At 53.5% G+C, this 70170-nt stretch overlaps 10 protein-coding genes across 10 annotated transcripts; 6 read left to right on the forward strand and 4 right to left on the reverse strand.

Moving 5' to 3' along the window:
- Positions 1-12367: 12367 nt before the first annotated feature.
- On the forward strand, positions 12368-13417 carry IUM83_19709 (Mannan polymerase complex subunit mnn9; the record flags this gene model as incomplete). The annotated part of the gene is made up of 1 exon (XM_067944771.1): positions 12368-13417. The coding sequence occupies one exon, from the start codon at positions 12368-12370 to the stop codon at positions 13415-13417; it is 1050 nt and encodes a 349-aa protein (XP_067786701.1).
- An 801-nt stretch (positions 13418-14218) lies between these two features.
- IUM83_19710 (RxLR effector candidate protein) lies at positions 14219-14545 on the reverse strand (the record flags this gene model as incomplete). The annotated part of the gene is made up of 1 exon (XM_067944772.1): positions 14219-14545. One exon carries the CDS (start codon positions 14543-14545, stop codon positions 14219-14221), a length of 327 nt encoding a protein of 108 aa, XP_067786724.1.
- A 307-nt stretch (positions 14546-14852) lies between these two features.
- IUM83_19711 (acyl-[acyl-carrier-protein]-UDP-N-acetylglucosamine O-acyltransferase) lies at positions 14853-16299 on the forward strand (the record flags this gene model as incomplete). Its single annotated transcript, XM_067944773.1, has 5 exons — positions 14853-14918; positions 15024-15246; positions 15338-15965; positions 16032-16134; positions 16216-16299. 5 exons carry the CDS (start codon positions 14853-14855, stop codon positions 16297-16299), a joined length of 1104 nt encoding a protein of 367 aa, XP_067786725.1.
- A 2865-nt stretch (positions 16300-19164) lies between these two features.
- On the forward strand, positions 19165-19616 carry IUM83_19712 (WD40 repeat-like protein; the record flags this gene model as incomplete). Its single annotated transcript, XM_067944774.1, has 3 exons — positions 19165-19186; positions 19259-19485; positions 19563-19616. The coding sequence occupies 3 exons, from the start codon at positions 19165-19167 to the stop codon at positions 19614-19616; spliced, it is 303 nt and encodes a 100-aa protein (XP_067786726.1).
- A 2951-nt stretch (positions 19617-22567) lies between these two features.
- IUM83_19713 (uncharacterized protein) lies at positions 22568-23762 on the forward strand (the record flags this gene model as incomplete). Its single annotated transcript, XM_067944775.1, has 2 exons — positions 22568-23365; positions 23463-23762. The coding sequence occupies 2 exons, from the start codon at positions 22568-22570 to the stop codon at positions 23760-23762; spliced, it is 1098 nt and encodes a 365-aa protein (XP_067786727.1).
- Positions 23763-23802: 40 nt separating this feature from the next.
- IUM83_19714 (Necrosis inducing protein NPP1 type) lies at positions 23803-27753 on the reverse strand (the record flags this gene model as incomplete). Its single annotated transcript, XM_067944776.1, has 1 exon — positions 23803-27753. The coding sequence occupies one exon, from the start codon at positions 27751-27753 to the stop codon at positions 23803-23805; it is 3951 nt and encodes a 1316-aa protein (XP_067786721.1).
- Positions 27754-29870: 2117 nt separating this feature from the next.
- On the reverse strand, positions 29871-32218 carry IUM83_19715 (ABC transporter; the record flags this gene model as incomplete). The annotated part of the gene is made up of 3 exons (XM_067944777.1): positions 29871-30696; positions 31294-31663; positions 31786-32218. The coding sequence occupies 3 exons, from the start codon at positions 32216-32218 to the stop codon at positions 29871-29873; spliced, it is 1629 nt and encodes a 542-aa protein (XP_067786722.1).
- Positions 32219-55185: 22967 nt separating this feature from the next.
- On the reverse strand, positions 55186-58935 carry IUM83_19716 (Mannan polymerase complex subunit mnn9; the record flags this gene model as incomplete). Its single annotated transcript, XM_067944778.1, has 2 exons — positions 55186-55375; positions 58121-58935. 2 exons carry the CDS (start codon positions 58933-58935, stop codon positions 55186-55188), a joined length of 1005 nt encoding a protein of 334 aa, XP_067786718.1.
- A 3784-nt stretch (positions 58936-62719) lies between these two features.
- On the forward strand, positions 62720-64324 carry IUM83_19717 (Mannan polymerase complex subunit mnn9; the record flags this gene model as incomplete). Its single annotated transcript, XM_067944779.1, has 1 exon — positions 62720-64324. One exon carries the CDS (start codon positions 62720-62722, stop codon positions 64322-64324), a length of 1605 nt encoding a protein of 534 aa, XP_067786723.1.
- Positions 64325-67245: 2921 nt separating this feature from the next.
- On the forward strand, positions 67246-67569 carry IUM83_19718 (DEAD-box ATP-dependent RNA helicase 36; the record flags this gene model as incomplete). Its single annotated transcript, XM_067944780.1, has 1 exon — positions 67246-67569. One exon carries the CDS (start codon positions 67246-67248, stop codon positions 67567-67569), a length of 324 nt encoding a protein of 107 aa, XP_067786719.1.
- Positions 67570-70170: the final 2601 nt, after the last annotated feature.

Consider the following 70170-nt stretch of genomic DNA (forward strand, 5'->3'; position numbering starts at 1 on the left):
GCAGTGAAGCATGGTCGGTGTAGACCACAAATGGTCTACTCCCAAGCAAGTACACTCGGAACTTTGCGAGTGCATATTGCATGGCAAGGAGTTCCTTGTCATGCACCGGATAGTTGCGCTCAGCTGGCTTCAGCTGACGCGATTGGTAGTAGACGACACGATCACGGCCCTCGTGATCGTGCTGCATCAACGCGCATCCGATCGCGAAATCGGATGCGTCACACACTACGTGAAATGGGCGATCTTGGTCAGCCACTGCCAAGATCGGCGCCTCAGTCAAGCCCCGCTTGACTGTATCGAATGCCTTTTGGCAATCGGGTGTCCAATTCCACACAGCTTCTTTCTTAAGAAGCTGTGACAGCGGGCGGATCTTGCCCGCATAGTCCTCCACGTACTTGCACAAGTACGTGGCCAAGCCAAGGAACTGCCTCAGTTCCTTGACACTTGAAGGCGTTGGCCATTCGTTAATTACTCTGACCTTTTCTGGGTCAGGGCGGACACCATTCTTCCCTACGAGACACCCGAGGACGGGTATCTCGCTCGCCCCGAAGATACACTTCTTCAGGTTCGCGTAGAGCTTATGCTTTCGCATAAGCTCAAGTAGCTGCCGGAGATGCACCCTGTGCATCTCTACGTCGGTCTTCCCGTCCACAGCTCGGCTGTGGATGAACACATCATCGAAGTAGCTCGGTGCGAAGTCGCGCACCGAGCGCAACAAGTGCGTCACGCACCTGTTGAAAGTCGCAGGGACGTTCGTGATCCCCTGTGGCATTACTAGCCATTCCCAGAGCATGCCGCTTGGCGTGCTCACTGCCGTGAGAGGGATATCGCTCTCACGCATTAGGATTTGATAAAATCCATCTCGCAAGTCGAGAGCACTGTAAACGGTGCTCCCGGCCATCGAATCGATGATAACATCTTTTCGTGGTATCGGCGTCTGCGCCGGTACCGTCGCATCGTTCAGCTTGTTATACGCATGAACGATGCGCCATCCGCCCTGTGGCTTCTTGACACAGAACGTCGGAGCACTGTGCGGGGACTTTGATTCCCGCACTTGTCCTGCTTTACGACGACTTTCAAAGAAGTCGTCGATCGCTTTCACTTGCTCTCGCGGCAGTGGCCACTGCCGCGTGACACAGTGCTTCGTGCCCGGCACGAGATCAATCTCGTGCTGAATGCCTATATCCCGCGGAAGCTCCGCAGGAATTGCTTCCGGGAGTACGTCTTTGTACTCCCTCAACAATTCGTAATAGGGACTCGACTTCAGCGAGTCCCAACCTTGTTCCTCGAAGCGCTCTCGCTTCGTCTTCGCACTGAGAGTGTCTTCACTCTCAGTGGTACTTCCCATGAAGAGCTGCCTCAGCTCTTCGCTCTTACTCGTCGTTCTTTCGCTGTCCGAAAGAACGCAGACTTGCTCGATGCGTCCATCGTGCAAGTCGCGCGTGAAGCGCTTCCAGCTCATGGCTGGAAGCGAAGTCAACTCCGACGCCGTCGTCGGAGGACTAGCGAGTTTCATTTCACGATACTGGAGTCCAGTATCGGTGCGCGTCAAGACGCTTAGCGTCTTGACATTCGGCGTCACCGCCGCAGTCTGCCCAGCAGACTGCTCTTGTTGCGTCTCGGTCCCGGACCGAGACTTGCGCAGCGTTTTCCGCTTGCGCCGTCTTCTTGTTGTGCGGAGCCCGGCTCCGCACAGTTGTTCTTCTGGTCCAGGCCCGGCCGTGGACAGTTGTTCGCTGGCGGACCCTGTCCGCGGGCGCGCGGTATCAAGACCGGCTTGACCGCATTTTCCTTCGTGCAGCCCGGCTGCACGGTAACGTGTCCCTTCGTCGGCAGACCCTGTCTGCGGGCGCGCGATATCAAGCCCGGCTTGATCGCATGGCGCTTCGTCGTGCAGCCCGGCTGCACGACAGCATGCAAATTGCGTCAGTGCGGTACGTTTGCAACCGTCCGCACTGTTTGCAGCGTCAACCCCCGGAGTTGACACGCCTTCGTCACCTCGACGCCATTTATTGGCGGAGCCCCACATGACCGAGGGTGCGTCGGCTCCCGGAGCCGACGCGTCGTCGTCGACCTGACCGCTTCGGGTCAGGGACTGTCCCTTACACGCTTGAACGTGGGTGTTGGTTCCCGGAACCAACACATCTTTTTCTTCCGACGTCGGCAGCATTGCCGACGTGGGTCTCACTTGTGCGCGCCCTCGCGCACTTCTTGGGCACTCCGGGACAGCAGCATAAAGCGCTGTCTCGACTGGTGAGCCGCGCGCACCTGCTGGTGCGCGCGCTGCGGTAACAGGGCCATCGCTCTCTGTTCCGCTGTCGCGTCCGAAGCGCACGAGCGTGCGCTTCTTCCAGTCTATCACCGGATCATGCCGTGCAAGCCACGGCATGCCCATTACTACGTCGAACTTATCGTCCAGGTCCAGGACGATAAAGTGTTCGACAAACACTCGTTGTTTGTACGAGAAGCGCACGTTCACTACGCGCTTCTCGGTCTTTACGATGGCACCTGTTGCCAGTCGTACCTCCAGAAGACTTCGAGGTGTATCTACCTCCTCGAAGTCAAGTCTCGGCAGGCTTCGTAGTCGAACAAAGTTGTTCGACGCGCCTGAATCTACCAAAGCTCGAAGAGAGTCACTCGCTCTCTTCGAGTAAACCTTCAAGATGACTAGGTTCGGCCTGTCATCTTGTTTCTTGCAGTGAGAGCTGGTCTCACTGGGGGCTGCAGTCCTCAGTGTCGCGTGCCCGATGTCGGCACGCGCGACTGCATTACCAGTAGGGCGCCCCGCGCCTACTGGATGTTCGCGTTTTTTTGTTGGTCCGCGGCGATGCCTAGCATCGCCACGACGGCCACCTCCAGGGGGCATGGGGGCTGTGCACTCCCGTGCAAAGTGACCGATCCTTCCGCAACGGAAGCATCGCACGTTGCCTCCCTGCTGCTGGTAACCAGCAGCCGTTGTATTCGACAGGTACATTGGTTCCGGACCTCCCGGCCTCACTACCGGGCGCGGTTGCGGCCTCGGTACATTTACATGGAGTTTAGCCTGCCGCAGGCAAAACTCTTCTTGCTTCTCAAGGGTGATTGCAGCTTCGGGAGTACTCGGGTACTCTCGGAAGAGATAGGTCTTCACAGGCCCATCTCTAAGTCCTTTCATGAACGTGACGACCTTGGTCGCCTCGTCAATCTAGTTAGTCACGATATTTGATACCAAATATCGTGCGCGCTGCGCGTAAGCATGGACGTCATGCTTACCCTGCTGAAGGTCGAGGAACTCCGCCCTCGACCGGAACTCGTTTTGCGGGGGCTCAAACGCTTGTTTGAGCTCCTCTTTGAACACTTCGTACGTGCTGAAGCACGTAGGATCGGAGAGTCGGCGTCCATACGCCCAACTCCTTGCGCGTCCGCCAAGGCAGGACATGGCGAACGCGATCTTCGACAGCGGGTCGACGATGCGTCGAGCCGCTATGGCTGTGTCGAGTTCGACAAGCCATCGGAGGAGAGGCTCGCCCTCTCTTCCCACGTAATTGCTTACGCTCAACTTTAATGGTTGAGCACGCGGTGTCGTCCCTGACGACGCCGTCACTGAGGAAGCAGCGTCACGCTGCTCCTTCATGATGAACCCCAGAGCAACACCATGTTGCTCCGTCGGCGATAGCGTACGCAGCATTGTAGCTATCGCCGCTTCTCCAATGACTGTTGACAGTCGTTGGAGGGCCTCCCACTCTGGGTCAGACAGGTGGGGGCAGTCCGCGCGTGCAACATGCGTTGCAGGCGTGTTGGAGCTCTCCATGGGCACCTCCGTGCTCATGTGGTTCTCGGCTCCGCGTTCGTACACCGCGTACGAACGTCAAGCAGTCGGTCGTTGGACGGACTACAAAGTGCTACCAGGTGTAGTGGGTCTAACTTGACTCACTACTTTAGCTTACACGTTGCGCAACGTGTATGAGGAAGCGTAAGTACTCAGTAATTACTTAGGTTAATTATATTTGAATACACAAATATAAGTTAACTTAGACAAGACTCCAAGTAGCTAGTTTAAGGTAAAATGAGAACTGTATTGCTTGTAAATTGATCTTCCTCTAAAATCTGCTAAAAACTGTTTATCATCTATGAAAGGGTTGACAGCGGCTGGCTGTCAGAGCCCCGCTAATATGCATGACTCTGATTGGTAGAAAGATGCTGCTTTCTACCAATAGGATCTTTGGGTATGTGTGGACCACTCACTGTGGTGGTCCACTTCAATGTATCCATCGGTGTGTCTTACACCAATGTGAGGAAGTATCCAAAACGTTTAACAGATAACCTATCTGTTAAATTCACAAGTGGCTTGCAGCCACTTGTACGTGTAACCCCGTTACAGCTACTGAAAGCACGGTGGCACGATGACGAGGAGCCAGGGGCGATGCCCGGCTGATGGATGTGGAGCGGCACTAATTCCGCTGAGCGGGAGCGCGCCTGCGGGCGGCACCTCGCTGCGTGCCAGCGTTGGCGCGGTCGGCATGATGCCGAGGAACTGTGGAGTGGCACATAATCCACTGAGTGGGGGCGGTGGATCGAGCAGCACTTCGCTGGGTGTCGGTCGAGACACCGGAGCGCTTCCATAGCTGAATGAGGTGGCAACACCTGGCGCCGGTAGAGGCACGAATTTGAAGGTCTCTTCGCGACGGACCACGTCGGCGAAGAGGAGGCAGCGGCGCCGAGCGCTGGCTGCGAGGCGCAAGGCGTATGAACTCGCACGAGTCGAGAAAGGCGTGTCGAGCGGGGGTACTCCACGCGAGAGCGAGCAGCTCTACACACTCGTGAACGGAGTGACGGGCGACGTCGACGGGAATATCCGTCTCGATGCGTTGCCCTCACTCGAGAGATGGACGAAATATCCTTTGCCGAGTTCGGCGAGGCCCTGAGGGCCAGCGAATTGGCCGAGGTGGTCGTGATACGACCGGATGAAGAACTGAACTCGTCGCTTCTGCCCTCGAGGACACCAAGAAGGCGCTGAATGCGCGTAGCGGGTCCGCTATCCGGAAGGACCCTTCTGATCCCTTTTACCCGGTGGCAAAGGAGTACGAGGACGTGGTGTCCAAGGAGCCGCCCTCGGGGCTACCTCCGGACCGAGGTGTGCGTCATGAAATTGACCTTGTTCCCAGAACTAAATACTGTGTGACGAGGCAGTGGCCTTTGCCAAAGGAGCAATGTGACGTCATTGATGCTTTCTTCCGTGCGAAGCACGAGGCAGGCATGATGCGTGAGAGCAAGTCTCCACACTCCACGCCCCCCTTCTGTGTCAGAAAGCCGAATGGCAAGTGGCGTATCGTGCATGATTTTAACAAGCTCAACGCTGCCACCATTCCGGCACAGACGCCGATTCTTAGGAAGGATGTTCTTCAGAACAACATGACGGGCTGTATCATGTACAGTGCGCTCCACTTGGTCGACGGATATTATCAATTGCTCATGAGAGCGAGTGACATCCCTCTCACGGCAGTGAGTACCCCGAGCGGGATGCTCTGGGAGTGGCTAGTGATGCCCCAGGGGCTGTCGAACGCACCAACGACGTTTAATCGTCTAGTGACGCAGTTGTTCAGACCCCATCGGGCGTACGCACAAACGTACTTCGACGATATTTTCGTCCACAGTCGTGCGGAGCACGGGGAGACTGACGTGGAGAACCACGTGGAGCACCTGCGATCGGTGCACGAGTGCATGCGCACGAATAAGTTGTACGCCAACAATGACAAGTGTAACTTCGGTGCAGAAGAGATACCCTTCTTAGGGTGTTTCATTGGGAAGCGAGGCCTGCGGGCCGACCCGGTCAAGGTCAAGGCCATTGTTGATTGGTCGATTCCCATGAACCAGAAAGACCTTCGCAAGTGGTTTGGCCTCGCCAATTACTTGCACAAGTACAGCGATAATTACGCTGAGATGGCTCGGCCATTGTCTAACCTTCTGAAAAAGGATGCGGACTGGCGTTGGAACGCTGAGCAGCAAGATGCGTTTGCGGCTATTAAAACTAGCCTGTTTCATGCGCCTATTCTGGTATTGCTAGACCCCGCTCGTCCGTTTAGTGTCGTCTGTGACGCCTCGGACTTCGCCATCGGCTGTGCCCTGCTACAAGCAGACGCCGAGGGCGTGAGCGCGTGGTCGCGTTTGAGTCTCACCAGCTCAAGGCTGCTGAGAAGAACTACCCAGTTCATGATAAGGAGCTACTTGCGATGAAGTATGTGTTTGTCAAGTTCAGGGTTCACCTGTTGGGCTCTCAGCCGTTCGTGGTCTACACGGATCACGCGTCGTTGCGCACTGCGACTCAGTCGCCAACCTCTCGCAGAATGGCCTGGTGGCTTTCCTTCTTCGCAGAATATAACTTCGAGGTGAAGTACAAGCCTGGCAGACAGAATGTCCTCGCGGACGCGCTGTCGCGCAGGCCGGACTATGAGCTCGCTCACGTCACGACAGTGACTTCGTCACTTCCGGATCAGATCCGTGCGGCTTATGTCAATGATGACACGTGTGTCGCGCTTTAAACGCTCTGGGGAGCAAGGAGTTTGAAGACTTGGATATCGGTTTGTCGGCGTGGTTGCGCGCGCGACTGCATCGCTATACTCTCGATGGAGGCCTGTTGTTTTACAACACGGGCCCCGAGGACACGCCTCGCGTGGTTATCCCTCATGTGGAGGATTTGAAGTATCGTATCCTCTATGAGGTGCACGGCACCCCGCTGAGCGGTCATCTTGGCCGTGAGAAGACCTACAGCTCGGTGAGCACCCACTACTGGTGGCCGAAGTTGTACAAGTGGACGAGCACTTATGTGCGCACGTGTGAGACGTGTCAACGGGTGAAGTCATCCCCTCATGCGGCGGCGCCGCTGGCAAGCTTGCCCGTTCCGGCGGAATGCTGGCGTTCCATGAGTATGGACTTCGTGTTTGGCCTGCCAGCAGACACGGCAGGCAACACGGGCGTCGTGGTCTTCGTGGGTCGGCTGAGCAAGATGGCTCATCTCGCGGCTGTGCCGGACACCGTTGATGGTAAAGGTACAGCAACGCTGTTCTTGGATCACGTGCTTCGGCAACACGGACTCCCGGAGTCGATTGTCTCGGACCGAGACCCCCGGTTTACGAGCCACTTCTGGAGCGCGGGTTTTGCGGTGCTTGGCACCAAGCTAGACATGTCCACGGCGGACAACCCGCAGACCGACAGTCAAACGGAGCGTGTGAATCGCGTTGTGGAGGACATTCTCCGCAGCATTTGTGCTGAAACTCCGTAGCGTTGGAGCACTATGCTTTCGCTCGTCGCGTTTGCGTTAAATAACGCTGTACATGCCTCCACAGGCTATACGCCGTTTTACGTTAACGGTCTGGCCCATCCCCGAGCCCCTTTAACGCCGCCACGCTGTGGCTCCAGGCTTGGTGGGGGAGAGATGGCCGACCTAGCCGATCGGCTTGCTGAAGTCAGACCGGCTACTGTTCGTAAACAGGTTGACGATTTTCTGTCAACACGTCTAAGTGTCTTACGACACGTGCGTGACGCAATGGCTGAAAGCCAAAACAAGCAAAAGGAAAATGCGCATGCCAGAGGCAGAGGCAATGTTGACAGTTATGAGGTCGGGGACCTGGTGTTGCTAAATGCAAAGAACCTACCTACACATGCAGTGTCAACCGTCTTCAAGACGAAGTTACGCCCGCGCTTCATCGGACCTTTCAAGGTCGTGGCCAAGAGAGGCATAGCGTACACGCTCAATCTTCCGAAGAAGATGCGGACGCATCCCGTCTTCTACGTGGGCTTGCTCAAGCCGTACCGTGATCCGGCACAGGCGCGGATGGAGGCGCCGCGGGCGTTGCGGTCGACGAGGTCGAAGGCGCGGTCACAGGCGCCGAGGTCGACGAGGTCGAGGATGCAGTCGCAGGCGTCAAGGCCGACGAGGTCGTCGACACGGTCGGAATTGTCAACGACGGGAGTGCCTCTGGCACAGGGGTCGCCGCAGGCGCGCCCTGCATTCGGGCAAGAAGGTCGATCTGACCGCGGAGCTTGTCCACCTGGCGCTCCAGCGCTGCTACCCGCTCAGCTTGCTGATGCTCCCGGGAGCGAAGGAACTGAATCCAGTCCCCTTCGTCACGAGCAACCTGCTCAAGACCACGGAAGCGGTTCCATACCTCGTCGGGAACCTGGATCCAATCCACCCGCTGGTCCAGCGCCGCGACGTCGTCGAAGCATCGACATAGACGCTGGTCAACGTCGCCGACGTGCTCACTGAGCTCCTCGTAGCGAAGGTGGATCTAACGAGCCTCTCCCTCGTTCACCGGTCACCGGTCCGGCGATAGAGCGCCCGCCTCCGGCGCTGCTCGATGAGCAGGGGAACCTCCACTATCATGTAGAGCGCCTCCTGGCGAAGCGGCAATGCCGGGGGGTCAAAACCAGTATCTGATGAAGTGGCGAGGGTACCCGGAGTCAGAAAACCCATGGGAGTTTGAGGTACCCCTCCGCCAAGACTGCCCAGACGTCGTGGACGTTTTTGACCAGCTTGATCACCAGCGCCCCGAGGGCTCAAGACCGACACGCCGGCCGTACCGCGCTTCCCGACAATAGCTTGGGAAGATGCTGGGTCAGCTACAATGCTCCGGGGCTGACCCTGAGCCACAGCTACTCCTCCCTCGCGATGAGGAGAAGCTGGAGTGCTCAAAGGAGCGTGGTGCGTTGCACCTACCCGCGAATGAGACTGGAAGCCGGAGGCAGGTGGCGCTTGGCGCGGAGCTTCGCGTACTCGAAGCGGAGTCGGCGTTCAACGCGAACATCCACTTCACTGAAGCTTGCTCGGAGAGCTTCCATCGACGACAAATGACGGCTGCCCTTAGCCCAGAGCTCGAACTGAGCTTCGTACACCGTGGAGTCCTCGCTCGGGTTAAGCACTACGGGGTACGTCCGCATCTGTGGCACGGACTGGCGCAGGCCCTGGCGTCGCAGACGCTCGCGATACTCCGCCACCGTAGTGGCCTGGGGAGTGAGCAGCCGCTCGCGGAGCGAAGTCCGCCATGCGACTTCGTCCGGCGTACGGGCCGGAGGCCCAATGACGTACAACGTCAGGTTTTGCGTCGCAGCCTGACGAGCGGCCTCGACCGGGTCGCGGGGCTGGAAGTTATAGTCCGCGTGCCGGGTCATGAGCAATGGCCGAAGCTCAGGGCGCTAAAAACGCGGTGGCAGGTTCATCTTCCGCACGAGGTGCTCGGCCTGAGCTTCGTCCAAGTCGTTGGTATCGACTGAACCCTGTGTGGGACCTCCGAGTCCACGGAGTGACGAGTACCGAGGCTCAGTGAGCTCCCGCAGTTCGGCCAGGCCGAGCGGACGATCCGGGAATGGGTTCGGAGTCCGCAACGGAGCACGCGGCTCTTGCGCTGAGCGCTCGTCACCACGACGGTTCGGAGACTGCGCTGGAGGCGTAGCGATGCGGCTCGGAGAGCGAATTGTTGCGGGTGTCCCGGCCCCGCGTTGCAGCGATGGCGCGCGAGAAGCGCCACCACGGCTCGGCGAGCGAGGCGAAGCGGGTGATCCACCCTCTCGATGCGGGGATCCTGTGTGTGACTCCTCGTAGTCGACTTGTCCTTCTTCAAAGCTCTCCATGAGCTCGTCGTTGGCCCGCCTTGGCGGTTGGGCCATCGCTCGAAGTGAGCTAGCCCTCTCGCGAAGCGAGCCGTGCCTGAGGCGATACGCCGCGAGGTACTGGGACACAGAGAGTCTGTTAGGCGTCTGTGGTGCTGGCACCGAAGTGGAAGGTGCCGGTGGGCGATCGCTAGCACGGGGTGCTGTGGAACGAAGTGGGCTGTGCCCTGGCGTGGATGTGGTGCGCCGGTGCTGCTGTCTGTGGTCAAACGGCCAAAACGCGTTGTGACTGCGAGTCATGCGTTGGCGCTCAGCGCCGAGAAGGTTCTCTGGGTCGTCCACGCGATGTGGATTGACCGGCTCGAAAAAGGTTATTGATGGAACAAGGTCACACGGTTGATACCGTTAAGCGTGGACACTATGTGTCCACGGTTTGGTGGGGGAGGGTGTAACGGGGTTACACGAAAGTTACCCGATGGTTACAGAGTGTAGGACACACAGGGGTTGTGGGGTCCACATCTTAACCTAAATCAGTAGGAACATCAGTAGGTGGCTTTATAGCCGATGGATATGCAAGAGACTAGGGTTCACTATGCTAGATAGTGAGCGTCATACATTTACACCAAGACAAAGAGAAATACATTCAGTTTGGGATTTACACTTAAGGGTCTTGTGTTGACTCTTGGAGTCCGTAAGGTGTACGGACTCGTACGTCGTTCTGGTATCAGAACGAACGCTATCCCTAGCTAAGACTCGGTGAGTCTAACCCGTCTTCCTCTGACGCAAAGCTACGGCAGCCCCGCTGCATTATCATTCCACATACGTGATCACACATCCTTTATCTTCGCGATGACAAATGAGTAGACAGGTTGACGTTGATTGGTGGAGTTGGGGGGAAAATAATGCAGGAACCAAACCACTTCACCAAGACGAGCCCAGTTCAGACAGACTATTTGTGCCAAGACTAAATATTAACATCCTAATTTCTGTAGCACATGAATTAGTTTGGCCCCGACTAATTTTGAAGACAGACTAATTTTGAGCCCAGACTAAATTACTGTACCAATGGTATTTTTTCTCGCTACTATTCATTTAGCACTACTAATCGGCCAAACCGCCAGTACTATAGCTAGCACTACTAATTAGTAATGATATATTACTACTAACGCTACTAATCTAGGGTCCCTGATGATATGTACTGTACTGTATGGCTCAACGTTACATCGGCACCAATCGTGGCCGACAAACCGGAGCCAGCGTGGCCACCATTCCTATTACTGTATTTACTATAATAGTGCCCATGGGGCACTCCGTTAGCTCACTCACCAATTCGCTGGTAACCACCTGAACCTCGGGCGCGTCGAGCTCATCCCTTGAGTAACCAGAAAATCTGGTGACTACTGCCCTCGACATGTTCCGGAACGCATAGACAATTTATGACGCGCTTTGAACGCCTTCACCCTCACTCAGGACCATAATGCATGGAAATGAGTCGCACCGTAGGCAGCAGCAACATCTAATGCCTGCAAATGAAGCATCACACTCGAAATAGGAACGCCCTCCCCTCTCAAATCATTCATTCAAACCGCCAGCTCCTTCTCAGTGTCCATGGTGAGGGCGGTGCCACTCCCACGGCGTCGGGCTTCTCCTCATGGCGATAGCATTCTCAGTTTTACGCTAGCCGAGATTGCTGCCAATTCGATTTTGATGGCCAGAACGCAACGCGGTGATGCTGTCAGAGGAATAACTTGCTGTGATTTGATTGGATCAGAGGATTTGTCAGTTAAGGCAGGCGTCAGTAACAAACGAAGGAAATCGGTCCAGGCGTTTTTAACAGGGCAAAAAATATTCAGATAGTAGACAAAGTTAACGCAGGTCGCCCCGACAGCAGAGCCCACACCTGCGCCATCACAAGGTGCGACTCCTGGGTCGACTCTCGCAGCACGGCGTTCTCCACTGGTCGGTCGTGGTACGACTTGGCTGCCTCGCCCTGCTCCTCAAGTCTGGCCTGCAGCGTCTCGATGTCCTTGATCTGGGTTGTACCCACCCAGTGAGATGCGAGATGTGAAGTGTCAGCGTGTACCTAGGTTGTAAGTTGTCTGGTCAAACTAGTTTGTGGGTTCACTAGGCGTGCATGCGCATATGGGGCCTGCTGAGGCGGTCTCCGAGCAGACGAGAGATCAGTCTGCCGCGATCCGCCTGAGCCGCCAGAGCGCCGTTGCACAGGCTGGAGGGGGTTCTGACATGGTAGATGCAAGTCTGACCTGGATAAAAATAATTAATCCAAATTTGCTTCATTTCGTTTGCGGTGACCCAGGTCGTCGCCAAACGCTTCAATTCTCAGCACAGTTTTACTTAGACCAGGGCCTCAATGACCATGTCATCACTGACGCGGGGAAGGCAGTTGTGTCACCTTCTAGGGCGGACGAAGGCCAGCAAAGGTAGCGTTGTCCTGGTGCTTGTTGGACTCACGGTCTTCACCCTTTGGATTCAGGAGCAGGATGCCACAGCGACCTTCGCTAGACTGCGAGAGGAGCCTTCCCAGCTGACTTTGGTCGGTGGCCATACCTCAAGCACAAATCAACCCGCTCAACTCGACACTCTTCAGCAACTGCCTACCAGCAACCAACCCACCGTAGACATCCTCCGGTTTGACTCAGCTCCAGGCCAGCCTCTCACCAACACAACTCAAGAACCGGTTGCAGGGATGCTCACGAATATGTTAACAGAAGTGCTCAAAGAATCCGAGACCAAAGCACCTGAAGAACCCCAGTCCAACACGATGAAACAACCTGCACCCAACACACCTGAGCCACCGGTGACCAGCGTCCTGCATCCGATCACCCCTCCGCAAGACCCGCTCAACCCCAACGTGGTCTTCCGCATCAAATCCACCAAAACGCAGTTCGACGAATACGAAGAATCGTTCCCGCAATACGGCAAGATCGAGCCTGGACGACACTATCGCATCGAGAACACGCCTTTGCTCTCCAAACTCGGCAACCGAGAAAGCAACTCCGTGCTCATCATCTGCGTCTTCAACGACGCTGGATCGTGGGGAGGCAACCGCACCGTCAACGACTTCTTCAACCTCGTCGGGTCCTTCAACTACCCGAAGGAGAAGATTTCCATTTCCATGCTCACGTCGTCCTTGAATGAGTTCGGAAAGGTCAGGGCGCTCTTCGCGAACAACATCCAACACTATCCGCGGTTGTCGGTGATGTTTCGCAACGACTTCGTGCAAAATGGGCTCAGTCGCGACAACCGCCACGAAGGTCCTCGCCAAGCCGACCGACGGCGCATGATCGCTCGGTATCGCAACTACGTGCTAATGTCAAGTTTGGAGACGTGGCACCAAGGCGTTTTGTGGCTGGACGCCGATGTTGAGATCATCCCGAGTCACTTGCTCCCCAAGATGGTTCATTCTGGCTTAGACATCTTGATGCCCACTTGCTACACCAGGTACCACGGAGTGTGGATTAACTACGACCAGAACGGATGGATAGGACAGCGGGCGGTGCGGCCGGCGGACCTGGGTGACGGCGAATTTTTTATGCCTGGTCCACTGAACGTTAAGCTCCTAGACGAAGTAGAAGACAAATCCAAGCCGTTCACGCCGATGGACTCGGTTGGAGGAACCATGCTGTACGTCCGAGCTGAGGTCCATCGACAGGGTGTGGTGTTTCCGATGCACTACGTCATTGGGAGTGAATGGGGTCGAGAGGGCTACGATGGAATTGAAACGGAGGGTTTGTGCTACGCAGCGCACTTCTTGGGCTTCAAGTGCTGGGGTATGGTCAATGAATCCATCCAACACACGGAAGAGTTTTGAAATAAAGACATTTAACAGAATTTGAATTGGCATTGACGGGCCTCACTCGCCGACATTATAAACTTATCTTGAGTGAGCGCAAATGTCCATATGTTTCACACATTGTCCACCTAGCACTGCTGGACTGAGGATACCAGTACACAGTGAGCAACCACGGGGAAACGACAAATCCTGGCACTACCCCAGAAACGTTTCCAAATTCTGCGCCAAATGACAAAAGCTTTTCTGGCACTCAGAGCTGTAACAGCTCAATCACGGTACTGCATACCAGACGCCAACAAAAGCAACAGAAGCACCAAAAGCACAGCGAAGTGTTTGCAACCGCTGCCGGCGATCAGGTGAGGCTAACCGCACGATGTAATGCATAATCTATCCAGATATCTACTGCAGCACTGTCAGCATGTCCACGCCCTACTAAACGGGCTCCATCTTTTTATTTTCATCGTCTCCTTTATCTGTTTCTCCATGGCGCCAGCTTTGCAACGGTGTACAACATCGGGACCCTTCTCGATGCTGATATCCATCACGCCTCCTGCTCTCCAACCGCCGTCTACTCAAAGCGCGCTCCTACATGATCATATTCTCAACGACACGCGCTGTCACGTGCACCTCGATGACGTCGGTGTCCTCCTAGACGGCGGGCTCCTGTACACAGCGGTCGCTACAACGCCGATCTCCTCGACGCCGGCGTTCTCCAATCTCCTCCACGGCGGCCTTCTCCGCGGCGCCGGCTTTTCCTGCGCGCACACCTTCACAGCATGCACAGTCTTAACCACTATCCCCGCGATCCCCTGGCGCTTGTTACGAAGCAGGCGTTAGCTGCGTCAGGCGCACGAGCCCCACGTAGTGCAGCGCCGGGTGCACCAGCAGCACGTGCAGCAGGCTCAGCAGCTTGTCGGCAGCCACGTTGGTGCTCGCCGGCAGCAGAGGCACATGTGTCTTCGCGAGGACAACCTGAACGCGTGGGTTGGGCGGCGCAAGGTCCGCCCCGCCCACCACGGCGACAAGCTCTTCATCCGGGGACCCCTCATCGCAAAGAACACACAGAAACTGGGTGATCACCTCGAGGACTTCGAGCCGCTGGATTCTGTGGGCGGCACCATGCTCTACGTGAGCGCGGAAGTGCATCGATAGGGGGTCCTTTTCCCCGCGCACTACGTCATCGGCAGCGAATGGGACCGCGAGGACTACGACGGCATCGAGACCGAAAGACTCTGCTACATTGCCCACTAGTCCCGGGGCTGCGAAGGACTCTATTTACCACACCGCCTTGCTTCACTACAATACTCAGCACAACTTCAACCTAGTGTATCCATGTATCAATCTTATTGGTCCCTGCACAAATTCTGCAATGGACTAAAATAACGTTCAATATTGATCCTACACAAATGTCTGCTAAAAAATCGCATTATTTTAGCCATCACTTGGCGCAATAATGCTGGGCGGCGCTCGACTCAATCGGTGGCGGCTTCCGCCTGCTGCGCTCGCAGCCCGAGCTCTGGTGCGTCCTGCGTATCCTAACAGACCCTGCACTTGTCTCCACATCCTAGCGTCGACTAGCCTCCTCGTCCTAATTATTATTATATATATGTAAATATGCTTCCAGTCGTCCGCGTCGGCCGAGGCGCTGGAGGAGCTGGTGGCGCACGCCACGCGGCAGGACGCTCGGCCTGCAGGCCGCCTTCGCGAGATCTCGCGCCGCCTGCAGGACTACCAGCCGTCCGCAGTACTCGAGAGACGCCCCGACGTCCACGCGACGGCTGTGGTCCACCCGAACGCGGAGCTGGGGCCCAACGTCCTGGTGGGGCCGTACTCCGTCATCGGACCAGGTCTGTTTATATATATATATTAGGATCTTATTCTAATATTTTTACTTACTAACTGTATTATTATTATTATTATTATATTTTAACGATGCAGACGTGGTGCTGGAGGCGGATGTGAGACTGCAGAGTCATGTAGTAGTCGACGGCAAGACTCGCGTCGGCAGTGGCACCGTTGTCCACCCGTTCGCCAGCTTGGGAGGCGAGCCGCAGGACAAGAAGCACAGGATGTTCCAGCAGAAGCAGTCGCAGGTCCTGACGCTCGAAGTGGGCAGCAACTGTGTCATCCGGGAGCACGTGACGGTGCACGGCAGCACGTCGTACTCGGACGCGCCCACGTCCGTAGGGGACGACTGCTGGCTGCTCTGTGGCGCTCACGTGGCCCACGATGCACAATTGGGCACACGAGTGGTGGTCTCGAACAACGTGTGTATCGCCGGCCATGTCTCCATTGGAGACGGGGCCATCATCGGAGGACAGGTCGGACTCAAGCAGCACGTGAGCGTGGGTCGACTCGCCATGGTGGGCGGACAGAGTGCCGTGGATGGCGACGTGCTCCCGTATGGGCTGGTTGTGGGTAACCGCGCGAAGCTGGCAGGGCTGAATTTGGTGGGGTTACGTCGCGCCGGAGTGTCGCGGGGCAACATTAAGCTGCTGCTGCGGGTGTACCGCTACATTTTTGGAGCGCCGGCGTGCAAGAAGACAGGCTTTGCACCAGCACTTGAGTACGTAGTTGAGATGATTTTCGTTTGATCTTGGTTAGTTTACTGATGATTTTGTTTTTGTTCCAGCTTGGCGTATAGGGAAACAGTCGTTGAACGCGCGATAGAGGCGAAGGAATATCTGGTCTCTCAAGGGCTGGACAATGAGCGGATACCCATGGTGCACGAAATGGTAAGCTTGGGGTGCGGATTCCGTTGTAACACATTGTGTGGATGCTGATTGCTGTGCTGTGACACAATATCGCTTGCACAGGTGGACTTCGTGGTGACTTCCCCGCAGCGCTTTCATTCGTCTTTGTGCCACGCTGCGATCGCTGGGCCTTCGCGCAAGATTTAGCGCCCACGATGAGATCGGTAGAGCAGGAAGGAATTAGGTATGAAACATGGGGTTCCAACTGACAATCCGTTAGAATGTTCTGTGTTGTGTCCATAGCTAAAGCGGAGTGAGGCTGGGTGGTGCTGAATGATAGCGGAGAGTTGCTCCTGCTATCGCAGTGCTGCTGGCTTCTCACAGTCCCATGCTGCAACCCCCGACGCTTCGAAACCTTGTGCATGGCAGTCTCATGTGAAGACCGTTTCATTCGAGTTGGTTTTACTGATGAGGTCGTGACTTTGCTTTTGGCGAAGACACCGCAAGGCAACATTGGCCGTCCGGGCATGGGGAAGAAAGCTTTAAAACTTGAGACCCCTGGTGGTGAAATCAAGTCGGATGGTGCGAAACGGAGCCCAAAGGCGAAAGAAAGACCGAGAAAATCGGTGATGAGACAGCATCGAAAAGCAAGTCTTCGCGCGGAACTGGCCGAAGAACCGCTGAGTCCACAGGCAGAATCCCCGTTGTTAAAGCCCGCAGAGGAGACTCCGCAGCAGTCAGGTATGCCAACCTCGACCAACACGGAGGATAAACCGAGCCGTCGCATGAGCAAGCGTGCTGACAAAGGTAACAATAACGAAAGTGGAGATGCACCTCGGAACCAGCAGAGCCCGATACCCTCAGGCCGTCGATCGAGTATCATGTCGTGGCGCACCCGGAATTCCACAGCCTCTATTGTCGAAGACGCACCACCTGCGTCTTGTCCATTGTCTTGCCAGCGGTCTTCATGTTTCATCGGCTCCCTCAATGGAAGTATCAGCGAGGTGCACCTCCCGCTTCTCAGTAAACAGACGAAGTCGCGCTTGAACGCACTGAAAACCCAACCCAAGCAGCGCAAACTTGAGATTACCATCGAGCGCTCCGACGAGCTTCCGTTTGGAGCCTATTCCCACCCCCAGGTGCGCGTTCACATTGTCGACCGATGCACCGGACGAGCTCTTTGTCCACCACAAATAACAAGCGAGGCCAAGTTTTCGGCGGGGTTAAGTAACACGGACTGCACCAGTAAGTTCTTGCGCAAATCTCGTTGTAAATGGAAGGAGCTGACGCCTTCTTTTGCGCGTTGCAGACGTTTTTGAATGGCAGCAAACTCTCGGCATTACAGTTGACATGCCCACTTTCCTGAACACTCGAATGGTGCTGCTGTTTGAGATCCTCGAGACCAAGCCTCCTACCAAAGGGACGCGCTTTCGTCGTGGAACACGATTCGAGTCGGTCAGCACTCACGACGAGGACGACGAGTATCATAAAGCACCGCCTGCAACGGACTATCGCCGTATCGCGTGGGGATTCTTCCACACGATCACAAGCAAGGGAAATCCAACGATGAATGCATTCGTTCTTCCGTATGTGGCTGAGGAAAATGATGCGAAGACTGAAGAGGTTGTTGACGTCTGTGGATTGCGTGTCCGGTTATTCGAGTATCAAGTCCTTACCTGGATGGATAATTACCAGGCCAGATTGCAGTGGGGCTGGAGGAAAAATCACCCTACGATGCCTGCGATATTCCTACAATACCAGAAGCGCTCGCGTGTGCCTGCGCCAACCACTCTACATGTCGAACTGCGAGCTGTAGCCCCCGCCCAGTCTCCACCCCAGGAAAGTATCCCAGAAGCTGATGGAGCCACCGCTGAAAACAGGACCATCGAAGCCAACGATCAAGAACCAAACAGCGTTCGTGTCAACCCAGAAGACGGAGGTGATGATAACCAAGAACTGGCACAGGCAGACACTGTACCCGTTAGGGTCATCCAGACTGAAGGTTCTGGAAGCAAGGCTGTGCCTCCTCCAGATGCAGCCTCAAGCGATCAATTCGACTTACTAGCACCTTGCAAGAGGAACACCTCTGAACCGTGCTTAATTCCTCAACGGGTACTTTGCTCCCTTCCTACTGGGAAGAAAGGATGTTCCGCTGTAAGCTTCAGTCCGTGTGGACGGTATCTGGCTGCAAGCGTGAGCCCCGAGCTGGGTGATTTTGTGGTACGGATATATAACGTGATGTCTGCAGAGCTTCATGCAGTTGGCCGAGGTCACAGAGGCGTTATCTATTCAATGGAGTGGAATGCCCATTCTAGCGGGAAGCTTCGACTGCTCTCAGCGTCGTCGGATGGTACTGTTCGTTTGTGGGAGCTTGCCAATACCTCCAGTCCTTCAGCGTCTCCAAGGGCTAGTGGCTCTCGTCGCGGTCACTTAATGCCGGTGATATTCCAGTGGCACCATTTCCCTTGCTTTGTGTATTGTGCAAGGTTTCTTCCGGGTAGCGGCGGCGACATCATTATCACAGGAGCGTCTGACGGATGGATGCGCTTCCGGAAGGAGTCGTCCGTGCCAAATGGTCAACCTGAGCTCGGGATGCTTGAGGTGAGCTCTGTCGCAGTGCATTCGATTTGCGTGGAGGCCAAGACCGGACGAATCTTCTGTGGTGATGCCAAAGGTGATATCACGGTGTGGAAACGTACGCCAGGTGCACCAACGCTAGCAGGTTTTGAACGCATCAAGACAATTCAAACAGGCCAATCTAGTATCACATCGCTCGAACTTCATCCGCGGAAGGCACATTTGCTGGTTCATACGCAGCCAAACGCTATTTTCCAGTACGAACTGCGATCATACCTATTGCTGAACAAGAGCTACGCTGGCGTTGCCTGCGAATCCTTGCTCGTGAAGAGCACTTTTAGTCCCGATGGCAAGCTCGTTATCAGTGGCTCAGAAGATGGTGTTCCTCGACTTTTCACTAGCCTCCACGGCCAGCAACTGCAGCGCGGTGTATGGGGAACCCACTTCTTTCACGGCTGCCCCGTGTTGGACGTGAGCTGGTCTCCTACAGCGCATATGGCTGCACTCTGCTCTTATGGTAATAATTTTTCTCAGAAGTATCTTACATGTTATGGCTAACTGAAATGACGACGTGGTTATTTTCTGCCAGGAGGGAATAATCCAATCGTGGTGCTGTGCTCGTACCGGGATGACAAAGAAGCCGCATTCATGGACGAATCCACCTCAAATACTAGTAATACTAGTAATGCAATGGGCCTTCAGCAGCTTGCTGTTGATGCCTTCCGGGTAAACAACCAGCAAGATGCTCTGAGTGGCGACCACGCCCAACGTCTTCAACGCGCGTTGGAGCGGCGTCAGAAGCGCTTGCAAGCGAAGGTAAGAGAGATAGCATGCGCTTGATTGCACAGCGCGCGCTCACAATCACGAAACCATGTTATGTTTTATACATGTAGTTGTCATCGGAGACGAAAGCTAACACGGACCCAACTTCATCTGTCGCGGTGTAGCACGTTCTCGTAAAAGTTTGAGCTTCATTCATAATAAAATCAGTGGCATCGTGGAACCCCATTAGTTTCTGCCGATAGAACCAAATGGGAAGTGACGACCAACTCCCCACCCGATCGTTTGGAAACATTTCACGAATTGACTGAATAAAAAACGAGCAAAAGTCATTTCTAGAAGCAGGCATTTACCACCGATAAGCTTCAGATTTGTTTGTATTGCTCGTTATATCGGACGAGCTCACTTTTTCGATGTAATCTCAACCAGTGTTACCTCTGTAGCATCCATCAGCTCGCTTAGCTCGTTCTTCAAATGGGGCAGGTTGTCTTGGTTCTTGTCGTACCACGCCCGTCTTCGCGCACGAAAACGGCTTCTCCAGCACGCGAACCTGATCCTTCAGCCACTCAAGACGGCAGGACATAATCGCAACGAGCAGTGCTTTTCTTTCTTGTGGGAAGTGGTTATCTCCGAGATAGCGTACAACAAACTGGTGACAGGAGCTAATAGCCGTGGATTCACTCGTTTGAACTTTCATGGCAGGGCTGGATGATACGGTCGTTGCCATGAATGAGGGCCAGGTTCCACAGTTCTTCAAGTGACTTGGATGAAATCAAAGCGTTATCCTTAAGATAATCTGCCTCGTCGACCGCCAATGACAATAAAGCGTCTTGAGTCTTTCCGCGCGATAAAACTTGTGCCACCGCCAGCGTCGTTGCCATGACGTAGTCAACAGGTGCTTTCTGCCCTGAACCCCGCCTTCGTCAACTACCAGGGCTTCTAAAAGCGCCTTACCAACCACAGCCCATGGAAATGCACACACAAGTTTGGCAATGCCCACGACAACGGCGTGTTTTTCCGCCAGACGACTGAAAAGGTAGCTGAAGAATACGTTCACCAGCGTCGCGTTGCAAGCTTCCTGCAACAGTTGACACAGCACTTGGCAGGTGGCAATCGAAACGAGAGGGGGGAACTCATACGAACCACACCAACGCTCTCGCTGACTCCTTTCAATCCGCAATGTGTTTCTAGCCGCTAGTTTCGTAATCGCGAGATCCATCAACTTCAAAAGCGTTGCAGCATCAACTGGGCGTTGAGCTCGCAGTGCTACAAAGGCGGTGGTAACGTTGGCAAACTTCATCGTAAATTCCACGTTGTCCACCGCGGGCCATGCAATAAGCGCAAATCGGGCGTACACGCTGTCCTTCTCCGATCCTTCGTTGCCAAGGTGCCTGCTAATCTCACTACTTCCATACGGCTCTGAGAATGGGTTTCCATAGCTGGGTTGAGAAAGTTGAACTTCACCTTCACCTCGTCCCCGAGGCCAAGGCTTTTCCACCTAAAGTGTACCAAGCGACTTTCTCTTCATGGCGTTCGACACCCCGGTAGCCGCCGATACTCCCGTAATTACAGAAATTGACATGGTGATGCACCTTGGCGATGTGGAATTGCAACTTCTTCTCCGCAGAAACGGAGTTATTTGCCTCCTCCAAAGCCAGGAGCCTCTCACGATCAACACCTTTCAATGCGCTTGAACCGAAACGCGCAATACTCCTGTCACTATACTCGTGAGTCAGCAGCAGTGCGAACGTGTGGTCTCCTGGAGCCATAGTATCAATGACGTCGGCTAATTCTCCGTTCATCGGCCGATTTGGGCTTCGTTCCAAGTGCCGTCTCTTTGCCGGCAAACACACTGAGTACACTAACGTGAGACGGAACCCCTTCGTTATCTTTTCCACTGCATCTTCTGCATCAGCGTAATAGACAGCGTAGTGTGGCAGGTACGTTGCATTCCGCCAGCTTTCCCAAAATCATGGCGGTATTTCACCTCGCCGTCCCGAAAGACTACCAGATCGCCTCCTTCGTGCAAGCTGGGTGGTTGTACAATCAGCGTTGCGATCATACCATCTTTCTTCTCGGCGGTATCTTGGTGCTTCAAAAAGTGGCCCCCTTCTCCATACACTAGAACTTGTACAAGAAGCACTGCAGCGGAATATTTTGGTACCCCAGTCGATCAGCAATAGTCACCGCCATCTTCTTAATTCTTGCCTTCCACATTGGATTCCTGAACTGCACCTGGTCAGGTTGCAACTCCCAGCTCTTCTGAACTTTCTCGTCCATGTCGTAGCCGAACGGAGACTTATCGGACTTCTCAATTGAGTCGTTGGGCGCTCTCCTCCGACAAAGGCACTGGAACTGGTCCCACCCCATTTACAAATATGTCTGAAATTGCGGGCAATAGGTTGGCGTGCCCCCCAAAAGTGAAATCTCTAGAGTTCTTGTTCAATCTTCCCAAAAGGTTGCTGATCTTGGCACACGCAGCTCCTGCTGGAACTGGAACTTCATTGAGGCCTCCTTTGCCGCTGAATGGTCATTCCTTGTCGCCGAAGTCTTCGTTCAAAGGGGTCTTGGTTGACCAGCGACTCTTGACCATCGCCTGAATCATAATCCGACATGAGTAGAGCCCGAAACGTTCTTGAACGTTGTGCAGATGATTGGAAAATGGAGAAGGAAATTCCTTTTGTCTCGCGTTGCGACCATATCAATCGATCAACATACATCAATCCGAGAAAATTTCGAGGATAGCGCGATTTCCAATTGATAATCGAGATTCCTTGTCTATTTTTGCGGGTAAAAGGTGTTCTTATCCATCTTCCATCGACATCACCAATCTCCAAGCAACATAGATTACTTGTCGCTTGTCGAATAGGATGCCCTCTTTGCTCGATGAAGACAAGCATCGCGATCATCAGAAGCAAAGCAATGCAGTTCACCACTTGTCGCGTAGTCACCTCGAGCTTCTGGCGTTGGCAAAGCTTTTTCGCGCGACCGGAGGTCGTCCGCACAACGATGGAGAGCGATGTGCTACAACGTGGACTCGACAACCCGGATGGGACAAAATCTTGGCGGTTGAAGCAGCTCTGGAGAACGGAGAGATGCCCATCCGAAGACAACTACAATGCAGGCATACTTCACCTCCGTGTTCGGAGTCAAATGGGAGCGCAATCACGTTGTGGCTATCGACTTGTCTGGGAATTCACTCACTGGATCATTCCCTGCCGAGATTGTCCAGCTCCGCTTCCTCACGACGCTGAAGATGCGCAACAACCCAAACTTGCGCGGCACGTTACCACGCGAGATTTACTCCATGCCTCATCTCAAGTTCTGCTATGTGGACGGCACGAAAATTGATCACGCCATGCCGTACAACATCGCGCACTCGTTCCAAATCACGCAGTTGAAGCCTGAAATGGGTAGAGCTGTCGGGTCGGCGATATCCACGGTGCGATTCTGCACAGGTGACAGCCATACGAGCAATCTAATTCACTGGATGGCCGACATGACCGAGGCTGAGATGTACATGGTGCACTCGTCGCTTAAAAAGCTCCACGAAAGCGCTGACCCAATGGCACGCCGCCAAATCAAGTGCACTGCCAGCAACGCCACGGGACCCGAACGCGCCGCTGCTGCCACGAAGCTGCAGCGCATTTACCGAGCTCGCATCGAACGCACCAAATTCCGCAACTTCTTGCATTCGCTTGTGGAAATGAAGATCGATCCGGCCACAGGGTACACGTACTACGTCAACGCTCGAACTGGAGAAGCGACTTGGGAAAAGCCCAAGTTCCTTGGGTCAGACACTGCAATCAAGTCTTCAGTCGAGTCTTCAGCCGAGAATTCTGGTGATGGTGGTGACATCGCTGGTAACAACGGTCAAGACGCGTGGTCACCCTACGACGACGGCAACGGCAACACGGTAAAGTGTCTTCGACCATCTCTCCTTTGATCCGGGAAGACTTACCGCCCACTGCGAAACTTGTTCACTTGTGCGAATCACAGTACTACTGGAACAGCGTGACGGGGAGTCATCTTGGGAGCCACCGAGCTTCCTTACTCGCATCTACCAAGAGCTCCGCGAACGTTACGGCACCGACAAGACGGACGAGGAGCGCTTCGAGCTCTTCTTCCAGGACATCGACCGCGACGGGACGGGAGAAATCGACCAAGATGAGTTCGCACGCTTGTGCGGCGATCTGGGCATGGCCTTTTCTGCCAAACAGATAAAGGAGGTCTACCGCGAGCTCGACACCAGCGGCGACGGCCAACTCGATCGCCAGGAAATCATCGCGTGGCTCACTCGAAACTACAAATAACGAACATGAGATAGAGTTGTTCCAATAGTCAATAACAAGTCTATTCATCATCACAGAGGAGCTGTAGTAGCTTCTCAGAATCTGCGATCGTGCGCGTCAAACCGATGATCTGATTTCCACTGATCAGGTAAGTGTCGGTGCAAGCACACTTGACTGTAGGCGACTTCGTGCCATCGAAATCATCGATGCTTTCTGACCGGCGGAAGGTAGCATCGAACTCCACGATCACGGAATAGCCGATGGCTTGAATGCTTTTCTCTTCGACGGAGACCACATCCAGGCACTGCTTAAATAATGATACGTATTTGATGATCCCTTGGTCCCCATGGTACGCCCCCCAAAAAGGCATCTCTTCAGGCACCTCAGACTTGATGAAGAAGCTGGCAGAGGTCATAGGTCCAAGCAAATTGACGTCCGGGACAACCAGGTACACCCCGTCTCGGTTCTTTGCAACGCACTCGACCAGCTCTGTGTTACCCGCTTCATCGATATCGCTGAAGCTGTTTCGTGCCGTGCGCGTCCTGGTGACAGCACACTGCATCGCCTCGAACCACCGCATCCTTATTGCTTCTGAGCGCGTGACGAACGTCAGCGTTTCATCCTCTTCGCGGTGACCGTCGAATACGTCGACCTGGAAACCGAATGCACCGCGGTTCGGCTTTTTCAGACTCCGTCCGAACGCGATCCATTTCCGCGCATTGCATACAACCAGCTTCTTGGGTCGAGAGGTCCACGTTTGCGTTTGTGCCAGCAAAAACTGCTTCAGCATCGAGGCTTTAGACGGAGAAGTCGCTTTGGCTGCACCATTGCTCGGGGATTCACACAACGCAGCTGTAGCGTCCTGCAAAGTGAGCTGGCAAGTAGCCTTCTCGAATTTCAGATGCACCTTGGCCCACTTCGAACGCTTCTGATACGCGCACCCACTAACAAAGAATTCGTCTTCCTCGACATCGAATGGTGTCGACTCATCCGACTGCAGGATGTCGATGATAGACTCCGGGAACTTGCTTTGTGACCGGCTCTGGAACATGTCACTTGGATGCACAGCCTCATTTCCTCTTGCCAAGTTGTGCGCAGACCCGAAGCCCTCCTTCTCCATCGGCAGCCGTCTAAAAGGCTCTAGCTCGCGTGAGAGATATTCACTTGCTGATGAAGACGGTCGCGCTAGCGGGAAATCGGCATCGACTTCATCTTCACTAGTGTTGCGCTTTCTCGGGGTTCCGTTGCGCCCTCCGCCTGTGACAACTTGCAAGCCGAGTAGTGAGTCATCCAGCGCATCCATCTGCTGATAGTGCGTAGCGACTAATGAAGAAGCAAAATCATTCCAGCCCTTCACATTATTGCAAAACTGGCGAATCAACTCCTGCTGGAGCGTAGGTGAGCTGCAAATCTTTGCGATTTTTACGCCAATAATCGCCAGGTGAGCGTCGTAAATGTGGCCCAAGCTGTTTGCGTGCAATTTCTGCAAAATAAACTCCAGGATAGAATCGGGCGAGCGGAAGACGCTGCGTAGCAGCGGGTTGTTCACGCGCCCGTTTGTCGTCGGACGATTCAGTAGATTCAGGTAGAGCTTCACTAACCGGCAGTGCAAAATACTGGCTTTGGGAAACTTCTCGAAAATATCCATCAGAGATGTAGCAAGGTCCAACCGGGACAATCGGCTATCAATGCGATCGTTTGACATCCGAATGACAGCATCCAGCAACTCCACCACGTGCATAACCAGCAAGGTTGATGCTAGCGGTCGATGATTCACGACTGCCTTTCCGGATCGAGGAGAGTAGCTGAGTGCAGGAGGAGTGATTCCCATATAGAGCGCAGTTCGCCCGGGTACTGCAGCAGGCCGCTTCACAGGCTTGCTCGGACTGTCTTTTCCAGCAACCGAATCCAAGTCCTCGCCATCTTCGGTGTCATCATCATCGGAGTCGCTGTCGCTGAAGCAATCGCGTGCAGCGAACTCTGATATCGTAGACAGGTGCTGGTGGTAATTGATCGATGCGCATATTGTGTCTAAAACGAGGTGGATCGGCGCCACAAACACCTCCAGCTGTTCAGAATCATGCAAACAGAACTCAATAGCATGCCGTAAAGTGTCGATCACGAGAACGCGCGGGATACAGACATCGTTGACGTAATGGGCATCCAAAAAGCGAAGCTCGGCCATCCCTAGCTCTGCCAATCGCGCAAGAATAGTCGAGTTTTCAACCAAAGCAGCCAGCACCGCACACTTGAGTTTATAGTGCATTGCAGGATCGCTAGGTGCCATCCTTGGGGGAAAGAGCTCGCGTTCAAAAGTCTCGACGCTCTCGAACGAAGCCAACTGGATTTTCGTTTGTATATAATAGCGGAAAGTGTTGGGGAATTCATCTTTCAGGATTTTCGTCAAGATCTCAGCACACCCACTTATCCTCGCATGCACAGTTGACGTTGTGTTCGTGGTAAACAACGAGGGAGACAATGGCGCCGTCTTGGACGAGAAAAATGAAGACGGTGATACAGAGGGAGGAGATCCACCGAGCGACGACCGCGGTGACGCAGACGATGTGGACGACACGGTCGACGTAGATGAAACGGCAGACATGGACCTCGCTAGTCGAGTCGGCACTTGCTCCACAATCCGCTCAACCAGGCAGCGCACGATCGGAAAATATTCAAACCCTCGACGGATAGAAAGGTGAATCAATCCGTGCAGCAACGATGCAATGTCCGGATTGTACGCATGAGCCGCAAGGCGCGACAGCAGCCACTCTCCCTCGGAATCTTCATTTTCGTCGCAAATTAGCCTGTGGACCGCTGGAAACGTGACAAAATTCTTAGTGATGCGACACATGTTGGCAACCAAGACGCTGTCCACCTCCACCTCGTCATCCTGTACATTATTTTCTCCATTTTTCACCTTCGGCCACAAAAACCGGAACAATCCGCCGAAAATCCGCTTCCACTCGTTCGCCGTCAAGTCTTCCAGTCGCAGCAAATATCCACGCGTAACTGGATCCTCGAGCAGCTCCTCGTCTTCGTCGCCATTGACACTGAATTCGGAAATGCTGCTCCCAGAGCTTTCGAACCTCATACTGGCACGTAACCGCTGGATTCTCGCCATTTTCCGAGTCGATGCGTTGCTCCTAAAGTCCATCATCGTCAGCATGTTGGTCGGAGCTGTAGAGGACGACACTGCCAGCCCCTCCAGACTCACACCCGGTGCTGATGCGGATTTTCGGTCCTGGATTGCGTCAGGTTGCCCATTTTCCGTTGGATTTTCTCCATTTTCCGGTTTATCCGCATTTTCCTCCGCTGGGTCTTGCTTCGGTTCTCCGTACCAGGCCATGGCTTTTAGGTAAAATCTGAGGATAATCTCCGTGGCCACGTAGCATTGGCGGTATTTGTCCGGGTGGTGGTTACGTGAATTTGGGCCTGTTGCCTCCTCGTCGACCCCATTTTCACTTAAATCATGGTGCTCGTCGCTGAACGACGTGGCGTAGGCAAAGACCTGCTTGATGGACTCGGGCTCCAACAGGAGCTTTTGCACGGGCGAGAAGTGGCCCCTTTCTCTCCGTTGTACCGTGGTTAGCACTGTGTCCACGTCGTAGCAGCTGCAGAAGACGTTGTCGAGCGCCGGGGCTTGGCGCAGCGCCTCGGCGTTGTGGAGCGCCTGCGAGGCCTTGAGCGGGTCGTGCACGGCCTTGGTGAGCTCCAGCAGCGACAGCGACTTGGCCCAGGTTGTCTGCGGGAAAAATGGGTCCAGACTCGCCCCATTAGAGGACCCTGGTGACCCATTTCCATTTTCGTCGTCCCCAGATGCAACTTGGTCGTCCTCCTCATTAGTGGCTCCTCTAAACGAGGGAGGCGCCGACGCGGTGCGGCCTGCGTCCGCGAGGCTCAGGCTCTCGCGCCCGGCGTCGCTCTCGTCGTCCGAGTCGGACTCGGTCTCGGCCGCGCAGGTGCATTGGCGCGTGAGCCGCCGCGAGGACGCGCCGCCGGTTAGAGACAGCATGGCAACAGGTTAGAGAAAGTGGGAATGGAGTGCGGTGTTGTTCCGCGTCAGTTTTTGTCTCAAAAATGTATGCCATACTCGGCGCAAGTCTAAAATCATTGACGGGACGGGTACCGCCTTCTACCATGTGGCCAGGACGATGTCATGGGTGAAACAGCACCGAAAAGAGAGAGCGACCAGAGCGCAGGGGCAAAGGTTGAAGCCCCCAGATCACACAGACACAGACACACCGTATGAAGGCAAGAGTGTCTCCATATGTGCTGTTGCATACGAGCACAAAGGCGCAAATGGGCTCTCCCCGCGACTATCCCATCGTCGTAAGCCTCCTTTGGGGCGTGCGATGGCAACACCACGAGAGAAGGCAGCAGGAGCGACGACGACAATGGCATGAAGCTGAACTCTTTCGAGTCAGAAGTGCACCCACCCGCTAGTCGACAGAATCCAGGCTATGGTCGGACCATCGTGACGCGCACTCGCTTCAACTGCAACTAGACGTACTGTTGGTGTGTATCAAGGGAGACTTTGCATTCGTTTTGGCTGAGCGCCACCCATCCGCACTAGACTATCAATACCAGAGGTCCGCCAATACAGTATGATATTGAATTGGGTCCACCGTCTGCCACTAATAAAAACTGCAATTTCAAGCTAAGCAATAATAAAAATTGCCGCAATTTATATTGTATTGGTACAGAAATGGTACAACTAATAGCACTTTACAGAGGGATACAGCAGTTGAGATCGCAATTTTCAAGAGAGGAGGCTCAATCTATTGGTGCTAGCTGGGAGTTGAACGTCGTCATCAACAGGTTCAGGGAACCAAGATCAAACTCGGTTGATCGGCGATAGAGGTGCTGGTAGTGTAGCTGAAACGAGCAGCTCAAACGGTGAATGCACGCTCACCGTGGAACTAGATATCGTTCCGGATACGCATGGCTGTGTGGATGCGCCATAGAAGGATCTCACGAAGATGGCGCCATTTGTCATAGAGATCGCGGTCGGACGGGAAGATCAGCAGCTTTCACCCCAGGAAGCATCGAAAATCTGGAGCCCATGGTTCTGCCACAACACCTGGGCGGGATCACACTCGAAGAAGCAATGTGTAGCAGCCTATAGCCCGGCAGCCAGGGCGCACACAGTGCTGCGCCAGTGGTGATAGTGACCCTGGCCTATAGACTGGAGGTTTATTGGCTAGACTTTCGGTATTTGCCAGTGGGGGCACTTTTTACAAATTTATTGCCAATAATTGGGTCAATTTGATATTGTATTGAGGTCAGTGTAGTCCAGTAATAAAAGTTTATATTGAAAAAACTGATTATTTATTGTATTGCACTATTTTTTTTTCGACCTCTGATCAATACCTACTGCACTGCACTACGCTACCGATCTAGACCTCGAGCGGCACCATTTGGAGCAGGACGCTGCAGGTGCCCGAGCCCGACGACCGGCGCTTGAGGCGGATGTGGCCGCGCTCGCCCCAGTTGGCGCCCCACGAGTTACGGATCTTGAGACTCGTGGCGTCGTAGCCAGTGAACCCGAACGAATAATACCCATTAAAATGCATTCCAATTTTAATATTTAGTAATTAATTTGAACACACCCAATTCATTTTGGACTACAATCACATTTTCTTGTTTTTTAAGTGTAGTTGCTGAGTTTACAGCCAACCGTCTCAGCTCGGTGAGAGCCATTCGTTTGTTTTTCTCCTTCTTGTGGTAGCCTTGCATTTCCAGACTCCAACTTTCCCCAGTCCCCTCACCCAACACCGCGTCCTCGCTCAACCATGGCTCTCAGTAACAAGCAAGTCTGTACTCTACTCTTTTCTAAGGGCATTAAGCGGCGCAAGGTGGCCAAACGTGCGGCGTACGAGGGTGTAGCTTACATCCCACCAACGTCCAACGAGTGCGAACGCTTTTTCTCGTCCGTGAAACTCGTCTACACTGACCTGAGGAAGAGGATGGAGCCGGAAACGCTCGAAAAAGTAATGTGCTTGGTTTATAACAAGGAGCTGTGGGACGTCCAGGTAGTAGACGATGTGCGCCGCAGTAATGCCAATTAATGCAATAATTCATTTTTTGCTGCCGCAGCTAAGGATTAATCCATGCATTGCATTATCGGGATCACTGGTCGTAGCCCACCGCCACCACGAGGTGGTCCAGCGCGCTGGTGTCGCAGCCCGACAGCACGCCACCTGTGTACTGCTTCCACGCTACATTGCCGGCGGCCACCGTCACGACCGTCGGTCGCTGGTTGATGGCCTTGATGAGACCGGCCTCGTCCCCCACGTTCAGCACGGTGTAGCCCTTGATGCCCGGCTGGGTCCTGGTGCACCTGCCGCACGACGGGATGCGGCCCTGCCCCGACGCGTACGGGAACGCGGCCTCACTGCAGACGCCGTTCTTGAGGATGTAATCGAAGGCGTACTGCGGCGCGCCGCTGTTGCAACCGCGGTTCTGCTTGTTGCAGCTCACGAGCTGCTGCTCCGAGTACTTGTGCAATGACCTTCGGCCGCCGGCGATGGACTGCGCCGACTCGATGGCTGCGGCTGATGCGAAAGCCCAGCAGTCTCCGCACTGGCCCTGGTTCTGGATGGGCGACATGCACGCCGACTTGGTCCAGTCGACCGTGCCGGCGGTTGCTGCCTCGTTGGATGCATGGGCGAGGGCGGTGGTCCTTCGTGCGACCGAATGCTTCTGAGGATACCCCGTCGAGGAGACTTGATACGGTTTACGTGTCGCCGACGCCGCCGACGTGGCAGTCACCGGGTTAGCCTTGTTTTCATCGCTTGGGACGCCGCGAGTTGTGGTGTTACCCTTTGCGAACGAGTTCATGATTTTAGCGGCGAACTCCCCCTTCGTCATGATGGAGTACACGACGTCGATGGAGAAATAGCGCTGGTAGTGTGCATCGGGCGAGCGGTGACGAATTTTGGTGTGAGTGTGAGTGCTGAAAAAGCACAGATGGAGATTTGTGCTGCTGTCATCATGGTTGGTTGGGTCGGTTGCGGTTGTGGCTGTATACAGTCCAGTCGAATGCAATTTGAGGAATGAATTCGAGTTCATCGTTCGATGCGCAATTCCACCTTCGCTGCGGTACGTACTTGGTGTACTACCTTGAATGCCTACATGGGCCACCTGGACATAGTGCTCTGACTTAAATCAGTTCGATAAACCCCCATGGAATGTCGGCCATTTGCAGTCACCATTGCACTTACGAGCGCGAAAATGATGTTCTGAAAGACCGGATGTCGTTTCTTGTGACTCGATAGTCTCGTAAAGAGTGAGTTTGCCACCAACGATACAGCTAGCGTGCGGGTCCTGTGAGGCAACTGGAAACACGCTATACGTAAATGCTCATGGGATCAAGTTCTACGGAGAATTGCAGCTGCCAATCTTCCTTTGGTAGATTACCGAGTATCAAAACTTGCATGTATCTTTCCCTCTCCTCTCTTCTGGTGGTTGATAAATCGCAACACCATCAGTGCTAAGATGCGATGCACTGCAATGAACACCCATCGAGTATTTCTGCGGTGTGATCAGGTACAGCCAGTGGAAACCGCGAGGAACGTTGGCAGCCGGATGATTGAAAACCGCGAAGATCAAGCAGATCGAGCTGTACAGCATGTCCACAATCGCAACCACCTCCACCGTCGGCATCGCGTAAATGAAAAGTTGACCCAGATATGCTTGCATAAGCACGAAGAGCGAATTCGCGATCCAGAACATGAAACCCGAGGCCACATCTCTGAATCCGACCGACGGGTAGACGATGATCGTGAACAGCGCGGTGCTGGAGAACACGTAAGGGATCTCAGCCACCGTCGACCCGACGAAGTACCATAAACAATTGTAAGTCTGCGATGCGCGCTCCCGGTAGTACGCCCCACGCTCGGCAAATGAAATGGGGAGTGTGCCTGTGAACGAAATCACACCATTGAACATCAACGTCAAGAACACCATGGCGATACCGGTTTGGTCTCCTGGTAGGTCTCGTAAGATTTGTTCACAAAAATGATAGCGAACAAGATTCCCAGACCGAGTGCGATCGCGAATCGGGTGATGTTGTACGTCGGTGTACGCCAGTAGCGGTCGTTGAAACGCTTCACCAGGAACCGCATCGGAGTGTACGAGTTTGCTGCGCGCTTCTTCTCGAATATCATCTCAGGCAGATCCGGGCTCGGTTGAGTCACTCCAGGTCGATCCAACTGCACGTCCAAAATGCGCTTCTCCTCGCTCTCCTGGAAACACTTCACGAAGTCCGTCGTGCTTGACGACGTGCTACTCACACCGGCGCCAATCACTTCCAACATCCATGACGCAGGGTTCTGGTCCTTCGGACACGGCGGTGTACCGGGAATCGCCTCGAGGTAGTCCACCAACTTGTGGCACTTCTCACCCAGCTCACCAACAAACACCGACTCACCGCCGCGCTTCAACAGCAGCAGGTGGTCGAACAGAAAAAAACACATCCGACGAAGGCTGGTCGATCGCCGCCGCTTCGCGGCGGTGTGTGTGTGGTAAGTCCCAGACGGTTACGCTCGCTGTGCCAGCTCGCTCCACTACTACGCGATCGCGCTCGGTGCTTGAAGGTCCAGCGTGCTTGAATGTCGGGCGTTCTTCAAGGTCCGGCGTGTTTGAAGGTCCTGTAGGACGTGCTTGAAGGTCCAACGTGCTGGTAGGTCGAGCGTGGTTGAAGGTCCGACGTTTGAATAGGTCGAACGTGGTTGAAGGTCCGGGTTCATCCCTATCCAGCGCACGTCTTGTATTTCGCGCGTTGTATCGCAAAATGTGTAGTGGGTATAACTTGACACACTACTTTTGCTTACACGTTGCGCAACGTGTATGAGGAAGCGTAAGTACTTAGTAATTACTTAGGTTAATTATATTTGAATACACAAATATAATTTAAATCAGATAAGACTCCAAGTGACTTAGATTAGGTGTAACGGGGTTACACGTACAAGTGGCTGCAAGCCACTTGTGGATTTAACAGATAGGTTATCTGTTAAAAGTTTTGGATACTTCCTCACATTGGTGTATGACACACCAATGGATACATTGAAGTGGACCACCACAGTGAGTGGTCCACACATACCCAAGAATCCTATTGGTAGAAAGCAGCATCTTTCTACCAATCAGAGACATGCATATTAGCGGGGCTCTGACAGCCAGCCGCTGCCAACCCTTTCATAGATGATAAACAGTTTTTAGCAGATTTAGGAGGAAGATCAATTTACAAACAATACAGTTCTCATTTTACCTAATCTAAGTCACTTGGAATCCTATCTTACTTAACTTATATTTGTGTATTCAAATATAATTAACCTAAGTAATTACTAAGTACTTACGCTTCCTCATACACGTTGCGCAACGTGTAAGCAAAAGTAGTGAGTCAAGTTAGACCCACTACACCTGGTAGCACTTTGTAGTCCGTCCAACGACCGACTGCTTGACGTTCGTACGCGGTGTACGAACGCGGAGCCGAGAACCACATGAGCACGGAGGTGCCCATGGAGAGCTCCAACACGCCTGCAACGCATGTTGCACGCGCTGACTGCCCCCACCTGTCTGACCCAGAGTGGGAGGCCCTCCAACGACTGTCAACAGTCATTGGAGAAGCGGCGATAGCTACAATGCTGCGTACGCTATCGCCGACGGAGCAACATGGTGTTGCTCTGGGGTTCATCATGAAGGAGCAGCGTGACGCTGCTTCCTCAGTGACGGCGTCGTCAGGGACGACACCGCGTGCTCAATCATTGAAATTGAGCGTGAGCAATTACGTGGGAAGAGAGGGCGAGCCTCTCCTCCGATGGCTTGTCGAGCTCGACACAGCCATAGCGGCTCGACGCATCGTCGACCCGCTGTCGAAGGTCGCGTTCGCCATGTCCTGCCTTGGCGGACGCGCAAGGAGTTGGGCGTATGGGCGCCGACTCTCCGATCCTACGTGCTTCAGCACGTACGAAGTATTCAAAGAGGAGCTCTGTAGTGGGTCTAACTTGACTCACTACTTTAGCTTACACGTTGCGCAACGTGTATGAGGAAGCGTAAGTACTTAGTAATTACTTAGCTTAATTATATTTGAATACACAAATATAAGTTAACTTAGACAAGACTCCAAGTAGCTAGTTTAAGGTAAATTGAGAACTGTATTGCTTGTAAATTGATCTTCCTCTAAAATCCGCTAAAAACTGTTTATCATCTATGAAAGGGTTGACAGCGGCTGGCTGTCAGAGCCCCGCTAATATGCATGTCTCTGATTGGTAGAAAGATGCTGCTTTCTACCAATAGGATCTTTTGGGTATGTGTGGACCACTCACTGTGGTGGTCCACTTCAATGTATCCATCGGTGTGTCTTACACCAATGTGAGGAAGTATCCAAAACGTTTAACAGATAACCTATCTGTTAAATTCACAAGTGGCTTGCAGCCACTTGTACGTGTAACCCCGTTACACCATCCCCCCCTTAAGGTTAGACGCGCGGGGTCTCCGCACGTCAATCTTTGGAATTGACCATTCGTCAATTCTCCGCGTTTGGAGAAGAAATCCGCGCTCACTCAACGATGAGCGCGCCTCAGAAGAAGTCCGCAAAGTCGATGGGGAGTCATCTCTCCATCGACGACTACTTCGAACGCCAGAAGGCGAAGTACGGTGACGTCGTCGACTTCGACGACGACGATGAAGACATGGAGGGCGAGGAGGACTCGCCCTCAAAGCGTAAAGACTCAGTGTCGAGCGAATCGCTCGACCCTCACGCCAAGAATGTTCGCCCGCGTGAAGGGGACGAATCGGACGCTTCGAGTTCGAAGCGTTCGCTTACTGAGAGTGATACCCCACTCGCTTCAGCTGGGGCTCTCAGTACTCCGCGCGCTGCTGCTGCAGCGCGTGATGTTAAAGCTCAAGGCTCTCCGCGCGCTGCGCCTGCAGCGCGCGATCCATGGATGCCGTCCGCGTCCGAGATCGCGGACCGATTTGGGAACTCGGTACCTCCGAATGAGGTGCCGCTGTACGTATGCAGCGCCATCAAAGATGACGCTGTGACTGCCGAGCTGCACTTTGATGCGGAAACGCATCAAAGGCGCGATTACTACATCGGACTCTTTCATGAACTCCGATGGTTTCAAAGCAAGAAGACCTCTTCTCGCAGCACAGTGCCCGAATGGCAGGCACTTTGTCAAAGCTGGAACGCCTTTGTTGAGAACTTCAACAAGAGGCCGAGTGCTTACCGTGATCGGATTAAGCAAGCGCGTGATCGCTTCGAGACGTACTCGAAGCGTGGAAAGCTGGAGCAACTTCATGTTGCTGCTGAGGAGGCAAATGTGCCGTGCGCTGTGCCCGAGGGCTTTCAGTGCACGAAGTGCTTTCCAGGCGCGGTCCGCTTGAGCGACCGCGACCTGACCGGGTACACGTCGTTCCGTGTGCCCGAGAGTCTCAAAGAGCTCCGTGCTAAGTTCTTAGCACGTGAGGGTTCGGGCGCTAGCGATGATCGCAGCGCTCGTGTTACTTCCGCTGCGCCAGCGCGTACTGCTCTTCGTACGCCCTCACCATTTCCGGAACGTCCTCCAGCAAGACGTTCCGCGGCTCCCATGTATCTCGATGGGGAGGAAATCCTCTCCAACGAATACGAAAACGAGCCCCTTGAGGGTTCGTATTCGGGATACTATGGTCAACAATCCGCTCAACAATCCAGCGGGTTGAGCCGCGGGCGTCACGGATCGGCGGTGGCGGGGGTGGGAACACGCCCCGGGTATGATCAGCCCCGGGCTGATCAGTATGCGCCTCTCCACGACCGGGTAACCGTCGTGGAGCGTCTGCAGGGCGCTGAGTTCGCCGCCCTGAAACAGGAGCTGGCGAACCAGAAGGCCCAAGTCGCGCCGGTCTCGCAGACCGCCTCGAACATCCAGGTCGAGCTGGGGACCCAGATGAAGGGGTTGCTCCAGCGCGTCCGCGCGCTGGAGGAGAGGTTGCTCGTCGCCGAGGCCAAGTCCTCCGCTTCTGCCTCGGCTCTTGCCGAGGCTTCGGGTCAGCCGAGCTAGATGGCTCGTGCTGCCGGTATGGCTTCAGCCGTCCGACGTAAAAGGTCGGATGGAGGCGCATGCTAGACGGTATGTCTAGCGTGTATGCGTTGCCGTGCCGTGCCAACACAGTGAACGGCCCGATGAAGCGCGGAGCAAGCTTGCTTGCTCCGAAATCCGAAACTGCATGTCTAGGCAGGTTTTGTGTAGCTAACAAAACTAATGAACCAACTTTGAATTCATTTGTGTTGCCTCTGCCCGCATTGTCTGCGTTCAGCTTCTGTTGATCAACAGAAGCTGCTATAGTGTCTTGGACAAACCGAATCACGGCTTGTCTTTTGGTGATGAAACTGATTGCATCCGAGCTGAAGTCATTCAGCTCGCTCTCCGCTAGAGGCCCGGCCTCTGCGTGGTTCTTTGCGGTGTCTGCGCCCTGCGCAGACCCGTGGTCGTTGGCCATATTGTTGGGGGAGTCTGCGCCCTGCGCAGACTCATGTGGTTTGTCCATTGTTGCAGCTGACACTGTGCAAGTGTCAGCGGTTTTCTGCGGCTGCTGTATTGCAGTCGTAGATCCTCCCCCACTTAAAGTGGGAGCCATCACTCCGAGTAAACTCGGTAGACGTGGATGCCGCATGGCATTCACGTAGAACGGTGTATGCCTGGTCGAGGCATGCACTGAGTTATTGATGGCAAACTCTGCCATCGATAAGCACTCGCTCCAGTATTGGAACGAGTGAGCGTAGCTCTTCAGAATGTCGACGAGCACGCGGTTCACGCGCTCGGTTTGACCGTCCGTCTGCGGATGATCCGCAGTCGACATGGAAAGCTGGCTCCCAAGAAGTGTAAACACTTCTTGCCACAGGTGCGCTGTGAAGCGCGGGTCTCTGTCCGACACGATGTCGGACGGCATGCCATGGTGTTTGAACACCATGTCGACGAGCAGACGGGCCGTCTGCTTCGCGGTCACCTCTGCTGGCACCGCAGCAAGATGTACCATCTTGCTGAAACGGTCTACAAAGACCACAACACCGGTGTTCCCTCCGCTATCCGGGGGAAGACCAAAGATGAAGTCCAAAGACATGGACTTCCAACACTCCGACGGAGTCGGTAGTGATTGCAACGGAGCCTGCGCGAATGGCGCAGGCTTTACGCGTTGGCATACCTCGCAAGCACGGATGTACTTGCGCACCCACTTATACTGGTGGTGCCAGTAGAAGTCGCGCGTGAGAAGGACGTAAGTCTTCTCACGTCCGAGATGTCCCGCAGTCGGGGCATCATGATACTCGTACATGATCCTGAGTCGCAGGTCATGGTCATTTGGCACGACAACGCGATCCGCGTTGTCGTCGACTGCGTTGTAGAGTAGCAGTCCGTCGTGCACACGAAAACGGTGTGCACGCGCGCGAAGGTGTTTGGGCAACTTCTGACGAGCCTTGTCAGAAGGTGTTGTGCCATAGGCCAACAAGGGCTTCGCGTCCGCATTGTGCGCGTACGCGGCCTTCACATCATCCAACAGAGATGATGTGGGTTTGCTCGATCGCATGGCGTCAATGGCATTGACGTCAACAGCTTCTGCATAGTCCGGCCGACGTGATAACGCGTCGGCCACCACGTTCAATCTTCCGGGTTTGTATTCGACCCGGAAGTTATACTCCGCAAAGAATGAGAGCCATCTCGCCATTCTTTGTGAAATGTGTGGCGACTTCACTGCGGTGCGCAGTGAAGCATGGTCGGTGTAGACCACAAATGGTCTACTCCCAAGCAAGTACACTCGGAACTTGGCGAGTGCATACTTCATGGCAAGGAGTTCCTTGTCATGCACCGGATAGTTGCGCTCAGCTGGTTTCAGCTGACGCGATTGGTAGTAGACGACACGATCACGGCCCTCGTGATCGTGCTGCATCAACGCGCATCCGATCGCGAAATCGGATGCGTCACACACTACGTGAAATGGGCGATCTTGGTCAGCCACTGCCAAGATCGGCGCCTCAGTCAAGCCCCGCTTGACTGCATCGAATGCCTTTTGGCAATCCGGTGTCCAATTCCACACAGCTTCTTTCTTAAGAAGTTGTGACAGCGGGCGAATCTTGCCCGCATAGTCTTCCACGTACTTGCACAAGTACGTGGCCAAACCAAGGAACTGCCTCAGTTCCTTGACACTTGAAGGTGTTGGCCATTCATTGATCACTCTGACCTTTTCCGGGTCAGGGCGAACACCATACTTCCCTACGAGACACCCGAGGACGGGTATCTCGCTCGCCCCGAAGATACACTTCTTCAGGTTCGCGTAGAGCTTATGCTTTCGCATAAGCTCAAGTAGCTGCCGGAGATGCACCCTGTGCATCTCTACGTCGGTCTTCCCGTCCACAGCCCGGCTGTGGATGAATACATCATCGAAGTAGCTCGGTGCGAAGTCGCGCACCGAGCGCAACAAGTGCGTCACGCACCTGTTGAAAGTCGCAGGGGCATTCTTAAGCCCCTGTGGCATCACTAGCCATTCCCAGAGCATGCCGCTTGGCGTGCTCACTGCCGTGAGAGGGATATCGCTCTCACGCATTAGGATTTGATAAAATCCATCTCGCAAGTCGAGAGCACTGTAAACGGTGCTCCCGGCCATCGAATCGATGATAACATCTTTTCGTGGTATCGGCGTCTGCGCCGGTACCGTCGCATCGTTCAGCTTGTTGTAGGCATGAACGATGCGCCATCCGCCCTGTGGCTTTTTGACACAGAACGTCGGAGCACTGTGCGGGGACTTTGATTCCCGCACTTGTCCTGCTTTACGACGACTTTCAAAGAAGTCGTCGATCGCTTTTACTTGATCTCGCGGCAGTGGCCACTGCCGCGTGACACAGTACTTCGTGCCCGGCACGAGATCAATCTCGTGCTGAATGCCATTATCCTGCGGAAGCTCCGCAGGAATGTCTTCCGGGAGTACGTCTTTGTACTCCCTCAACAATTCGTAATAGGGACTCGACTTCAGCGAGTCCCAACCTTGTTCCTCGAAGCGCTCTCGCTTCGTCTTCGCACTGAGAGTGTCTTCACTCTCAGTGGTACTTCCCATGAAGAGCTGCCTCAGCTCTTCGCTCTCGCTCGCTGTTCTTTCACTGTCCGAAAGAACGCAGACTTGCTCGATGCGTCCATCGTGCAAGTCGCGCGTGAAGCGATTCCAGCTCATGGCTGGAAGCGAAGTCAACTCCGACGCCGTCGTCGGAGGACTAGCGAGTTCCATGTCACGATACTGGAATCCAGTATCGGTGCGCGTCAAGACGCTTAGCGTCTCGACATCCGGCGTCACCGCCGCAGTCTGCCCAGCAGACTGCTCTTGTTGCGTCTCGGTCCCGGACCGAGACTTGCGCAGCGTTTTCCGCTTGCGCCGTCTTCTTGTTGTGCGGAGCCCGGCTCCGCACAGTTGTTCTTCTGATCCAGGCCCGGCCGTGGACAGTTGTTCGCCGGCAGACCCTGTCTGCGGGCGCGCGATATCAAGCCCGGCTGCACGACAGCATGCAAATTGCGTCAGTGCGGTACGTTTGCAACCGTCCGCACTGTTTGCAGCGTCAACTCCCGGAGTTGACACGCCTTCGTCACCTCGACGCCATTCATTGGCGGAGCCCCTCATGACTGAGGGTGCGTCGGCTCCCGGAGCCGACGCGTCGTTGTCGACCTGACCTCTTCGGGTCAGGGATTGTCCCTTACACGCTTGAGCGTGGGTATAGGTACCCGGAACCAGCACATCTTTTTCTTCCGACGTCGGCAGCATTGCCGACGTGGGTCTCACTTGTGCGCATCCTTGCGCACCCCTTGGGCACTCCGGGACAGCGGCATTAAGCGCTGTCTCAACTGGCGAGTCGCGCGTACCTGCTGGTGCGTGCGCTGCGGTAACAGGACCATCTCTCTGTTCAGCTGTCGCGGCCGAAGCGCACGAGCGTGCGCTTCTTCCAGTCTATCACCGGATCATGCCGTGCAAGCCACGGCATGCCCATTACCATGTCGAACTTATCGTCCAGGTCCAGGACGATAAAGTGTTCGACAAACACTCGTTGTTTGTACGAGAAGCGCACGTTCACGACGCGCTTCTCGGTCTTCACGATGGCACCTGTTGCCAGTCGTACCTCCAGAAGACTTCGAGGTGTATCTACCTCCTCGAAGTCAAGTCTCGACAGGCTTCGTAGTCGAACAAAGTTGTTCGACGCGCCTGAATCTACCAAAGCTCGAAGAGAGTCACTCGCTCTCTTCAGGTAAACCTTCAAGATGACTAGGTTCGGCCTGTCATCTTGTTTCTTGCAGTGAGAGCTGGTCTCACTGGGGCTGCAGTCTCAGTGTCGCGTGCCCGATGTCGGCACGCGCGACTGCATTACCAGTAGGGCGCCCCGCGCCTACTGGATGTTCGCGTTTTTTGTTGGTCCGCGACGATGCCTAGCATCGCCACGACGGCCACCTCCAGGGGGCATGGGAGCTGTGCACTCCCGTGCAAAGTGACCGATCCTTCCGCAACGGAAGCATCGCACGTTACCTCCCTGCTGCTGGTAACCAGCAGTTGTTACATTCGAGAGGTCCATTGGTTCTGGACCTCCCGGCCTCGCTACCGGGCGCGGTTGCGGCCTCGGTACGTTCACATGTAGTTTAGCCTGCCGCAGGCTAAACTCTTCTTGCATGGCAAGAGTAATCGCAGCTTCGAGAGTACTCGGGTACTCTCGGAAGAGATAGGTCTTCACAGGCCCATCTCGAAGTCCTTTCATGAACGTGACGACCTTGGTCGCCTCGTCAATTGGGTTAGTCACGATATTTGATACCAAATATCGTGCGCGCTGCGCGTAAGCATGGACGTCATGCTTACCCTGCTGAAGGTCGAGGAACTCCGCCCTCGACCGGAACTCGTTTTGCGGGGGCTCAAACGCTTGTTTGAGCTCCTCTTTGAACACTTCGTACGTGCTGAAGCACGTAGGATCGGAGAGTCGGCGTCCATACGCCCAACTCCTTGCGCGTCCGCCAAGGCAGGACATGGCGAACGCGACCTTCGACAGCGGGTCGACGATGCGTCGAGCCGCTATGGCTGTGTCGAGCTCGACAAGCCATCGGAGGAGAGGCTCGCCCTCTCTTCCCACGTAATTGCTTACGCTCAACTTTAATGGTTGAGCACGCGGTGTCGTCCCTGACGACGCCGTCACTGAGGAAGCAGCGTCACGCTGCTCCTTCATGATGAACCCCAGAGCAACACCATGTTGCTCCGTCGGCGATAGCGTACGCAGCATTGTAGCTATCGCCGCTTCTCCAATGACTGTTGACAGTCGTTGGAGGGCCTCCCACTCTGGGTCAGACAGGTGGGGGCAACATGCGTTGCAGGCGTGTTGGAGTTTCCATGGGCACCTCCGTGCTCATGTGGTTCTCGGCTCCGCGTTCGTACACCGCGTACGAACGTCAAGCAGTCGGTCGTTGGACGGACTACAAAGTGCTACCAGGTGTAGTGGGTCTAACTTGACTCACTACTTTAGCTTACACGTTGCGCAACGTGTATGAGGAAGCGTAAGTACTTAGTAATTACTTAGGTTAATTATATTTGAATACACAAATATAAGTTAACCCTTTAACTACCGGACCAAATCTTTGGGGTCCACATGGACCTCTACCTGCGCGAACCATATTAGCGCATTTTGAATTTTTGAACCAATAGTGAGTGGCTGGCGGCCTCCCAGACAACATCCCCTTCAAACTTGTTTCTCCCCTCCCCCACTTCTCGGTAGGAACGTAGCTGAATGCAAGACAGCACAGACGCGTGTGGACGGTGTGGTGCGCTTGGGTGCGACTGGCAGCACTACGGCGGCGAGCTGAAGGATGCAGGGCAGCGACTGCTGCTGAAACTGTGGCGAAGACGACGGCGGAATCGTGCTGTCAGGCTTGCTCTCCAGCGCATGTATCTTTACCGGAAGAATGGCAACATGAACGGCGATATTCCTGCTTGCATTAGCAGCAAGCTGCAGCAGCTTTGGCCGGACAAAATGGATGTAAGTACATTGTCATGCTGATGGCAGCGCTAACTCATCTACGCTAGTGATTGACCTGTTCAAACGTTTGCGTGTAAATGCTACAGGGTCATCGGTCGTTGCTCTGCATACAGCCTCCAGTGCCTCGCGAAGTGCAGGCGACCGCGCTTTGAATACGTCTTGATAGTGGAAGGCGCTGAAGCATTCGACGTGAAAGCCCTCTCGCACTCCGTGCAGCCGTACTTGGATTTCTTCGAGATCCCTCTTAGGCTACACAAATAGCATTTGAGTTTGCCATTGCTGTGCCTGGTTGAGTTGGGTGTAATGATATGCATCGAGGTGTCCGCACCAACAACGTCATCGATCGTCTCACGCTGTCGCTTCTTCTGTCGGCGTGACTGCTGGCGCCGAAGCGCTTTTCGTTTCGACTCAGAGTGTCCGCAATTTTGCGCTTGAACTCGCGTAGTGTCGGCACTTGATCGGTCGATCGCTTCAGCAGTGCGTATGCATTGATCAACGCAATATCGAGTAGCCACGTAAAGAGGGTCATGTCTAACCGCTTCTCGCGACGTCTATTTGGATTCGTTGAGCGTAGTTGATCTACACGATCAACGCCGTTCATGAAGCGGTTGTATACCGCTATGACAGTTGGAGCCATGAAAGTTTTCGATGAAGCATGCAATCATCTGTCCAGCGCTGAATTGGATACAGACCGTGGCAGCATTCCACAGCCTCGGCAGAAGTGCAGCTTAGTGTTCTCGATGATGGCGTTGCACGTAGGTCGTTGCTGTAGAAGATGACGACTTTTCGATCTTTGTAGATGATGTACCCGGCTCGGTTTGCTACTTGCAGCCTCGGCTCGAATTTGGTTTTCCGCGACTTCGGGAAACCCTTTTGGGTTTTTTGGTGCTCGGCCTCTTGCTTTTCCAACCCGGTTCTGGCTCCACCGCCGCGACAAACTCCCATTGACCTCTCTCTGCCTCCGCCACACGCTGCACAGCTTCTTCTACGGCTGGTTTGTTGAATTTGTCGGCCAAATTCAGGCGCACGGTTCCAGTTGTGTGCACCTCGCCGTCGGTAAACGCGAGAATAGCTCTAGCAAATGTATGTCGTGTGTAGAAATTGTCGGACACGACAAGTCGGTATCCTGTAGGAGATTGCAGTATCTTGGTTTGGTGCCCAACCATAGCCAACCACAAAGCCGTCGCCGAATTAGCAGCAACAGGAACGTCTTCACGGCGAAGTGTATTGTAGAGAGAGGTGCGCAATGTTGGAAACTGCTGCGTGTAACGTTGAGCCGGTGTTGTAGGCTGCGTATTCCCCGAAGCATTATCCCATAGCGTGTGCACGTAAAGAGAATCCCATCCGACGACGGCGTAAAACCGCACTCCATACTTATTAGGCTTTGATGGCATATATGTGCGGGCTTTCGAGCGGGCTTTTGTTGGTACTGTCATCTCATCAATGCTACTCACACCGATAGGAATAGCAAACTCAGCGAATCGCTTCTGAAAGTGCGCAAGAATTGTTCGACTGTGCCACAAAGGATCACGAAGTTTGTCAAGCGTTGGGTCTTCAGAAGAATGAAATCGTAAAGCTGACCGAATGTTTTGAAACCTTGTCCTTGGCATTGTCTCCGCAAAAGCTGGCTGACCAAGAAAACGAGCTTCGGACCAATACTCCGTGATATCATTGAGCGGGCATATACTCATTGCAATTTCCAGGCCCAAATATGCGTTGAATTGACTGTCTGTGAGCTTTTGCTGTCCTCGCGTTGCTAGAATGTCTGATGTCCACGTCTTCAAGCTGTGCCGGAATTCAGCGGTGAAAAACAAAGCGAAAAGGCCGTATTCAGCATTATCACGGTAAGCTTTAGCAACTTTCGCTTCTGCTGCAACATGAAGCCCGCTTTGCATGTTCAGTGACTGCATGTACGCTCTTCCAAGGCTGCTGGGTTCGAAACGGCTGTGCTGGTTATCCGTTCGGGGTGTTTGAAGCGACCCCATGTTGCTGGGGGCCGTGAGTAAGTCGGTGAAGCTGCTGGGTACGTGCTGGTTCGTTGGAGTGGCGGCTTTTGCATGACTGTCGACGTATTGTGGGCCTGGTGTGCTTGTCATACTGACGCCATCGCTATCAAGCTGCACGTCGTAGTCGTCTAGCGGTTGTTCGTCGCTCTGCGGAGCAAAACCGTCAAGCTGAAACTCGTCATCCAGCTGAGTTTCTTCGTCTAGCTGAAGTTCATCAAGCTGAGGCTCGTCGTGCACCAATCTATCCCATTCATCGACAAGCGAGTCGACGGCGATGTCGTCGATGCGGAACTGCTGCTGGCTTTCGAGTTCTTCCCATCCCCCTCTAAACCTGTTTGCCATGCTCGGAGCTCGCCAAAAACCTGAATGGCGCTTATACTGCTGGCCGCGCGCTCAACGAGGCTCAAACGAATGGCCTGGCTAGCACACGGTAGAGGTCTGTATGGACCTCTACCGCGACCTGCAGTGGCCTGTCCCGCAACCGTAGTGATTATTGACCAATACGGGCGTTGGATTGCCGCTTTGTAGAGGTCTCAGTGGACCTCTAACTGGACCAGTAGTTAAAGGGTTAACTTAGACAAGACTCCAAGTAGCTAGTTTAAGGTAAATTGAGAACTGTATTGCTTGTAAATTGATCTTCCTCTAAAATCCGCTAAAAACTGTTTATCATCTATGAAAGGGTTGACAGCGGCTGGCTGTCAGAGCCCCGCTAATATGCATGTCTCTGATTGGTAGAAAGATGCTGCTTTCTACCAATAGGATCTTTTGGGTATGTGTGGACCACTCACTGTGGTGGTCCACTTCAATGTATCCATCGGTGTGTCTTACACCAATGTGAGGAAGTATCCAAAACGTTTAACAGATAACCTATCTGTTAAATTCACAAGTGGCTTGCAGCCACTTGTACGTGTAACCCCGTTACAAGCTCAAACAAGCGTTTGAGCCCCCGCAAAACGAGTTCCGGTCGAGGGCGGAGTTCCTCGACCTTCAGCAGGGTAAGCATGACGTCCATGCTTACGCGCAGCGCGCACGATATTTGGTATCAAATATCGTGACTAACCCGATTGACGAGGCGACCAAGGTCGTCACGTTCATGAAAGGACTTCGAGATGGGCCCGTGAAGAACTATCTCTTCCGAGAGTACCCGAGTACTCTCGAAGCTGCAATCACTCTTGCCATGCAAGAAGAGTTTAGCCTGCGGCAGGCTAAACTCCATGTAAACGTACCGAGGCCGCAACCGCGCCCGGTAGTGAGGCCGGGAGGTCCGGAGCCAATGGACCTCTCGAACGCAACAACTGCTGGTTACCAGCAGCAGGGAGGCAACGTGCGATGCTTCCGTTGCGGAAGGATCGGTCACTTTGCACGGGAGTGCACAGCTCCCATGTCCCCTGGAGGTGGCCGTCGTGGCGATGCTAGGCATCGCCGCGAACAACAAAAAACGCGAACATCCAGTAGGCGCGGGGCGCCCTACTGGTAATGCAGTCGCGCGAGCCGACATCGGGCACGCGACACTGAGGACTGCAGCCCCCAGTGAGACCAGCTCTCACCGCAAGAAACAAGATGACAGGCCGAACCTAGTCATCTTGAAGGTTTACTCGAAGAGAGCGAGTGACTCTCTTCGAGCTTTGGTAGATTCAGGCGCGTCGAACAACTTTGTTCGACTACGAAGCCTGCCGAGACTTGACTTCGAGGAGGTAAATGTACCTCGAAGTCTTCTGGAGGTACGACTGGCAACAGGTGCCATCGTAAAGACCGAGAAGCGCGTCGTGAACGTGCGCTTCTCGTACAAACAACGAGTGTTTGTCGAACACTTTATCGTCCTGGACCTGGACGATAAGTTCGACATGGTAATGGGCATGCCGTGGCTTGCACGGCATGATCCGGTGATAGACTGGAAGAAGCGCACGCTCGTGCGCTTCGGCCGCGACAGCTGAACAGAGAGATGGTCCTGTTACCGCAGCGCACGCACCAGCAGGTACGCGCGACTCGCCAGTTGAGACAGCGCTTAATGCCGCTGTCCCGGAGTGCCCAAGGGGTGCGCAAGGATGCGCACAAGTGAGACCCACGTCGGCAATGCTGCCGACGTCGGAAGAAAAAGATGTGCTGGTTCCGGGTACCTATACCCACGCTCAAGCGTGTAGGACAATCCCTGACCCGAAGAGGTCAGGTCGACAACGACGCGTCGGCTCCGGGAGCCGACGCACCCTCAGTCATGAGGGGCTCCGCCAATGAATGGCGTCGAGGTGACGAAGGCGTGTCAACTCCGGGAGTTGACGCTGCAAACAGTGCGGACGGTTGCAAACGTACCGCACTGACGCAATTTGCATGCTGTCGTGCAGCCGGGCTTGATATCGCGCGCCCGCAGACAGGGTCTGCCGGCGAACAACTGTCCACGGCCGGGCCTGGATCAGAAGAACAACTGTGCGGAGCCGGGCTCCGCACAACAAGAAGACGGCGCAAGCGGAAAACGCTGCGCAAGTCTCGGTCCGGGACCGAGACGCAACAAGAGCAGTCTGCTGGGCAGACTGCGGCGGTGACGCCGGATGTCGAGACGCTAAGCGTCTTGACGCGCACCGATACTGGATTCCAGTATCGTGACATGGAACTCGCTAGTCCTCCGACGACGGCGTCGGAGTTGACTTCGCTTCCATCCATGAGCTGGAAGTGCTTCACACGCGACTTGCACGATGGACGCATCGAGCAAGTCTGCGTTCTTTCGGACAGTGAAAGAACAGCGAGCGAGAGCGAAGAGCTGAGGCAGCTCTTCATGGGAAGTACCACTGAGAGTGAAGACACTCTCAGTGCGAAGACGAAGCGAGAGCGCTTCGAGGAACAAGGTTGGGACTCGCTGAAGTCGAGTCCCTATTACGAATTGTTGAGGGAGTACAAAGACGTACTCCCGGAAGACATTCCTGCGGAGCTTCCGCAGGATAATGGCATTCAGCACGAGATTGATCTCGTGCCGGGCACGAAGTACTGTGTCACGCGGCAGTGGCCACTGCCGCGAGATCAAGTAAAAGCGATCGACGACTTCTTTGAAAGTCGTCGTAAAGCAGGACAAGTGCGGGAATCAAAGTCCCCGCACAGTGCTCCGACGTTCTGTGTCAAAAAGCCACAGGGCGGGTGGCGCATCGTTCATGCCTACAACAAGCTGAACGATGCGACGATACCGGCGCAGACGCCGATACCGCGAAAAGATGTTATCATCGATTTGATGGCAGGGAGCACCGTTTACAGTGCTCTCGACTTGCGAGATGGATTTTATCAAATCCTAATGCGTGAGAGCGATATCCCTCTCACGGCAGTGAGCACGCCAAGCGGCATGCTCTGGGAATGACTAGTAATGCCACAGGGGCTTAAGAACGCCCCTGCGACTTTCAACAGGTGCGTGACGCACTTGTTGCGCTCGGTGCGCGACTTCGCGCCGAGCTACTTCGATGATGTGTTCATCCACAGCCGAGCTGTGGACGGAAGATTGACGTAGAGATGCACAGGGTGCATCTCCGGAAGCTACTTGAGCTTATGTGAAAGCATAAGCTCTACGCGAACCTGAAGAAGTGTATCTTCGGGGCGAGCGAGATACCCGTCCTCGGGTGTCTCGTAGGGAAGAATGGTGTTCGCCCTGACCCGGTAAAGGTCAGAGTGATAAATGAATGGCCAACGCCTTCAAGTGTCAAGGAACTGAGGCAGTTCCTTGGTTTGGCCACGTACTTGTGCAAGTACGTGGAAGACTATGCGGGCAAGATTCGCCCGCTGTCACAACTTCTTAAGAAAGAAGCTGTGTGGAATTGGACACCGGATTGCCAAAAGGCATTCGATGCAGTCAAGCGGGGCTTGACTGAGGCGCCGATCTTGGCAGTGGCTGACCAAGATCGCCCATTTCATGTAGTGTGTGACGCATCCGATTTCGCGATCGGATGCGCGTTGATGCAGCACGATCACGAGGGCCGTGATCGTGTCGTCTACTACCAATCGCGTCAGCTGAAACCAGCTGAGCGCAACTATCCGGTGCATGACAAGGAACTCCTTGCCATGAAGTATGCACTCGCAAAGTTCCGAGTGTATTTGCTTGGAAGTAGACCATTTGTGGTCTACACCGACCATGCTTCACTGCGCACCGCAGTGAAGTCGCCACACATTTCACAAAGAATGGCGAGATGGCTCTCATTCTTTGCGGAGTATAACTTCCGGGTCGAATACAAACCCGGAAGATTGAACGTGGTGGCCGACGCGTTATCACGTCGGCCGGACTATGCAGAAGCTGTTGACGTCAATGCCATTGACGCCATGCGATCGAGCAAACCCACATCATCTCTGTTGGATGATGTGAAGGCCGCGTACGCGCACAATGCGGACGCGAAGCCCTTGTTGGCCTATGGCACAACACCTTCTGACAAGGCTCGTCAGAAGTTGCCCAAACACCTTCGCGCGCGTGCACACCGTTTTCGTGTGCACGACGGACTGCTTCTTTATAATGCAGTCGACGACAACGCGGACCGCGTTGTCGTGTCGAATGACCATGACCTGCGACTCAGGATCATGTACGAATATCATGATGCCCCGACTGCGGGACATCTCGGACGTGAGAAGACATACGTCCTTCTCACGCGCGACTTCTACTGGCACCACCAGTATAAGTGGGTGCACAAGTACATCCGTGCTTGCGAGGTATGCCAACGCGTAAAGCCTGCGCCATTCGCGCAGGCTCCGTTGCAATCACTACCGACTCCGTCGGAGTGTTGGAAGTCCATGTCATTGGACTTCATCTTTGGTCTTTCCCCGGACAGCGGAGGGAATACCGGTGTTGTGGTCTTCGTCGACCGCTTCAGCAAGATGTACCATCTTGCTGCGGTGCCGGCAGAAGTGACCGCGAAACAGACGGCCCGTCTGTTCGTCGACATGGTGTTCAAACACCATGGCATGCCGTCCGACATCGTGTCGGACAGAGACCCGCGCTTCACAGCGCACCTGTCGCAAGAAGTGTTTACACTTCTTGAGAGCCAGCTTTCCATGTCGACTGCGGATCATCCGCAGACGGACGGTCAAACCGAGCGCGTGAACCGCGTGCTCGTCGACATTCTGAAGAGCTACGCTCACTCGTTCCAATACCGGAGCGAGTGCTTATCGATGGCAGAGTTTGCCATCAATAACTCAGTGCATGCCTCGACCGGGCATACACCGTTCTACGTGAATGCCATGCGGCATCCACGTCTACCGAGTTTACTCGGAGTGATGGCTCCCACTTTAAGTGGGGGAGGATCTACGACTGCAATACAGCAGCCGCAGAAAACCGCTGACACTTGCACAGTGTCAGCTGCAACAATGAACAAACCACATGAGTCTGCGCAGAGCACAGACTCCTCCGCCAACAAGGACGACGACCACGGGTCTGCGCAGGGCGCAGACACCGCGAAGAACCACGCAGAGGCAGGGCCTCTAGCGGAGAGCGAGCTGAATGACTTCAGCTCGGATGCAATCAACTTCATCACCAAAAGACAAGCCGTAATTCGGCTTGTCCAAGATGCAATAGCAGCTTCTGTTGATCAACAGAAGCTAAACACAGACAATGTGGGCAGAGGCAACACAAATGAATTTAAAGTTGGTTCATTAGTTTTGTTAGCTACACGAAACCTGCCTAAACATGCAGTTTCGGATTTCGGAGCAAGCAAGCTTGCTCCGCGCTTCATCGGGCCGTTCACTGTGTTGGCACGGCACGGCAACCCATACACGCTAGACATACCGTCTAGCATGCGCCTCCATCCGACCTTTTACGTCGGACGGCTGAAGCCATACCTGCAGCACGAGCCATCTAGCTCGGCTGACCCGAAGCCTCGGCAGGAGCCGAGGCAGAAGCGGAAGCCTTGGTCTCGGCAACGAGCAGCCTCTCCTCCAGCGCGCGGACGCGCTGGAGCAACCCCTTCATCTGGGTCCCCAGCTCAACCTGGATATTCGAGGCGGTCTGCGAGACCGCCGCGACTTGGGCCTTCTGGTTCGCCAGCTCCTGCTTCAGGGCGGCGAACTCAGCGCCCTGCAGACGCTCCATGGCGGTCACCCGGTCGTGGAGAGGCGCATACTGATCAGCCCGGGGCTGATCGTACCCGGGGCGTGTTCCCACCCCCGCCACCGCCGGTCCGTAACGCCCGCGGCTCAACCCGCTGGATTGTTGAGCGGATTGTTGACCATAGTATCCCGAAAACGACCCTCAAGGGGCTCGTTTTCGTATTTGTTGGAGGGATTTCCTCCCCATCAAGATACATGGGAGCCGCGGAACGTCTTGCTGGAGGACGTTCCGGAATTGGTGAGGGCGTACGAGGAGCAGTACGCGCTGGTGCAGCGGAAGCAGTGCGAGCGCTGCGATCATCGCTAGCGCCCGAACCCTTACGTACTAAGAACTTAGCACGGAGCTCTTTGAGACTCTCGGGCACACGGAACGACGTGTACCCGGTCAGGTCGCGGTCGCTCAAGCGGACCGCGCCTGGGAAGCACTTCGCGCACTGAAAGCCCTCGGGCACAGCGCACGGCACATTAGCCTCCTCCGCAGCAACGTGTAGTTGCTCCAACTTTCCACGCTTCGAGTACGTCTCGAAGCGATCACGCGCTTACTTAATCCGATCACGCTAAGCACTCGGTTTCTTGTTGAAGTTTTCAACAAAGGCGTTCCAACTTTGACAAAGTGCCTGCCACTCCGGCACTTTGCTGTGAGAAGATGTCTTCTTGCTTTGAAACCATCGGAGCTCATGAAAGAGTCCGATGTAATAATCGCGCCTTTGATGCGTTTCCGCATCAAAGTGCAGCTCGGCAGCTACAGCGTCATCTTTGATGGCGCTGCATACGTACAGCGGCACCTCATTCGGAGGTACCGAATTCCCATACCGTTCCGAGATCTCGGACGCGGACGGCATCCATGGATCGCGCGCTGCAGGCGCAGCGCGCGGTGAACCCAGCGCTTTAGAATCACGCGCTGCAGCTGCAGCGCGCGGAGTACTGAGAGCCCCAGCGGAAGCGAGTGGGGTATCACTCTCAGTTCGCGAACGCTTCGAACTCGAAGCGTCCGATTCGTCCCCTTCACGCGGGCGAATGTTCTTCGCATGAGGGTCGAGCGATTCGCTCGACACTGAGTCTTTGCGCTTAGAGGACGAGTTCTCCTCGTCCTCCATATCTTCGTCGTCGTCATCGAAGTCGACGACGTCGCCGTACTTCGCCTTTTGGCGTTCGAAGTAGTCGTCTATGGAGAGATGACTCTCCACCGACTTCGAAGTCTTCTTCTCTTGAGGCATGCTCATCGTTGAATGAGCGCGGGTTTCTTCTCCAAACGCAGAGAATTGACGAATGGTGAATTCGGAGATTATCGTGCGGGGACCCCGCGCGTCTAATCTTAAGGGGGGATGGTGTAACGGGGTTACACGTACAAGTGGCTGAAAGCCACTTGTAAATTTAACAGATAGGTTATCTGTTAAATGTTTTGGATACTTCCTCACCTTGGTGTAAGACACACCAATGGATACATTGAAGTGGGCCACCACAATGAGTGGTCCACACCTACCCAAAGATCCTATTGGTAGAAAGCAGCATCTTTCTACCAATCAGAGACATGCATATTAGCGGGGCTCTGACAGCCAGCCGCTGCCAACCCCTTTTATAGATGATAAACAGTTTTAGCAGATTTAGGAGGAAGATCAATTCACAAACAATACAGTTCTCATTTTACCTAATCTAAGTCACTTGGAATCATATCTTATTTAACTTATATTTGTGTATTCAAATATAATTAAGCTAAGTAATTACTAAGTACTTGCGCTTCCTCATACACGTAGCGCGACGTGTAAGCTAAAGTAGTGAGTCAAGTTAGACCCACTACAGAAACCATGCGGTTGAACGTGGCGGGTGCGTTCTTCAGACCTTGGGACATGACGAGCCACCCACAGAGCATTCAGCTGGGAGTACTGACGGCCGTGAGAGGGATGTCGCTCTCGCGCATCAGTATCTGATAAAATCCATCGGTCAGGTCGATGGTACTGAAGATGACGCTGCCCGACATGGAGTCCAGTACCATGTCCTCGCGGGAGATCGGGGTCTGTGCCGGGATGGTGGCGTCGTTGAGCTTGTTGAAAGCGTGGACGATGCGCCAGCCTTCTTCACACAGAAGGTCGGGCTTGAATGTGGGGAGGTACTCTCGCGGACGTGACCTGTTTGCCGGCGACCTTGGAAGAAGTCGTCGATGGCCTTGACTTGATCGCGCGGCAGTGGCCACTGCCGTGTCACGCAATACTTCGTGCCGGGCGCGAGGTCTATCTCGTGGCGAACGCCACGATCCACTGCCAGAGCCGCAGGGACCTTGTCTAGGAAGACGTCGGCAAACTCGCGGGCTGTCTCGTAGACCGGGTTACCAGACGCCTTCAGGGTTTCCCAAGACTGCGCGGCGAAGCGCTCCTCGCGCGCTGACTTTGGTCCAGCGCGCTTTGGTCTTGACGACGCGTCGTCGAGCTCAACAGAGTTAATCTCGTGAGGCACCGAGTCAGCGTCGGTGATTAGACAGACTTGCTCGATGTCGCCGGGCTTAAGGTCTCGGAGGAACTTCTTCCAGGAGAGGTCTGGGAGGCTGGTGATGGACTTGGCGTCGCGTGGTGGGCTCACGACTTCAATGACGCGCGTCTGGCTACGAGCGCCGTCCGCATGCTCGATTGTCCAGACCGATTCAATCGGTCCTGTAGGTCGGTCAGCGAAACTCCGGTGAGGTTTCAATCGTCGTTGCGACCTACGGGAGGTCTTTGTGCGTCTCGATCCCCTGCTCGAGACTGAGGTGTCGCTCCCGCTGGACGATGATGCACCCTCCTCTAGGCGCGAGAAGCTCGTCCTCGACCGCGTCGGTCGCGCGCGGTGGTAAATGTGGACCAACCGCGGCATCGTCGTGCGGGAGCCGCTGCTCGACCGCCTCGTTCTTCATCCGCACGAAGCGCGGATACTTGCTTGCTTGTCTCCCACGCGCGCCCTCCCGCGCGTGATTTTCTTCGTCTTCGCCAGTCAACAGCACTGCGCAGGTCGTGCAGAGAGGGCCATCGCTCGCTCTGTGCACAATGTGCGTCGTGGACGCCCCATCCACGACTGTGACGTGGGGCCAGTCTCTTGGTTCAACCACGAGGTGTGTGAATACCTCGCTCACGTCGAAGTCTTGGGGGCGCTTGACTGAACGAGCCATCCAGTTGATCTGGGACTGGTATTGGGTCAACCATGGGATGCCCAGGATACAGTCAAACACGTAATTCATCTCGATCACGAGAAATTTATCATTGCTGTGAAAGCCGCCGAAGGTGTGTGGGGCAACGAGACCTCGCGCCGCGCAACGCGGCGAGCCTTGTCGTCAGCAAGCTTGATTTCCACCCCGCCCGGACCATCCCGGAAACGAACACTATCGGGGAGCACAGACAGGCACGACACGCGGAAGAAGTTGTTCGTCGCGCCTGAATCCAGGAGCGTGCGGAGCAGTCGCCAGGCGCCGGCGACAAGCAGACTGACGATGATCAGTCTCGAGTCGCCGCTGGCAGTGGTGGCATTGCAGTGTGCGTGAAGCACGGGGGCGGGGGGGGGCTAGGAGGTCGGTCTGCCACCGGCGGACCCGGACCTCCGTTCTAACCAGTAGGGCACCCCGCCTGTAGTAGGTCTAACTTGACTCACTACTTTAGCTTACACGTTGCGCAACGTGTATGAGGAAGCGTAAGTACTTAGTAATTACTTAGGTTAATTATATTTGAGTACACAAATATAAGTTAACTTAGACAATACTCCAAGTAGCTAGTTTAAGGTAAAATGAGAACTGTATTGTTTGTAAATTGATCTTCCTCTAAAATCTGCTAAAAACTGTTTATCATCTATGAAAGGGTTGACAGCGGCTGGCTGTCAGAGCCCCGCTAATATGCACGTCTCTAATTGGTAGAAAGATGCTGCTTTCTACCAATAGGATCTTTGGGTAGGTGTGGACCACTCATTGTGGTGGTCCACTTCAATGTATCCATTGGTGTGTCTTACACCAAGGTGAGGAAGTATTCAAAACTTTTAACAGATAACCTATCTGTTAAATTCACAAGTGGCTTGCAGCCACTTGTACGTGTAACCCCGTTACACCGCCCATACTGGTCCCGGCCGTTTTTTTGGTTGTGCGGTCGGGGTTGCCTCGCTGGACGTGGAATGCTCCACGTAGGTAATGACGGGAGCACACCGCCGCGCGATGTCCAGACTTCCGGTGCCGGAAGCAAACCATCGGGCGGTCGTCTCGGCTGCTTCATCCTCGCCTCGAGGACAGCCATTGCTGATGCTGCGACGCCGCAACGGCGTCTATCTCCATGGGTTCAGGGACCGGCTGACGAGTCTCTGTGGAGATTGTCCTTTCATACGACGATGTCACTACGTAGTCCTCGGGTAACGCGAGGGCGAAAGCTTCTTTCAGGGTCGCGGGTTCAACCCGCGTAAGACAGTATCGCGTCATGCCTTCGCACATCCCGGATACAAAGACATGGACTTGGGACGCCATGTCGATCAGCTTCGTGACGATGCACGAAGCGAGATGGCGTCTTCTGGACATAGTCGCGCATTGATATCTTGCCTTGCTTGGGGGCGAAGAACGTCGTCCGAACACGTGACTCGTCTTGTGGTGGTTCAAATGCGAGACGAAGGTCACTCTGGAGTGTCTCCAGAGTCGGGAACGCGTGTTGGTCGACGACGAGCTTGCCGAGGGCCCATTCCTTTGCCTTGCCGGAGAGGCGGAATAGCAGGAAGTTCACTTCTGAGAGGAGGGTGATGTAATGGGCCCTCCATTTACATAAGTAGCTATGCATCTTTCCGATATTGCATAAGTAGGCATGGTCGGCACACGATTAGCGTGTGCTGACTCGTCATCATCTGATTGGCTGAAAGGTGGAGAAGCCAGACTCCATTTTCAGCCAATCAGCTGTCAGCCTTTGTTTGAGTGGTTCATATTAATCCTAAGCTCTCGCGCCCTGTCTAATAATAAATTGGAGTTGAATTTACCTCGGAAAGATGTTTAGCTACTTATGTAAATGGAGGGCCTATTACATGGTGGGGAAAGTGTGCCTTACATAAATTAGCGCGCGTTCCTACACGACAAAGGCCACTGTGACAGAAGATGACATTGCCGTGATGCGGCTAAATATTACGTGGATGATATTAATGTAAGCTGAAGTAAGCACCATGGTAGCGAAGGCTGTAGAAGCAACAGATCTCGAATTATTGGCGTCCATTAAGACATAAATGAAGACTAATTGCTGACCTAAAAACAACTCAGATGCATTCGTCCATCTTTAGGCTAATAATTCACATGACAGTGCCTAGCCTGGTTAGTCTTCCTCCAACAGGCCTCTCAATATCGCTACAGTATCACAGAGTACAATACCACTTACTCAGTTTAACGCATCGACACCCCGAGAGCCGCGACCAGCCGAATGATCTCCTCTTTTTCGTCGGCGATCATCGTAGCCAGCTCGTCTCGCCCGTTCAGTAGCTTGAAGGAATACTTCGCAATTATCTCCAGCCTGTCTTCCATGGCCTCAACTGCCTCGTTCCTAGACCTCAGCGGCCCCTTGCACATATTCGCCCTGTGCGTTCCGGACAGGCTCTGTCACGGGGTTACATGGAATAGTGACCCTGGCACTATTCAGGGATGGCTACATAAGGTCACTCCCCTGGGTAGTGACCCAATAGGATTGAGGGCCAACCGATACATTTTATATAGGATAAACTATAGGGAATACGGATTTGTATGCAGGCCAAATTTGTACTAACCTATAAACACACTCAGTCTTAGATCTACCGTACTTCCGATCAATCAATCCCCTTAGGCCAGGGACACATGAACTGCCGTTCACTGAGAGTTTGTATACTCTCGTTAGTTCACCAAGGTGCTCGTGTGGCCCCGTCACAGGCTCGTACCTTGTTGCTTGAGGGCGACATCGCATTGGTGCCGGCGTCCTCTTGGTCCATTCTCGTTTTGCATCAAGAGCCGCTAGGGGCGAATACGATTTTTTTCTAAAGGAGTGGATAACTTTTGAATTTTCCGTAATTAATCCTAACCTACTCTTGATAGATTACGGCGAACCCAACACTAGGTTGCATGCTGTGGTGCTTGTTGAGTAAATATGCCTCACTATGGTGCGGCAAGACGTGTCGTCTTGTTGAAATTATGTTGTAGTGGTAACGCCGTCCACCTGGAGTCGAGCAAGGACCCTAACTACAGAAATCGTTTTGCTCGTCAAAATGGGGTGGAGCCGAGGATGGAGGTGACGGGTGATCCTGTCGTGGCCAGGATTTGCAACCTGCAACATTCGTATCACTTCATCACTGTCTTCCCAATTTACATTGGCAAATTCTCTGTAAAACAATGTAGGAAGATTATCGATGTCATCAAGAATCTTCCTGTCGATCTATCATTGGCCAATATGTGTGATCAATTGATACTCTTAAGATCATAACAACAATTACTTCGCAGCACACATATGTCTTCACTGATCCAGGGTAATATGAAGAGTTCGGCGACGACCAGGGTCCCCGCAAACAAAAGTGAAGCAAATTTGGATTAATTATTTTTATCCAGGTCTGACGTGCAACACCCATATTCCATTCGCCAAAACTATGGTACACCCCCTGCAGCTTATGCAACGGCGCTCTGGCGGATCGCGACAAGGCTACGCCGAGCAGATGCCCATCCACTCGTACACTGGGACCGATTTCACCGATAGGAGATAGAGGCTCATTGGCGATATGAAAGGCGTTTCTAGCCGACCTGTTTGACACGGGTGCTGATATTGATGCGGCGTCAATCGATGACGTGCGATTTCAACGACAGTCGGAGCTGAAATTGCCCCTCAAGACGTTGAAATTGTTACCTCTGAAATACTTCTCGATTCCAGCGAAAAACGTAGCCTACTACCCAGGTCTACCAGAGTCTCCATCCGACAAAACAGCAACCTGTGCAGAAAAAAAACATCCAGTTGTATCTGGAGAGAAGGTTGCTGTAGGTGCATCGGGTACGAAGAAGTAGAAACCAGTAGAAAGACCGAGCACAAAAGAAAGTGTAAACCAACAACCCGTCGAAACTGCTCTTGTTCAAGCCATTGCTCACTGGTACAACAACACTATTCGATACATCTGCTGGTCCTGAAAGCACTAAAGCAACTCAGCCAGGGAGACAGCCACAGTCCACCAAGAAAAGACCACGGCAGCCAAGTCGGCTGGGCTTGCTTCACGCTCTACCTAGTACTTGGTGAGGATACCTAAGTAATTTCACCTGAATACAAATTAGGCATGATATTAGGATTGTGAGGTTGTTTTGATGACCCGGTTCGAAGCCAGACGCTTCATAATATAAAGCTGAGACGAAAAGTTACTTATCCACCATTTGGAGTTTTCGAGATAATCAAGTTTAAAGGTGACCAATCAAAATTTGTACACAACCGGACATTAAAATTTAAAAGCTGGAAAACACTCGTAGAAATAAATCGAAAACAACTCTAATTCGATTACCTTTTACACGAGCTTTCCGACAATATACAAGAAGTTGAAATTGAAAAAATATTGAGGTCATACGCCCGAAATAAAATCCGGGGTTCGGAAATGGAGATATTTTTTTCGACCGATGTAACTCCACGAGTTCTTAACATTTTCTAGCAATCAATATCTTAAAAGAAGAACAAGAAACAATCCTTTTTATTCATTCGGTTAAATCGCGATTCGTACTTAGGTTCATAAGTAACTTTTGTTTGACGTGGTCTCATAATATGATATTATGGGCTTTTGTGTTTATGTAAAATTCCTTCCTCAATCGTAGACTAGATTTTGCCTTTGACCGTGTCTACGCCTCGCAGGCTACGAGAAAAAAGAGAAAAAACGACGTATGGCGTTGCCTACCGGTAGGTTCATGTGCTGTTTTAAATTTAAGTAACGAAATTTTAGAGCTTCTCTTCGTGCAGCGCACGACGTTGTTATTATTGAATTGCAATTACTGTATTTTGGTACGCAAATATGTACTATTGAGCCCTAAGGTCTCCAGTACGACTATTACTGAGACAGGAAAAGCAGTAGATTACATGTCTATACAAAACATAAGTACAATACATTTTGCAATAGAAAAATAATTGCAATCAAAATGTATTATTGATGATGAATTTCTGAAGTAATTATTATGGAATTTGAAACTTTGCAATTCGATACTATACTGTATCTTCCGCGGTCTGCACAAACTCTCCGTTTCAACACCATCGTAGACCTCTCGACTCCATTCACTCCCAATGACGTAGTGCATCGGAAACACCACACCCTGTCGATGGACCTCAGCTCGGACGTACAGCATGGTTCCTCCAACCGAGTCCATCGGCGTGAACGGCTTGGATTTGTCTTCAACCTGGTCCAGGAGTTTGACGCGTAGTGGGCCAGGCATAAAAAATTCGCCGTCACCCAGGTCCGCCGGCCGCACCTTCCGCTGTCCTATCCATCCGTTCTGGTCGTAGTTAATCCACACTCCTTGATACATGTTGTAGCAAGTGGGCATCAAGATGTCTAAGCCGGAATGGACCATCTTGGGGAGCAAGTGACTCGGGATGATCTCAACATCGGCGTCCAGCCACAAAACGCCTCGATGCCACGTCTCCAAACTTGGCATAAGCACGTGGTTGTGATACCGAGCGATCATGCGGAGTCGGTCGGCTTGGCGAGGACCTTCGTGGCGGTTGTCGCGAATCAGACCTTCCTGCGCGAAGTCGTTGCGGAACATCACTGACAGCCGGAGGTAGTGCTGGATGCAGTTCCCGAAGAGCGTCCTGACCTTTCCGAACTCGTTCAAGGACGACGTGAGCATGGCAACGGAGATCTTCTCCTTCGGGTAGTTGAAGGACCCGACGAGGTTGAAGAAGTCGTTGACGGTGCGATTGCCTCCCCACGATCCAGCGTCGTTGAAGACGCAGATGATGAGCACTGAGTTGCTTTCTCGGTTGCCGAGTTTGGAGAGCAAAGGCGTATTCTCGATGCGATAGTGTCGTCCAGGCTCGGTCTTGCCGTACTGCGGGAACGATTCTTCGTATTCGTCGAACTGCGCTTTGGTGGATTTGATGCGGAAGGCCACGTCGGGGTTGAGCGGGTCTTGTGGAGGGGTGATCGGATGCAGGACGCTGGTCACCGGTGGCTCAGGTGTGATAGGTGCAGGTTGCTTTACTGTGTTGGGCTGGGGCTGTTTCGGTGTTTCGATCACGGGTTCTTTGAGCACTGTTGAGCATTCCTGCGGCCGGTGCTTGAGTCGTGTTGGTTAGAGGCCAATCTGGACCTGAGTCAGACCGGAGGATGTCTACGGTGGATTGGTTGCTGCTTGGCAGTTGCTGTGCTGTGTCGAGTTGGGCGTGTTGACTTGTGCTTGAGGTATGGTCACCGATCAAAGTTAGCTGGGAAGGCTCCACTCGCAGTCTAGCGAAGGTCATTGTGGCATCCTATTCCTGAACCCAAAGGGCGATGACCTTGAGTCCAACAAGCACCAGGACAACGCTAACTTTACTGGCCTTCGTCCGCCCTAGAAAGCGACACGACTGACATCCCCACGTCCAGTGCTAACATGATCACTTACACCTGTAGAGAACTGCAGTCTAGGAATGGCAGCCACGCTGGCTCCAGTCTGTCGGCCACGATTGGTGCAGATGTACTGTAACGTTGGTCACGTTGCATCTGCACCACGTGTTCCGCCTACAGTAAAAAGGCTTCACAATCACTACGGATAAATGACTACTGGTACGTACGGCTGTGAATGTTCAGCTTCACAATCGGTTTACGATCTGAACGTTCACGGGCGGTAAAGTCGTTTTTTAAAAGCGTTTAAAAACGCACCGTGAACCTCCGCACGATTTTGACTTGGAAAAATTATACTACGCGATTGTGTAAGAAACACTACGATTGTGTAAGAAACACTACCCAGCCTCGGCACTCTCCGCATTAGCGAGTGGGAGCCGATGAGGAGTACTGTTGCCTAACCCCACCAGGTAGCCTTTCGCAGTGCTGGCCAACTTCGCCTCGATATGCTGTTCAAGGTGTCCTGAGTTGAGCTACGCCATGATATGCAACGTACTGGACGACGTCTTCGAGCACAACGTACAGCGCATCACGTTGTCATCCGTACTTCTCAGACTAGCTGCAGGCCGACATCATATTGTGCTCGATCGACTGTTTGTTGAAATGTGTTGCTGCGATTGATGGAACGGCTGCTGTTGCTGTTGTGGACGGAGCTGCAGTTGTGGCTGAAGTGGCGAAAGAATACCATTGCTGCACCACATTAGGGAAGTGAGGAGGTCGACTTTGTATGGATTATCTACTCCTCCTAAGCGATCCAAAGCAAGGAGTATCTTCTGCGATAGTACTTGCCTCTTGATACAATGGATAATGCCTTGTTCCATCGGTTGCACGTTGCCGTGGTGTTTGGCGGCAACTTCTCCACTCGCACATTGTGGAGGTTTCGACCCGTTTCATCGTGAGATGAAGCGTTATCTACCACTGGTAGACTACCTGTATGATGCCGCGCAAGCGCTCAACTTCAGGCGCTGCAGCCTCTAAGTCGACCGCACCCGACTCGCCGTGAGCTCTCTTCCAGCGAATCCCGTAGCGAGATTGCACGTGGCGTAGCCAAGACCAGGTAAAGCTTGGTCCGACCGACCAAGGTGATCTTGGCGCGCAATGACATGAGTGTGACGCTTTTTGTTTTGACGTTTTCCCCTATGTCCTCGGTTGTGGTAATTTGATTGGCGGAACCATACTGTCGATGGCGTGATTGGCTGAATCTTGCTGTTCGTGAAAAACAGGGTGATTATATATAGTCTGCGAGGTTATTAGATGTGATGGCTGCGCTATTGAGGCAAAACACTGTAGTAAACGGTGGTGTCGCGTTTTCACTCGGTTTTCTGTGTGTCTACACTAAATAGGAACCGTCTCCACCCCAGCAGTGGGCGGGTCACTATTTGAGCTAGGTACCACAGGCTACCTCGTGCGTTCGCATCCGTACGAAATGAATGGCTCCGCCTGCATGGACGACATGTGGCGTCACATATTCTGCTTCGGTCCCCCCGCTGGTTAGTAGATCTTGGCGTGCCCTTAGTCAGGACACTACCCCCATCTCCGAGGAGCTGCCGTGGCCCGGATCCACGGCAACTCCAGCCAGTACGCCGGTAATCTGTGGTATTGTATGCTGCTGCGCCTTATGCCGGTCCCGTTGATCTCCTTCCCTGGGCGAAAAGTCTTCCGCGTCGCCCCCCCCCCCCCCCCCCCCCCCCCCCCCCCCCCAGATATGCTCGCGCCTCGCCGTCAAAGCGTCTCCCTGCGCGATGCCGTAGTCATCAGACCGCTGGAAGTCGACGGCAGAGCACTGAGCGGCCTTGGTTCGTCCGCGTCCGCAGCCGAGCTGTGCCCTGCCAGGCTCTCAGCCGGAGACCAGTGGCCTCTGCATTCTTGTTCGCTGTAGAGCAGGGGGCGCCCGCGTCTTCCGCATTAGCGCCCCCGAGAACGACGCCACTGCGCCGCTCCCCGGGACGAAGTCACCCCAACCCGAGCAACCCAACCAGGATTGCCGTCTGTACACCAAAACAGAATCATCAACGATTACGGTATGGTCGATACATTGTCCGCAATACGTCGCCCTACTTTGATGAACAGATGGTAATGATATGAATGGCTTAAAGGCGTCCAAACTTTTTTTTTTGCTATTTATATTATTTCGTCCTTAGATTCGTTCGGAGCATGTACGCATCATTACATAGTGGAAATCCAAGATGCTGTAGAACGAATTTGCAGCTTGCCTAAACAGTGGACTCTTTCTTGAAATCCCCAGAAATCGTGTTGCTCGGCGGAGCTTCTCGCGGAGTGACGAGCGTACACTTGAGGCGAACGGATACTGTAGTAACCCACAAGAGATGTGCCATCTGTTTGAGAGGCATTTATCAAAAGTATCACTGACGCGTTTTTGAGGTTTTTTACAATTGGCTTCAAAAGATGGTGAGATGAGTCCAGTTCTACGGAGAAAACGAGCAAAAACAAAACAAACTCCAATGAAAGCACGTCTGGCAGCAGCGATGGAGACTGGATCGATGGCTCAGGAGGCGACAGTAGCTCGAGTGAAGGAGAACCTCGCCTCTTGTGCGTGCTGTTGATGCTCCTCCTGTCCCCGAAGGCGGTCCTCTTCGTGGAGGAACCGGAACCTGTTGATTGGTAACAATTCTCATCAAGCAATCTAGGATCTTCTAGGAATGTTTTTATATTGTTCTAGCACGATTCAGAGGTCACTGATTGGACTATCGGATAGCCGAGGATTTTAGCTTTCTGAAACAACAAAAAATATTTTTTTGGTCGTCGGGTCTTGTTGCCTCGGGCAATCGGACGTAGCTTCTCTTCTACTTCGAGTTTGGATGTAGTGAATAGCGCTAGAGGAAGCTAAGGCGCTGCGCTTTCGCACTGTGGTCGCCCCTGAAAAACCTCAAAAACTCGATAGTGATCCTTTTGATAAAACTATCTCTCATATGGTATTATTGAGGTCCAGGGCGTTACAATTTGGGATCTACCGACATACGGTACTGTAGTACAGTACCGTATGATAACTATGCCGTGCTAGCACTTATAAACTCTGGATTTATCATGAAGAAAGCTCTGCTTCTAAGTTACACAACCTCTTTGTTTCTGCCAGTACCTGTGGTGTTGGCGTGAAGAAAGCCAAACGGAGCCTGCAGACGCGCGCCACCAGTGCCTTACCGGCACCAATCTTGAGGGATAAACCTATCTCTACCAGATGTTCAGTGACGCCGTGCTCATGCTACGAGCCTGCCTCTCAGGTGGTGCGTACATTTCCGATTTGGCACGGCTGGACTCAAGAGCACACCTCAAGTACAGTACCAACCTCGATGCGTTCGTTTCAGTCTCGAGGGCGCATGCACGCTGGAAAAGCAAACCGCAGAGGCTTCTTCTACTTGTTTGCAGGGATCGTTGTGTTTTGGTTGTGGATCCAGAGTCGCGGCGCACCAACAACCGCGCTTGTACGAGCGCGAGAGGAATCTATGAGCCCATCACGTCCCCATGTCGCTGGTATCAATGAACAAAACCTGCTCTCAACGCCTCACGGACACCAAGCTACGGCGCCACAGCAACCCGTGCCAGGTATTCCTCAATCCAACACGTATGTACCAGACGAAACGGTGACTGAAGCACCTGAAGAGCCCCAGTCCAATACGAAAAAGCAGCCTGCACCTAACACACCTGAACAGCAACCCGTTCCAGGCATCCCTCAACCCAATACGCCTAAAGACCCGTATGAGCCAGACGAAGCCGAGACTGAAGCACCGGAAGAACCCCAGTCCAACACGAAAAAGCAGCCTGCACCTAACACACCTGAACAGCAACCCGTTCCAGGCATCCCTCAACCCAATACGCCTAAAGACTCGTATAAGCCAAAAGAAGCCGAGACTGAAGCACCGAAACAGCCCCAGCCCAACACGATTAAGCAACCTGCACCTAACACACCTGAGCCACCGGTGACCAGCGTCCTGCATCCGATCACACCTCCACAAGACCCGCTCAACCCCGATGTGGCCTTCCGCATCCAATCCACCAAAACGCAGTTCGACGAATACGAAGAATCGTTCCCGCAGTACGGCAAGACCGAGCCTGGACGACACTATCGCATCGAGAATACGCCTTTGCTCTCCAAACTCGGCAACCGAGAAAGCAACTCAGTGCTCATCATCTGCGTCTTCAACGACGCCGAGTCCTGGGGGAAAAATCGCACCGTCAACGACTTCTTCAACCTCGTCGGGTCCTTCAACTACCCGAAGGAGAAGATCTCCATTGCCATGCTCACGTCGTCCTTGAACGAGTTCGGAACGGTCAGGACGCTCTTCCCGAACTACATCCAGCACTACCCGCGGCTGTCAGTGATGTTCCGCAACGACTTCGCGCAGGAAGGTCTGACTCGCTCCAACCGCCATGACCACGCTCTTCAAGGAGACCGACGACGTATGCTCGCTCGATATCGGAACTATGCGCTGCTATCAATGATGGAGTCCTGGCATCAGCACGTGGTCTGGCTGGATGCAGACGTCACCGTCGTTCCGTCAGGTCTAGTGCAGAAGATGGTTCATTCCGGCCGAGATATCGTGGAGCCTATCTGTCTCCGGAAAATCAATGACAAATGGCACAACTACGACGGCAACGCGTGGGTGGGTCAGCGAAAAGTGCGCTCGGCTGAGCAAGATGGCAGCAACTTCGTTCCTGGTCCTTTGAATGCCAAGCATATGCATAATATGCCTGATAAGGACAAGGAGTTTGCCCCGTTGGATTCTGTGGGAGGAACCATGCTCTACGTACGCGCAGAAATTCATCGACAGGGTGTGGTATTTCCGATGCACTACGTCATTGGAAGCGAGTGGGGTCGAGAAGGCTACGATGGTATTGAAACGGAAGGATTGTGCTACACGGCGCATTTTCTGGGCTACAAGTGCTGGGGCATGCCAAAGGATGTCATCCAGCATGCATGGTAGGGGTGGTTTTTCTTGTCGTTTTCCTGGCTAATAAAAGGCTACATATAGAAGCGCCCTATAGGAGATTTTCCGAAACGCGGTATCATAGCTTAAAGGGCGCATTTTATAACAACTTCAAAAAAAAGGTAGGGAGAGTAATCATCATATAATCATATTCAATACAAATATTAAGTAACACCCGTCCATAAACAGCACCGAACGAATCACAGTAGATTATAATATAATCTTCGTATTATGTCCCATGCGACAAGCGAACACGTACCGTGATTTCGACAAAGGACAGATTTTGCGAGCTTTTACCTTAGATTTGTACAGTATACCGGTAGTTAACTGCTCGCCCGGGCGGGCGAGCCCAGGGGTGGACACAGTTCGTTAGGACCGTGATCCTGAGCTTTGGCCATATTTTCTGCCTGAATTCTGAACTTATCTTTCTGGTCTCATTACGTATTTCATAGGACCGTTTTGAACAGCATAATAAATGTTTTGAACAGCAGAAGCAAACAGTTGAAGCACACAGCTGAAAAAAATGAATGAATGAGAAAAAAAGAGAATGAAAGAGGTCACTGAACGAGGGATGATCAGCAGCGTTGATCACGAGCATTAGTATCGGTACAATAGTAGTCATAATAGCACTACTATGTATTGTGAAAACCGGTGATTTGTCACTCCGTATAGCTCTGTAAATCAGGGCTGTGAGCAAAAACGATACGTGGTTATTGTACTGAATAGGATGTTAATGTGGGTACTAATCTGAGTAAGTCGGCTTAAATAGGAGTTAGGAACTGGGCTCTAAAGTCATCGTGTCAGAACAGAGTGGTGAGGGAGAGAGACAGCGGAGACACGATGTATGCCGCAGAATGTCGATGGAGAGCTGTGGTGCTGCACTACGCGTATGATGTGCCATGCATATCTTATCTTGGCTAGTGTTTGCATAGCCGCTTGCTCGGTGGCTTTATTTGTGCGGCCTTCCTCGGAATGCCGAGGTTGGAGCTGACATTTCATCGATTCCGACTCTAAAATAGCTTTGACGCGATGCTCCATAAGTCCGAATATAATTAGGGGTACCCAATTCTAAATAAGGGATGGGTCGAAATAAATAAGGGTTCCCGTCTCTAAATAAGGCTCTAAATCAGCCGATTTACTATCCCATTAGACATTCTGAGTGCTTTTCACAATATGATTAAATGGCTACTATTGACTTGGCACTACTAGTGACATTAAAGCCAATACTATAGTACAGTAATAGTTCTCTGGGTTTATTTCAGAGCTAAGAGGCGCTAGCGGGTGTGCGAACTTGCCAAGTCAAATATCCTTCAAAATCAAATATTGGGTGTGAAGAAATTACCGCTAGTTGAGTCCTGCTGAATATAAAAACTTGTAGAAAATCATAATTTACCTCGATGTTGTCCACCTCAGCTAAGTGCGGTATCTATTAACCAATAAACTTGTATCCTTGAAATCTATTAGCCAATAGCATTAATCTGATATATCACGAAGGTTGAGCCGCTCCAAGCGAGCTGATCGCGCAGTACCTGGAGTCAAACAAGTGATCTAACTGCCGAGATGGGGGTTAATAGATTTCGCACTTAGCAGTGGTGGACGCCACAGGGAACACCCAAGCAATTTATGGTTTTATTCTAGTTATTATATCCTACAGGCAAAATCAAACGGCAATCTCTTCACAACTCATCTGCAATTTTAAAGGGTATTTGATTCGGCAAACTCGCAGACCCGCTGGTACTGCCTCTTAGCTCTGAAATAACTTTCAGAGAACAAACAGATGATGTCGTACATGTACTCGTCAGGTCTTCTGCAGCAGAAGTAAATCCACTCTAGTTGCTCGTGATGGATACGACGGGGCATGGTGTCTTGCGCTAGCGCCTTGGGATGCACTGCTCGCAGACGAAGTCGAGCGAAATGGCGATTTCGGCGCCGTGGACAAAAAAGCGGAAATTTGCTACTGCTTGGTACGACGAGTACTCCATCGCACCACACTACACAACACGGCCGCAAAAGTTGCTTTTTAAAAGGAACAGGTGGGGAAGGACGGGAAGTCGTAGGAGGTGGAGGAGGATGGCAAGGGGGAGAAGAGGTGGGGGGAAGAAACAGAGTTTAAATTATGAGTAGTTAACTTACTGATCTGGCTGCTTCGCCAGAACCGGTGGCTACGCCCTACCAGCTCCGGACCTCTTGTTCCGACTCTTTTCAGCACCAGTATGCTTACTTGCTACCGCCCAAGGTCCTCCAGTACCGTAGCAAACTAACGCAACAAATACAGCACTCAGTTGTCAACTTACTTGGTGTCTCGCAGGCCGGCCCTCGCAAGGCCCGACCGGCAAGACCCTGCGACGCAAGATCAAAGAATTCTTTAGTTTGCTTGAGTTGAGCTTACGAAGACTAACTACCACATGGTCGGTCTGGACGTTGAGTCGTTCGAAATTCTCCGTGAGCTCTGAGAAAACCTCTTTCTCAGAGCTCACGGAGAATTCGAGCGAGTCAACGTCCAGACCGACCGTGAAGCTGCTGCTGCCATCGCGCTGCGAGCGGTCGCCGAGCCAGTGTCTCGCAGCCCATTCGTAACCCATTCTCGTCGGCGCCGATCCGCCACCTCGCCGACGGCAGATAGCGACGTGTCAAGGGAGGACGTGTCAGGCGTGGTGCTTCAAGCGCCATCTTTGCCTGACGCCCCAATTTATCGTGGTAGCACGTTTGGTGATCACCACACCTTAATGCGTGCGTACGACCGCTATACAGCAGCGCTCGAAGCGTACCAGACGCCAGCCAACCGACCTTTCGTTCTACCGGTGAGTGCGTGTATTGAAGGAAACACCCGCCGACGTATTGCTATGTTCGATTTTGGTTGCGCCCCGGAGCAAGTGACAGAAACGAAATGAGAGGCCTATTTTCTGGAGGCCAACACGATGACTGTCAAGAACTACGTGATTGTGGAGGAAATGATGAAGGCCCTGCGTATGGACACCTCGGTACAAGAGGCGCAATCACGGATGAGCCACCTGCAGGATGTCTACAAAATCCTGGAGGCGCACAATCTGGCCGAGGAAATGTTTACTGAGGCCCCACGACGCATTATAGGCTACTTTCTCGACGCGCTGGAGCTTGTGGGTTTTCGGGACATCATACGTCACCAACTCACGATGGAGACGAACAAGGATAAGAACAAGCATATCGTCTTGCAAGTGGGTTACGAACATGCTGGTTCTGTAATGGGCCCTCCATTTACATAAGTAGCTAAACATCTTTCTGATATAGCATAAGTAGGCATGGTCATCCTCTGATTGGCTGAAAGGTGGGGAGCCAGACCCCACTTTCAGCCAATCAGCTGTCGACCTTTGTTTGAGTGGTTCACATTAGTCCTAAGGGCTCGCGCCCCGGTCTAATAATATATCAGAGTTGCATTTACATCGGACTTAATACTTAGTTCTCAGTCTTACTGAGAACAAGACGCTTCCTCGACAGCTAGGTGTAAGCCAGTGACGGGCATACACCAGGCCCGTTACACCTGGTAGGACTTTGTAGTCCTTCTCATGACCAATGTCAAGATGAGTGAGAACCAGCCCGCCGGATCTCCAGCCATGACGCTGGAGCATGCAGCCTTCCCCCATCTCACGTCAATCGAGCGGCAGGCGCTCCACCGCCTTGCGGCGGTGTCAGGAGAAGTGGTCGTCACGTCGCTGCTGAGCTCAGCGACTCCCGACCAACATCGCCGAGCCATCCAAGAGTTCATGGTCCGCGAGCTCGCCGAAGCAAAGCTGCGAGTACTAACTCCCTCGCAACCCTCACGGAACGACGTCGTGAAGATAGAGACCTCTTCATATTCTGGGACGGGCGCAGATCGTCTTCCTCTGATCCGCTGGTTCAGAGAGATTGATATCGCGATCGCCTCGAGGTTGATCGAGGCGTCGTCGGCCAAAATGAACTTCCTGCTATTCCGCCTCACCGGCAAGGCAAAGGAATGGGCCCTCGGCAAGCTCGTCGTCGACCAACACGCGTTCCCGACTCTGGAGACACTCCAGAGTGACCTTCGTCTCGCATTTGAACCACCACAAGACGAGTCACGTGTTCGGACGACGTTCTTCGCCCCCAAGCAAGGCAAGATATCAATGCGCGACTATGTCCAGAAGACGCCATCTCGCTTCGTGCATCGTCACGAAGCTGATCGACATGGCGTCCCAAGTCCATGTCTTTGTATCCGGGATGTGCGAAGGCATGACGCGATACTGTCTTACGCGGGTTGAACCCGCGACCCTGAAAGAAGCTTTCGCCCTCGCGTTACCCGAGGACTACGTAGTGACATCGTCGTATGAAAGGACAATCTCCACAGAGACTCGTCAGCCGGTCCCTGAACCCATGGAGATAGACGCCGTTGCGGCGTCGCAGCATCAGCAATGGCTGTCCTCGAGGCGAGGATGAAGCAGCCGAGACGACCGCCCGATGGTTTGCTTCCGGCACCGGAAGTCTGGACATCGCGCGGCGGTGTGCTCCCGTCATTACCTACGTGGAGCATTCCACGTCCAGCGAGGCAACCCCGACCGCACAACCAAAAAAACGGCCGGGACCAGTATGGGCAGTGTAACGGGGTTACACGTACAAGTGGCTGCAAGCCACTTGTGAATTTAACAGATAGGTTATCTGTTAAAAGTTTTGAATACTTCCTCACCTTGGTGTAAGACACACCAATGGATACATTGAAGTGGACCACCACAATGAGTGGTCCACACCTACCCAAAGATCCTATTGGTAGAAAGCAGCATCTTTCTACCAATTAGAGACGTGCATATTAGCGGGGCTCTGACAGCCAGCCGCTGTCAACCCTTTCATAGATGATAAACAGTTTTTAGCAGATTTTAGAGGAAGATCAATTTACAAACAATACAGTTCTCATTTTACCTTAAACTAGCTACTTGGAGTATTGTCTAAGTTAACTTATATTTGTGTACTCAAATATAATTAACCTAAGTAATTACTAAGTACTTACGCTTCCTCATACACGTTGCGCAACGTGTAAGCTAAAGTAGTGAGTCAAGTTAGACCTACTACAGGCGGGGTGCCCTACTGGTTAGAACGGAGGTCCGGGTCCGCCGGTGGCAGACCGACCTCCTAGCCCCCCCCGCCCCCGTGCTTCACGCACACTGCAATGCCACCACTGCCAGCGGCGACTCGAGACTGATCATCGTCAGTCTGCTTGTTGCCGGCGCCCGGCGACTGCTCCGCACCCTCCTGGATTCAGGCGCGACGAACTACTTCTTCCGCGCGTCGTGCCTGTCTGTGCTCCCCGATAGTGTTCGTTTCCGGGATGGTCCGGGCGGGGTGGAAATCAAGCTTGCTGACGACAAGGCTCGCCGCGTTGCGCGGCGCGAGGTCTCGTTGCCCCACACACCTTCGGCGGCTTTCACAGCAATGATAAATTTCTCGTGATCGAGATGAATTACGTGTTTGACTGTATCCTGGGCATCCCATGGTTGACCCAATACCAGTCCCAGATCAACTGGATGGCTCGTTCAGTCAAGCGCCCCCAAGACTTCGACGTGAGCGAGGTATTCACACACCTCGTGGTTGAACCAAGAGACTGGCCCCACGTCACAGTCGTGGATGGGGCGTCCACGACGCACATTGTGCACAGAGCGAGCGATGGCCCTCTCTGCACGACCTGCGCAGTGCTGTTGACTGGCGAAGACGAAGAAAAACACGTGTGGGAGGGCGCGCGTGAGAGACAAGCAAGCGAGCATCCGCGCTTCTTGCGGATAAAGAACGAGGCGGTCGAGCCGTGGCTCCCGCATGCTACTGGGGCGGTCGAGCAGCGGCTCCCGCATGCTACTGAGGCGGTC

The sequence above is a fragment of the Phytophthora cinnamomi genome (genome assembly GCF_018691715.1).
Source record: "Phytophthora cinnamomi strain GKB4 chromosome Unknown Contig66, whole genome shotgun sequence".
NCBI lineage: Eukaryota > Oomycota > Peronosporomycetes > Peronosporales > Peronosporaceae > Phytophthora > Phytophthora cinnamomi.